The sequence below is a fragment of the Artemia franciscana genome, chromosome 7 (assembly GCF_032884065.1).
Source record: "Artemia franciscana chromosome 7, ASM3288406v1, whole genome shotgun sequence".
Classification (NCBI taxonomy): domain Eukaryota; kingdom Metazoa; phylum Arthropoda; class Branchiopoda; order Anostraca; family Artemiidae; genus Artemia; species Artemia franciscana.
This window is the reverse complement of record NC_088869.1, coordinates 6,413,747-6,485,835: the sequence shown is the minus strand read 5'-3', so window position 1 is coordinate 6,485,835 and position 72,089 is coordinate 6,413,747. Positions and strand designations below refer to the sequence as shown.

The 72,089-nt window shown below is 35.9% G+C and overlaps 1 long non-coding RNA gene across 1 annotated transcript; it reads right to left on the bottom strand.

Annotated features, from left to right (window-relative positions):
- Positions 1-31,823: 31,823 nt before the first annotated feature.
- Positions 31,824-57,276, bottom strand: LOC136028775 (uncharacterized). Its single transcript, XR_010617876.1, has 3 exons — positions 56,818-57,276; positions 40,614-40,694; positions 31,824-32,774 (listed from the first exon to the last, which is right to left on the bottom strand). It is a non-coding gene; the product is annotated as an uncharacterized LOC136028775 (long non-coding RNA).
- Positions 57,277-72,089: the final 14,813 nt, after the last annotated feature.

The following is a 72,089-nucleotide window of genomic DNA, read 5'->3' as shown; positions in this document are numbered from 1 at the left end:
AGGTTAATTAAAGGTGTAGGAATATATACGCTTTCTTTAAATAATCATTTTTGTGGTGAAAGAATTAAAATAAAAATATTTTGACAATACATAACTGTAAGAAAAATAAAACTTAAGGACAGGGAATGTTCTGATTGACGAGGGCGTCAATCTACAGCGGGATAGGGGATATGTAACATATGGACCAGCAAACCCCCTCCCCCTTTCAGAACTCAAAACCAAATCTCTCATTCATTTATTTTAGAAAGCTTTAAAATAAGAATCTCTTATACATATAAAGATTTTAAAGTAAAAGTTAATCATCTCATAGGATTTGTGCTTTTTTTTAGTACAAGTTTTATAACAGGCAAAAAATGATACTTTTTACCTTTGGTACAAATCTTCCTTCAAGCAAAAAATGATACTTTTTTGACTACCAAAATTAGATTCAAACTTTTGAATAAAGCCAATTAGAAACCAGATTTCTACACCTGGTCTGGTCAACAAACTGAAGGTGAAAACCCTCGTTATAATAAATCTTTGCAAGGAGGTTAAGCCATATGTTGTATAGTCAAAAAAAAGAGTTGTGTTGCAACTCTTCTGAGGTCAGTCTACCCTGTGCTTAATTTAGAAATCCGGATTGATTCGGGATATATAAGGTGAACTAAAAGTTAGGTAGATAATTCAGTTTTTGGGTAGACACTCTTTGATGCACTTGTTATACCAATTATTGGAGCTGTTTTACCTGGAGTTGTATATGAAGTAAGAAAATAAAATTATTGTCAATAATTGTGTTTGTCTTTGAGTTAAGGTATAAGTACAGTTCCTATTGTCTGCTGGTACGTTCCCAAGGGAATCTGCCCATCTCGGCAAACCTAAACGTCATGATGATGAATTCGTCTCCAAGGTTATAGAGACTGGCCAATAGAACCCTCCCTATCTATATCCATTAACTATAAGGCTCCCATACCACAAACAACTTAAACCATATAAGAAATCAAGTAGACCTTATAAGCAACCAGTCAAAATTGATCAAGAAAACGAATATACTTTATAAGGAACCCCCCCCCGTAACAATATGGCCAAGTCAGTAGGCCAGTAAAGGACCAGGTGTTCCTTTAGCCACAAAATACAATAGGAAGCTAGGGGCCAGCCATCCTATGCTTTTGCATGCCCTTCCTGCTCCACATTTCTTTAGGTAACCTTTTAAAGTTGGGCCAATTCTAGCCAAGCTGACAGAGTCACATCACTGATCCCTGTCCCAAACCAAATAAACTGGTAATGCCAGGAATTAAACCTGTGCCCTTTGGACAAGGACTCTCAAGCTAGAGAGCCAGCCACTTAGGAAAGAACACAAATGTGACCACAGAACAACAATTGTTTGAAAAAAGTAAATATTGAAAAAAAACTCAAGTCATAGTTGCTGCCCATAAACAATATGCATTTTATTTAAACAAAGTAAATTTAAGACAGGTATCAACAAAACTCCATCAGGAATTGTATTTACTTAAGATACAACAAGCAATATGAAAGCTTAGTTTTGTGATATTCTAGTCTTGAAATAATGCAAAATAAGAAAAAATTATATTTCCTATTTGTTTTCCACAAGCTCATTTGAGACTGCAATATGCCCATAGTGCACTTATAAACTCTCTGAAATGCTTTTAACGGAAAGAATTGTAAAGACAATTGTTCTGATCAGCAAAAAAATATTAACATAACTCTCTAAACTTGGCACTTTTTAAGACAACTTTTTAGCAAAGCAAATTCAAAACATAAGAATTCAGCTAAAAGTTGGTGAAATATATGACAGATCTTATTGGTCTAAATAATCAATGCCTATAAAAACAACAGTTTTCTATTCTGAATTCTTTGTGTTTCTGATTCTTAGCAGCAGCTTGGCAACAGACAATCTCAGTTCTATTAGCCTACTACATATGGTCTAGATGGCTATGGAGACATTTACATTTTATTTTCTCTAGAGATATATTTAGCGCATAAGTGGATATGCACTATGTTACAAATCTAATGATCACCCAATTTGCATGACAACTAGATTTCAAGGGCCAGAGAAAATTTGATCCTTGAATCTAGTGATGACCTTCGATCTTGATTGACATTATAAGAAAGTCTTGGGCTTTACTTATTGTTAGGCATAGGCCTACCAAAGACTATGGTAAATGCTAGATATACCCAGTGTCTGACCTAAGCTATACAAAATCTTGACAATTGTGCATGCATTATCTGTAAGAGAAAAATTGCTCTTCCATCAGACAGAGCAAAAACATGTCCAGTACTTTAATTTGCAGTAGTAGCAAAGTGATTAGGAGCTACATAGAAGCTGTTTTCAATCTGATGGTTGATTTCTGTTTCTTCTCCTACTTCTGAGTTGCTGTTGAGTAGAGATTTGAGCTTCAAAGAACAAATGACGAAAACAGCTTTCGGACTGAGTATTCAGAATTAACCCTGCATCTGGATACAGCATTCTTTGTGAAATAAGCTTTCGGACACGGTCACCATTGTTTCCACTTCTACCGATTTATCGGTAGATCTACCGATTCTGGGACATTTCTACCGAATAATTTCAAGCCTACCGAAATACCGATTTTCTTTCGACTTTTGGCGATTTTCGCTATTTTTTATTATTTTAAATTGAACATAATAGGTGTGAATGCGAACAGTACCATTTAGCGAAATCCCGGAGCCATTCACAGCCACTTCAGTCATAGTGCAAAACGAGTAAATTCATTGAACGCTTTCGAGGACTTCTTAGAAATTGACAAACAGAAGATATTGTCCCTTGGACAAACTAGATGGTTATCTGTACATAGCTACTTCAAATGGATTCTTGAGCAATGGAATGCTCTGACATTATATTTTACTTTCTACCCATGGAAACGATTTAGCACTTGGTGGCTTGAAAAACCCCTTTATGAGAATAATGACGATGTTCATGGACTGTATTTTGGGCATGATGGCTGAATTCAATGTATTTCCAATCACAGTCTCCCCCTTTTCCATACATTTAAATTAGAAACAAAAAGACTTGTTGCAACTCTCTCCAAAAACTTTCTTGAGGTAGGATATGTAAATGCTTTGAAAAATTCACTTGATGTAAATTATGACAATTATTATGTAGCTATCCAAAAAATTTATCTTGGACTGAATGCCCAGATCGCCATTTCAGAGCTCGTAGACCGCGACCCTATGGTGGACCATAATCACAAGATGAAGCTATACCTCACAGCGAGAGAATTTTACAAGGAAGCAGTTGGACAGATCAAAACCAGGTTCATATATGATGAGGATTTGCGTGAGATGTCCTGTCTTGTAGAGCCTTCAAATGCTGCTAAGCTCAATCTTTCTAGTCTTGCACCAATTCCAGTTAAGCATTTCCCTCCCAAATGTCCTAGAGCTGCCATTCACTCGAAATGGCACGAACAAAGCTCTGTCGATGTTCTGAAGGATCTGTATCAGTCACCAGTAGAATATTGGAGATTTGTTTTGTCCATTGTTACCCCAAGTGGTTGACCAGGGTTTGTAAATTTAAGGCAGGTTATTTACATTTTCTTGTCACTGCCTTTCTCGAATGTTGTTGCAGAACGTCTTTTCAGCACTTTAAAAGAGGTGAAGGCTGATAAACAAAATAAATTGTCGACACTGACCTTGTCTGCCATCGTACTAAATGCGGGACGAAGAGAATGAATATGCATTCTTCGTTGCTGATAGTTGATCATGAACTAGAAAAACGGCTAAAGAAAGTACGAGCATCTGCGACCGTAGAAGATTGTATATGAGTAATCAAAGTTAGTCTATAATAGCAAAAGTTTCTGTTTTGTGTTGCATTAGATATTTGAAACATCCACTGTTCCAAAGTGTGCTTTATTGATTTATTATGATGAAAAGTACCTAATTAAGTAGATTAGATTTCAATCAACCTATGTATTGATACGATCCTAGGCTAAGGCTTCAGAATGTTAGTGTTGTATGTTTACGGTGGAAGAGCAAAAGTTTCTGTTTTGAGTTGCATTAGATATTTGAAACTGCCGCTGTTCCTGAATTGTTGTTTGAAGACTAAAGTATGCTTTATTGATTTATTATGAGTGAAAAGTACCTAATTAAGTAGAATAGAATTCAATCAACGTATTCGACTTATACGATCTTAAGCTTGATTCCGTCGTTTGCAGTTACGTATCAGTTGCTTTAATCATTTGAATCCAGTATCTCATTTGTTGTTTGAAGTCCAATTTTCAGTGCTTTACTTTGAGGAACAGTACCTGATTCAGTAGAATAGGATTCCATTAATAATAACTAAGGATATTGAAAGTGCATTTTTTAAGCCCCGTCCTCATGCGTGTCTAGCTAAGCATCTATGTTTACAAGCGTGCCAGGCAATATATTCGTGTCTAAACATATCTTGTTCCGACTTAGGCATAAACACCAAATGCCAATTTAATTAATACATGAAAATCGTTCTTTCCTTAGGTGTGAATTCGGATTCAGAGGCGCTGCAAATTTGCAGCAACTACTGCAAATGCCGCGTTTGCAACATTTTAGAATCGCCGCTAGCTCAAGAGTATACCATTTTAATATACTAGAGATTTACAAGAGCCACTCCAAACGGTGCATTTGCAACGACTGCAACATTTCGTAACCGTCGTTACTACAACGAGATCAAACAACGCCACATTACTCTTTTGCAGTTTTAAAGAAAACATTGCTTTAAATCGTCGTATAATCAATCGTAAGTCGATAGATCGTTGTAGAGTGTTCTAATTCTGAATTCATCTGGACTTCAGCAGAAACTTGAGCATTTTTGCAAACTTAACATACACTTAGAGGGTTTGGGCATGTCTAGAAATTCCCTACCGATTTTTCTACCGATAGCGTAACGCCATCTACCGATTTTCTACCGAATTTTAGGTAGATATACCGATTTTCGAAGCATGCGAAGTGGAAACACTGGCTAATACAGAGTTATAAAAATAGTGCATCTATAACATATCAAATTGAAACTTTCAGGAATTAGTGAAGAAGGAAGATCCTTCCTTCTGAAAGAAAGGATTTGATCTTTGAACAAGGACTTTGAAGAGTAAATAGATCTAAATCAAAAGACACTATGTTGATCTAGGTTATCAAAATGCTACATTTGAAATATCCTAGAAACAGCTTGTGGAATGTAGTTTGAACTTGCAGGTAGTTTCAGAGAAAGAAAAGGGATGGGCTAGAGGATTCCAAATATTCTGTTTCGTGGGTTGGGGATAAACTTCATTTTGTCTCTGGCCCATTTAAATGTTTTCGAGCTATAAGCCTCTTTGGGACTATGAAACTATTCACGACTAAGGAGCAAAATAAATCAAAATACACTTAATATTTCAAAGTTGTCAAAATAATTTTTTTTATATTGAACACTTGTGGACCTCAAGCTTTAAGCCGGGGAAGTGGCAGAGACCAGCTACATATACTTCCATCAAATCTTCTTTCCTCGGTGAAGTGGTAATATAACTGTAAAGAAATTGCATGTAGCCAGGCACATCGAAAGAAAAGCTTGGCAGGTCGTTGAAATTTAGAGGATATTGACGTGTCTTAGACCTCGAATCTTGTTTCGAATCGGAGGTAGCAGATTTAAAACTAACGACAATGAATATCCAGACTATCAAGGTAATATAGTTGTAATATCCCAGGAACGGCTGCGAGGATGCAGTTGAAACTTTTAGGTAGTCGACGGAAAGAAAGAGAGGTAACAGGAATTTAATTTCTGTGATGGAGAAAAGCGGGTGGCTAAGAATGTTGCGTCTCCATTCAACCTCGAGCGATAAGAGGGCCTAGTGAACCGCAAATCTTGACTGGGAGGAGTAACAAAGTGGAAGGGCATAAACATTGTTGTTTTTGTTGGGCTTGCTGTTTGGTAGTAAGCCAAGACTGATGGGCCAAACTTATAAATTTGGGTCAAAGTAATAAATTCCTATTTATCAGGTCAATTTTGATTGTTTTTGGACCCCTTAGCAACTATTGTTTTTATTCCCTCGTTTTAAAAATCCTTAGGATTTAGTCTCTTGGACAGAGCAGCTTGGCAAATCCTAGCCTAGAGAAATAAAAAAGACTAGCCAGCCTAATTCAAGTAAGGCCTCATTAGAGGGGCTGATTGGATCTAGAATTTTTTCTTGAATGGAGAGGCAAAGGTAAATCAAAAGAAACCGCGAATTAAGGTTATTAATATCGTATATCTTCAACATCTCAGTAGCGGCTCACATAAGATAGGAATTTTTTCTCAAAAATTACCATTACAGGAACCTAAAGGCGGAATTTATATCTTAGGGTCAAAACCAAAAAGGGACGAATAACAACAACAACACTATAATTGCTTAAAAACAACAGCACAATTAAGGCATAAGGCAATACACTGGTATATGGCAGGCGTTGCCATGTACAAGTAATAAAAAGTAAGAAACTGTCAAGATGTTCTGTTAATTCTTTTCTTAATGAAGGGGGTTAAAGTTTCCTTAGGGGGAAGGAATTTGGCCTTAATAAGAATTAATTTAAATAAATTCCCAAAAACTAAAATGCTTTTCAAGAAAAATAAAAAGCTACACTAAATCAAAGACAAGCATTCATGAAGTTAAACAATAATTCAATCTTACAGATCCGCTTTGATATTGACAAACCGATTTGAAAGAAAGAACCGGTAGAAAGAACCGATTTGATATGAACAATTATTTTGCTGTATCTGCTGTGAATAAGGAATTTTACGTAAAAACAAACTGGCGGTAAAGGAACCATGGGCTGCAATAACCAATCTAAAGTGTGTTAGTATCATGAACTCTAGTTGAACTAGAATTAACTTTAAGTGCTTTACGCTCTGCAATTACGGCTACTCTGATTAATTTACCCTCGGATTTTATTTGATTTTTCGCATCTCCTGTCACTGAATTGCTAATGCATAGTCACTTGAGGATGTTTGGGATTTAACATCTGAAAATGAGACTATTTGAAAAATGCAGTCTTTGGGATTTAAAAAAGAATTCTGTTTTAATCAGCTCCATTGATACCCAGTTAAATATCATACTTTAGGATTCGAAGGCACTCCTTGTCACGCTGTTAACAGTGTTTCCACTGGATCTTTTTTATAATTAAATAAAAAAACTAATTTTTTTAGCTGAAAGTAAGGAGCGACATTAAAACTTAAAACGAACAGAAATTACTCCTTATATGAAATGGGTTGTCCCTTCCGCAATCCCTCGCTCTTTACGCTAAAGCTTTTAATTGTTTTAAAAAGTAGAATTGTGACAAAGAGTCAAACTTTAGTGTAAAGAGCGCGGGATTGCGGAGGGGACAACCCATTTCATATACGGAGTAATTTCTGTTCGTTTTAAGTTTTAATGACGCTTCTTACTTTCAGCTAAAAAAATTAATTTTTTTTATTTAGTTTCTGAATGTTTTTGAATTACTGCATGTTTGGGTTTGGCTCTCCGCACATAAATTATTAAAATGAAATTTGTATATTAATTCTTTTTTTGGCTAAATGGCTTTCTCTTAGTTTTGATCTGACGATTTTGAGAAATAAGGGGTGGAAAAGGAGGCCTAGTTGCCCTCCAATTTTTTGGCTACTTAAAAAGGCAACTAGAACTTTTAATTTTTAACGAACGTTTTTGTTAGTAAAAAATATACGTAACTTAATAATTAGCTTAGGTAAGAAACTTTCATAATCTTATATTTTTATTATGTATACGAGGGGGATTGTACCCTCGTTAATACTTCGGTCTTTATACTAAATCGTAAGTTTCGTCCCAATTCTTTCAGAATGACCCCTGAATCAGAAAGGCCGTAAAATAAATAGTTGAAATTACCAAAGATACTTTAGCATAAAGAGCGAGGTATTTATCTCCTCCTAAATACCTCGTTCTTTATGCTAAAGTATTTTTAGAACCCATCATATGCGTAATAATCCCTGTTCGTTGTAAGTTTCATTGCTACTCCTTCCTTTCATTTGAAAAAACGTTTTCATGTTTATTTTTCATTGTTTTCTTATAGTAATGCTAGAAAATCATGCGCCCTTTTCATTGAATTTTTCTTCCCCCATGACAGATTGCTCCAAGGAAAGATCCTCCAACATAGCCCCCTCCCCTCAGCCCCATCCCCCAAACAAAATAAAATCCCCCTGAAAACGTCTGTACACTTCTCAATAACCATTACTATATGTAAACACTGGTCAAAGTTTGTAATTTGCAGCCCCTCCCCCAGAGATTGTGGTGGAGTAAGTCATCCCAGAGACATAGTTATTATAGTTTTCGACTATGTTGAACAAAATGGCTGTCTCAAAATTTTGATCCGTCGATTTTGGGAAAAAATGAGCGTGGGAGGGGGCCTAGATGCCTTCCAACTTTTTGGTTACTTAAAAAGGACACTAGAAATTTTTATTTCCATTAGAATGAGCCCTCTTGCGACATTCTAGGACCACTTGGTCGATACGATGATCCCTGGGAAAAAGAAAGAAAAAAAAACAAACAAACAAATAAACCCGCACCCGTGATTTGTCTTCTGGTAAAAAATACAAAACTCCACATTTTTGTAGATAGGAGCTTGAAACTTCTACAGTAGGATTCTCTGATACGCTGAATCTGGTGGTGTCATTTTCGTTAAGATTTTACGACTTTTAGGGGGTGTTTTCCCCCATTTTCTTAAATAATGCAAATTTTCTCAGGTTCGTAACTTTTGATGAGCAAGACTAAACTTGATGAAACTTATATATTCAAAATCAGCATTAAAATGCGATTCAGTTCGTTACCACGAACTGTTTGATCTGTTAAACTTCGCAAGTTTTTTCGTATTTTCGACGTGACAGCTTAAATTCGGTATTGTTTTCTCAGACCACACTGCCGTTCTATGACGAATAATAAACGTTCAAATGGAGATAAATCCATTTATTTAGATAGTGAGAAAATAAATGATGTTCGGGTCATTCACGAAATAATGAATTTCCGCGTTATTCACTAGATTTTTTTTCAGAGAGAGTTGAAAGACAAAATTTATTCAAAGTCTTGATGTAAATCTTCTTCTTTAGTCATGCCTAAATGTAAAATGAATTTGCAAATAAGTTGGCAAAGCCTTCTGTCCTGTGTCGTTTAATTGCAAAAAAAAATTGTTGAGCTTATTGTTTATAGCCCTTTCTCAGGCCACATTGACATTTGATGACGAACATTAACCGGTCAAATCGGGATATATAGACACAGTGGCGCCATTTGGGGGGGGGGGGGGCAGGGGGGCCATGCCCCCCCCCCCTGATTTCTGGAGGGGCCCAATTTCAACCACGTAATTCTTTGTTTATTCGTCCTTGTTCTACTTTTTTCTCTTTTTTTTACCGTATTTCTACTGTGAATTATTACTAAATAGCAAATTCAAGATACTCGACGAATGTTGCATTTCAAGAAAGTATCCTGTTTTTGCCGTTCTCCCTAATTAATTTATGGTCACCCTTTTGGCAGGGGTTTGTAAAGTCCTTTCTGGGCTCGGAGTACTTCTGTGACATTGAAGTCTCTCCAGTGATTAATGAATCCCGTCAGTCGGGTATCCAGACCAGGGTGTCATTCCAGTTTTGTATTTAGTTTCTCGTTACCCTTCATCAAATAAAGAACCGTGAAACAGTGTTGAGTTGTGTTCAAGTTCAAATCGGATTATTCAAACATGAGTTCATCCGGTGCGAGTGGTGCAAAAAAAGAAAAATAAAAGCCCAAAGGAAAGAAGAAGAAATAAACATGCAACGACGATTGGCTTCGTTTTTCAAACCGACTGTAAGTAAATCTACCACATTTTAAATTTTGTTTCGTCGACCAATCTTACTGAACGAACCAGAACAAGAGCTACGAGCTCATATGGCACTTGTTACGAGTAGGCAGTACAACAAAGGAGATGAGCCCGTCACAAACCACACCCGCCACCCCAAAAAATGCGGTTCGGAGCTAGAAATAGAATATGCAGTTTCACTCAAGTCGGTAAATTTCTGGCATCGCCTCGGATCATCTGGAGCAGATGACTGTTGTAACTTCCAAGTTTCAGCACAATAAACCTATTCGTTTAATCCCTAGACGTGCAACACGGTTTCCGGTACCTCCTTCCAGCTGCCCCTTTCGCGGCCGAATCTGGCCCGGACACTCGTGAACGGATCATCTAGAGCATCTTGTCTCACCACCTATCAAGTTTCACTCGAATCTTTAGCATTTTTCAATAAATCCCCCCCCCCTCCCCGACCGTGGTCGGATCTGGTTCGGACAGTAAAATATGTCATCTAGGGCATATGCTTACTTTACATTCCAAGTCTCATTTAAATCGCTGCACTCATTTGTCCCATATGCGAGCCACACAATTTCCCGGCCCCCTACTGTGGCCGAACACGACTTGAAAAAATAAAAGTCACATCTTTGACATCTCCGGTTCCCGTCCATCAAGTTCGACTGGAATCGGAGCGTACCCTATCCAATCCCTCGACTACAAGTATTTCACGAGTTTCCCGGTGGGCGCCTCCACCCCCCCCCACAAATATCGGATCAGATCCAGACTTGACATGGAACATCTGAGACGATATTTCTCTCCACTTGCCAAGTTTCATTGAAATCCGATCACCCGTTTAAAAGTTATGCATGCCACTAGTTTCCGGATTCCCATCCCTCCACTCCCTCCACGATGGTCGGATCAGGGAAACGACTAATCTCAAGTTAGTCTGTTCGAGTCCCTGATATGCCTGCCAAGTTTCATCGTCCATTTGCATCAGGAAGTACCGATCTCGCAGAATTGCCAGAAATCCGGACCCCCCCCCCAAGTCCCCCACAGTGCCCCCATAGAGGAGGGGGTCTTCCCCCTCCTCTACACCCCGCTCTTCATGCTAAAGTTTTTCAGCATTTGTAAAAAAGTTACTTACTGTTTTAATAAAACGCCCTTTGTGTTTGAGGAGTCGTTTTTGCTGAAGTAACTTTACGTAAGTTTCTGATTTATACAGTAAATGTTCTATTTTGGTACTGTTTTTGGTCCCTAAATAAGCTGCAAAATGCGAACCCCAAAGGTAGTACGGTACCTAAAGGCATGTTCGAAAATTTTAAAATTTTTAAGGCTGGATGGGGGCCCAAAATCGATTTTTGGCCCCCCCCTAAGGTTTTCTGAAATGGCGCCACTGTATAGACAGAGGTTTAGACAGGATCCAGTAGTATTTTCCATATAGCACTAGGTGCCACAAAAGTCTCTTGGTCAAAATGCACGATTGCAAGAAACTGGCTGCTATTTCTGTCCTCGTCGTTTACAGTTATAATTTTAGAATTTAGCCGAGGTTGAAAACTTTCTCTCTTTGCGGCCAAGGAAGGTTCACTAAACTTTTCTTTTTTGTAAGGGTATTTTTTTCCCCAAAACCGTTATAACAAAAAGTAGCTATGCTAAAAATCACAGAAGAAAAAAGTCGTAGATCCGACTGAATCAAAATTTGGGTATGGCTTCGAACTGAAAATTAGAATTTGTAGCAGAATTTTCTGGTGATTTGCGTATATATTATTAGGAAAGAGTGAATATGACATTTTAAATAAGATTCCAATTTTTCCGTCGGTATTCCATAGATTCTGTGACTGTGTTGTTTCATCCATGGACAGAAATTAAATTCAGGAGATCTACAAAAAAAATCCATAGAAGTGGAGAAACTGGTTACCAAAAAACTAACCATTTTGTAGACGGACTGGAAGCTAAAGTCTAGGATACAAATTCATGTTGAAAGTGTTGTCTATGGAGATTGTGGCTTTACTTAAAGCAAAGAGAAAATCAGGTAGATGAAATGGATGGATAAACTTTAATTTTCACACAAATGCCTAACAGTTATATTATCGATATAAGTTCGAAGCTAACAACATTAATTTTGCACATAATTCAAATTTATTATCATTACTAAGTCTTTAATTTAGGGGAACAACTTTTTGTTGGTCTGCTCAATTAGTTTCACAGTATGCACATTCATTGATTTATCTGAACAACTGTTTCACAGAGGGTAGTCTTTTTGAGGTAAATTAAATAAAAAAAACTAATTTTTTTAGCTGAAAGTAATGAGCGACATTAAAACTTAAAACGAACAGAAAGTAGTCCGTATATAAAATTGGTTGTCCCCTCCGCAATCCCACACTCTTTACGCTAAAGCTTTTAATTGTTTTAAAAAGTAGAATTGTGGCAAAGAGTCAAACTTTAGCGTAAAGAGCGAGGGATTGCGGAGGGGACAACCCATTTTATATACGGAGTAATTTCTGTTCGTTTTAAGTTTTAATGTTGCTCCTTACTTTCAGCTAAAAAAAAATTATTTTTAATTTCTGAACGTTTTTGAATTAACGCATGTTTGGTTTTGGCTCTCCGCACATAAATTATTAAAATGAAATTTGTATATTAATTCTCTTTTTGGCTAAATGGCTTTCTCTTAGTTGATCAGACGATTTTGAGAAATAAGGGGTGGAAAAAGAGGCCTAGTTGCCCTCCAATTTTTTGGCTACTTAAAAAGGCAACTAGAACTTTTAATTTTTAACGAACGTTTTTATTAGTACAAAATATACGTAACTTATAAATTAGCAACTTACGTAACAAACTTTCATAATCTTATATTTTTATTATATATACAAGGGGGTTTGTATCCTCGTTATTACCTCGCTCTTTACACTAAATCTTAAGTTTTGTCCCAATTCTTTAAGAATGACTCCTGAATCAGAAATGCCGTAGAATAAATAGTTGAAATTACTAAAAATACTTTAGCATAAAGAGCGAGGTATTTATCTCCTCCTAAATACCTCGCTCTTTATGTTGAAGTATTTATAGAACCCTCATATGCGTAATAATCTCTGTTCGTTGTAAGTTTCAATGCTACTCCTTCCTTTCATTTGAAAAACGTTTTCATGTTTATTTTTCATTGTTTTCTTATTGTAATGCTAGAAAATCATGCGCCCTTTTCCTTGAATTTTTCATCCCCCATGACAGATTCCTCCAAGGAAAGATCCTCCAACATAGCCCCCTCCCCTCAGCCCCAACCCCCAAACAAACTAAAATCCCCCCGAAAACGTCTGTACACTTCCCAATAACCATTACTGTATGTAAACACTGGTCAAAGTTTGTAACTTGCAGCCCCTCCCCCAGGGATTGTGGGGGAGTAAATCATCCCCAAATGCATAGTTATTATGGTTTTCGACTATGTTGAACAAAATGGCTTTCTCAAAATTTTGGTCCGTTGACTTTGGGAAAAAATGAGCGTGGGAGGGGGCTTAGACGCCCTCCAATTTCTTTGGTCATTTTAAAAGGGCACTAGAACTTTTCATTTCCGTTGGAATGAGCCCTCTTGTGACATTCTAGGACCACTTAGTCCATACGATGACCCCTGGGAAAAAAAAAACAAAAAAAAAACAACAAACAAATAAACACGCACCCGTGATTTGTCTTCTGGCAAAAAATACAAAATTCCACATTTTTGTAGATAGGATCTTGAAACTTCTACAGTAGGGTTCTCTGATACGCTGAATCTGATGGTGTGATTTTTTTTAAGATTTTATGACTTTTGGGGGGTGTTTCCTCCTATTTTCTTAAATAAGGCAAATTTTCTAAGGCTCGTAACTTTTGATGGGTAAGACTAAACTTGATGAAACTTATATATTTAAAATCAGCATTAAAATTCGATTCTTTTGAAATAGCTATTGGTATCAAAATTTCATTTTTTAGAGTTTTGGTTACTATTGAGCCGGGTCGCTCCTTACTACAGTTCGTTACCACGAACTGTTGGATTTATATAATAATAATTTGAAATATTGTCATATAAATCATGTTACTTACTTCCTCAATCATGACAGATAATTTCAACTATGAGATATTAAGATGATTAACTAAAATTATTTTTCTCTGGTAGTGGTGTCCACTTTGGGAGAGGGATCTGGATTGTTTCAGTTTCCCCTCCCAAGATTTTGAAAAATACCAGTTGCGGGGTATTTTCATTGAGATTAAACAACAAACAAGTTTTGTCAACTAAAAGTGAGGAGCAATATTAAAAATTAAAATGGATAGACATTATTCCGTGTTTTAGGAGGGCTGTCCCCTCTTCAATACCCCTCTGTTCACGCTGAAGTTCTTAAGATTTTTTTCTTCAAAAAATGTCCCCTATTGTAATTAAACGTTCCATGTGTTTCAGGACGCGTTCTTTAAGAACCGGGAAAAAAGGTCTAAATTTAGCGTAAAGCCCTCCCCCTCCACGCCACTTTTTCCCCGAACCTATCTGATAAAAATTTTGAGGTAGCCATTTTGTGAAAAGTAGTTCAAACATCAGATAACAAAAACTCTGGGATCAACACAAACCTCCAGAACCCGGGGGCAAGTGTTTTAAGCTATGTCCTTGGGGCATATAAGGTTTATTAGTAATGGTTTGTCACATAAGCTTCAGAGGTGGCTCATTTGACTGGAAATTGAAATTTCTTGTCACTATCTCATGAGTCAAAAGGGAAAAGAGGGTGTCGCTCCATCAGAAATTGTTTGAAATAGTCCAACGATCAGGTAAATAAAATTTTGAGGCCAGCATCCCTTACCAGACCTCCGGGGAAGGGTTGTAACTTATGTCCTGGGTGTATATAAGACTTTTATAGAAGAATTGGTCATTTAAACATTAGGAGAGACGCAAATGATTAGAAATTGGAAGCCTTAATTCTCTTTTAGTGTCAAAAGTGATGCAATTGCCACTAAGTCCCCCAACCCTCTTTTTTCCAAAGCGTCCGATGGAATTTATTATGTTAATTTTGTTCAAAATAGATCATATATCATATAATGACAACTCCAGGGATAACACAGCCCCCAGAACCTGGGGGGCAAGTGTTGTAAATTATGCCCTGGAGACGTAAAAGACTTTTATAGAAGGGATGGTCGTGTACACTTTGGAGGGGTTCGTTTGATTGTAACTTGGAATTTATAGAGCCCTTTTAAGAGTCAAGGGTGATCAGAGGGCAATTAGCCCTCTCTTCCAAGACCCATCATTCTCCAAATGCATCTGATCAAAACTTTTAGATACCCATCTTGTTCAAAATAGTTTAAATATTAAATGACAAAAGTCAGGGGTTGACACAAACCCCAGAGCCTGGGGGAAGTGTTTTAAGTTATGACCCAAGGGCAGATAAGGTTTTGTTTAAAGGGGGGGGGGGGTCGTAGAAATATCAGAGATGGCTAATATTATTGAAAATTCAAAGTTCTAGTTACTTTTTTAAGAGTCATCAAAAGTGATCGGCGGGCATAGGTTCCCTTCCTACACCCTCATTTCCCCAAACGCACCTGATAGAAATTTTGAGATGGGCTTTTTGTTTGAAATGGTCCAATGATCAGAAGTCAAAACTTTGGGGTCAAAATAACCCTGCAAAACCTAGGGGAAGGGTTTTGAATATATGCCCCGGGGTCATATAAGGTTTTTTTGGAAGAGGTGGTCGTATAAACTTCGAAGGGGACTCAAATGATTAGAAATTGAAAGTTCTAGTTCCATTATAAGGGTCAAAGGTGATTCGATGACAAATAGCCTCCCCCCACCATCCCTAAGACCACAAGGCTCCGATGTTTTTCTCCCAGAGGCACTTAATTTGAAAAAGATGGTCGTATAAACTTCCGAAGGGGCTCATTCGATCAGAAATCGAAAATTATAGTACCCTTTTAAGGAGTCAAAAGTGATCGGAGGTCAAATGGCCCCCACGCCTTTTTTTCCTTAAATGTATCCGATAAAAATTCTAAAAATAGTTCAAAAGTCATATTTTGAAATAGTAATGTTTTATTCCAAAACTTGTGGGAACTGACTCCAAGTCCCCCATGGCCTGATACCTTCCGCTTGTATATCAATGGATCTGGCCCCTGGCCCTCCATCCATGGCCCAAACCTCACCCTCCCCACAAAAACTTATTAAAGATATTCTGTTCCAAAAATTATAGGAAATCAGTTCATTAGCTCTTTCCAAAACAGTCCAAGACACCTATATTATATTCTGCAAACAAGAGTTTGGCTACTGCCCGTTTCCCTAACGGTGAAAGAATAAGTTCAACTGCGTATTTGGTACTTTACTAAAATGAATGTTTTCTTTCTACTTATGAATGACATTACAAATGTCATTACAAACCAAACCAGGTTTCCCCAATAGGCCCATTAGGTTCTGCGGCTTTCACTTATTCCCGAAGTTTTGGAGATTTCCACGAAAATCTTGCAAAAAGAGAGCAAAAAAAACATTAGGGCCAAGAAGTGCCAAAGCTTTAATTGCGGCCCTGAGTGAAACAAAATCTTCAGCTAGTGAGCTTTCAGCAACTAATCAAACTGTATCATTATATATCGAACATTCAGTTTCGATATATAATGATATTCAATATATTTGTTCTTGCCAAGACTGTTAATTTATTTTGGAGTAAAAAATTAATTTGAAATAGTGAGTTTTGAACAGCTTGAAACTTTGGAAATTAAAAACGAGCAAAAATTTTAAAATTTTTTCTGAAACAGAAGCTTTTTAAAGAAAAGTAAAGGCCATTTCATAGGCAGTGCGATACCGCTGCCTAAGTAAACAGCAATGTGGGCACAGTGTATTATTTATTTGCTTTTTTGCTTTTAGACCAGGACACTTCGTATCGAAGAAGTTTTCGTAGGAACTTCAAAAAGGACTCATTCAATTGGAAATTGAAAGGGCTAGTACCCTAGATTGGAATTGAAAGGGCTATTCGAAAGTGATTGACGGACAACTAATCCCCTCCCTCTGCCACTATTTTCCCGAACACATCCAATAAAAATTTGGAATGGCCGCTTTTTTCAAAATAATTGAAAGATCCGAAAACTATGTCTTTGAGGATGACACCCCCCCCCTAGAATCCACAGAGTTGGGGCTGTAAGTTATGCCCTGGGGCATATTAGGTTTGAATGGGAGAGTGATCGTGTAAACCTTGGAAGGAGTTCTTTGGATTGCTAATCAGAAGTTTTAGTGCCCTTTTTGATATTCAGAGTGATGGGAGGAAGGATAGCCCCCCACACCTCGTATTTTTCCGAAATGCATCTGACAGAAATTATGAGATGGGTGTTTGCTGTCGTAGAAACTTCAAAAAAGGTCAAAAGATTGGAAATTGAAAGGGCTAGTGCCCTTTTTAATTGTCAAAAGTGATTGGATGGCAAATAACTTCCTTCCCACGGCCACCATTTCTCCAAACACATCCAAACAAAATTTTGAGATCCTTTTTTTTTTCATCGTAATGGAAAGGGCCAGGAATTATGTTTTAAGAACGACAGCCCCCCACCCCCACAGAGACAATGGGGCAAGGATTGTAAGTTGTGCCCTGGGGGCATATAATGTATATATAAAAAGGGTGATCGTATAAACTTCGGAGGGGGCTCATTGGATCGAGAATCAAAAGCTACAGTAGTCTTTTTAAGATTCAGAGTGGTGGGAGGGTGGATATCACCCCCCCCCAACCTCGTATTTTCCAAAAATACGTCTAATATAAATTTTGAGATGGCCATTTGCTGTCTTAGAAACTTTGCAAGGAGCTCATTTGACTGGAAATTGAATGGGCTACTGCTCTGTTTAGCAGTCAAAAGTGATTGGAAGACGACTAACTCTCTTCCCATGCCCACCATTTCCCCAAATCCATCCGATCCAAATTTTTCGATAGCCAATTCGTTTACAGTAATTGAAAGTTCCTGAAATTATGCCTTTGAGGATGACAACCACCCCAGAACCCTTAGGGCAAGGGTTGTAAGTTATGGCCTGAGGTATATAAGGTATATATAGAAAAGGTGATCGTATAAACTTCGGAGGGGCTCATTGGAAGGTTAATCAGAACTTTTAGCACCCTTTTTAAGATTCAAAGTGATCAGAGGGTGGACACCTACCCCCACACCCCGTATTTTTTTGACTGAAAATTAGAAAAGGTACGTTAATAGTCAAAAGTGATTGGAGGGCAACTAGCCCCCTCCCACATCCACCATTTCTTCAAACACACCTAATAAAAATTTTGAGATAGACATTTTGTTCAATGTAATTGAAAGGTCTGGAAATTGTGTCTTTGAATATGACAATCAACCAGGGCCCCCAGAACAAGGATTTTAATTTATGCCCTGGGGACATGTAAGGTATATATAAAAAGGGCGATCTTATAGCCTTAGGAGTAGTTAAATTGGATTGGGAATAAGAAGCTCTAGTGCTCTTTTTAAGATTTAGAGCTCTCAGAGGCTGGAGACCTCCCTCCACCTACTTGTATTTTCCGGAAATATATCTGATTTTAATTTTTAGATGGCCATTTTTTGTCTTAGAAACTTTGAAAACAGCTCATTCGATTGGAAATTGAAAGGCCCAGTGTCCTTTTTAATAGTCGTAATTTATCAGAGGGCAAATACCCCGCCTCCCACACCCACTTAGTCCTCAAACACATCCCATAAAAATGTTGAGATAGCCATTTTATTAAACATAATTGAAAGGTCCAGAAATTTTGTCTTTTATGATGGCAAGTTTAAGTTATTCCATGCGGGCATATAAGGTAAATATATAGAAAGGGTGATCGTATAAACTTCAGATAGGGCTTATTGGATTCGTAATCAGAAGTTCTTGTTCCCTTTTTAAGACTCAGAGTGATTGGAGGGTGGTTACCCCCACCCACACATCGTATTTCCCCAAAATACCTCAGAGAAAAAGTTTGCAGTGACCATTTGTTGTCGTAGAACCTTTGAAAACAGGTCTTTCGATTGGAAATTGAAAAGACCAATGCCCTTTTTAATAGTTGAAAGTGATAGAAGGGCAACAAACACTCGCCCATCACCCATCATTTTCTCAAACACTCGCCCATCTCCCTCGCCCATCATTTTCTCAAACACATCCAATCAAGATACTCATTTTGTTCAATGTAATTGAAAGGACCAGATATTATATCTTTGAGGATGACCCCCCTACAGCCCTCAGGGCAAGGTAAGTTATGTCTTCGGGGCATGTAAGGTATATGTAAAGATGATAGTATAAACTTCGGAGGGGGCTCGTTGGATTGGTAATCAGAAGTTCTAGTGCCCTTTATAAGATTCAGAATGACCGGAGGGTGGGTAACCCCTACCCCAAATCTCATATTTTCCCGAAATGCATCTGATAGAAATATTTTTGAGGGCCATTTGTAGTAGTAGAAATTTGTTCAGCAACTGCGTCTTTAGGGATATTAGGCATGTCAATCCCCTACAATTATGCAGTTGGCCTGTTGTGCTTTAAAACTAACTGTTGCTTAAAATAAATCATAAGGTACTGTGTTAAATGGTTACCAATAAGACACCTCAGCAATATATCGAGACCGACTGGGGGTATTAAGTTGAAACTTTTAGTGATACTACTGTTGCTACTTCTGCTCTTACAATTTAAATAAATTTAAAAAAAAGTGTAATTGTATTGAGGTTGTCAGAGAGCATAGATAAAATCTTTTGGGAATGATATTAAGTTTAATTTTTCAGGTAAACTTCAGAAGCAACAAAGTTAAATTAAAAAATATTGTTCGTGTCAGAATTAAAAATTGTTGAAAAAGTTTCTCCGACATACAAATAGCAACCCATACTATTAATTCATACAGAAAAAAACTGAAAAGATATACAATATTTTTTTCTTCCATGAAAAGAACATGTCAATAAAAAACAACTAAAATTCAATTAAAAAACTTTTTCCACCCGACGAGTTTATCAATGAAAAGTGAAGAGCTATATTAAGCCAAGAATGAGCAAAAATAAAGTCAGATAATCTTCGAAGTGTAAAACAACCAAAACAATACTATTAATAAATAAATGAAACTTAAAACGAACCGCAATTAGAATAAATAGCCGAGTCAAAGTCAAGACGAGGAAAAACTAACATTGGTAGGGCTGATAACCCTTATGCCTTTCTTCTCAAGACCAGAGCAGAATTTGCGCTTTACTGAAAACAAAATACATTTGAGATGTTTTCACCTTTCTTACTTTCATAAATGAAAAAAATGAACAAAGAAACGTCGAGAAACGTCGTAACAAAGAAATGTCGGTATATATCAATTTAACTGAGAATATTATGAAAAAAACTTTGTTTTCTTAAAGAGTTAAAGAGGCTGCGTCCCAAAGTCAAACCTTAAAACGTACAGGAATTAGGAGAGGCAGTTGGGGGGCTGCCGCCCTCCAAACCCCCCGCTTTTAAAGACTCTTTTGTACAGGTTTTTTTTTGTGGGGGGACTTCATTGTTACTAATTACTAGTTTCGGCGCAATGGTTCTCCTGTCCTCTTGTGTTTAACATTTTTCGAAGTTATTCCATTATTCATTCATTTCAATTTTTTGTTAATTAAAAGAGGGCCTTTCTGAAGCCAAGAGCGGAGGGTAATAGCTATAGGAGGTAATACAAAAAACCTGTACAAAAGAGTCTGTAAAAGCGGGGGGTTTTGGGGGCGGCAGCCCCCCAACTTCCTCTCCTAATTCCTGTACGTTTTAAGGTTCGACTTTGAGACACAGCCTCTTTAACTCTTTAAGAAAACGGTGTTTTATTCATATTATTTCTGTATGTTTTTCTACAATCCATGGTGGATGTAATTTAATAATAATTTTCCATGTTTATTTTCTCGCTTTCTGTATCAATAAATTCAAACTGACAAAATTATCTAATTTTGATAATTTTAATAGTTTAGCAGCTTAATTAAAAATTTAGCAGCTAGTGGGTTTTACCCACCCGCCTCTGGTTTATGGGCCCAGCGAGCTTCCGCTGCGCCAAGCTGCTGTTATGCTTGTTATCAAACAAGTTATTACAATAGAAAATTTCATCAACGGCTTCAATTAGGAATTCAATTTAAATGGTTCTTTTAACTTGCTTCCATCAAGCCTTACCCCCGCTTCAGTATAAATTCTTGTGAACATTCGAGTATGTAATTCTGATCACATGTTTCCATGTTTATTTTCTCCCTTTCTGTATCAATAAATTCAAACTGACAAAATTACCTAATTTTACAAATTTTAAAAAGTTAGCAGCTAGCGGTTTCAATCCACTGACCTCTGGGTTATGGGCCCAGCACGCTTCCGCTGCGCCAAGCCGCTGTTAGTGTAAGAATTTCTTAAACAAGTGATGTTATTACAAGAGAAAATTTTACCTTCAATGGGGAAATGGGTTTTTCTAAGCTAGAAAATCGGGGGGTTAAGATTTTCCGACGAAACTTTCCAGGGCACTTATTCGGAGAATTCCGTGTCGAAAGCGTCTTCGTACACCCAGATCCGATGTCGGCTGTGACCTGTAGGCGTCGATGAAAAAAAGGAGAACATGAACAATAAGTGGCTATGCGTGGTTTCTGGAAAACAGAGAAGGAGTTATCGGGTCAAGCTGAAATTTCGCGGATAAGCTCCTGGACTTTAGGGGACCTTCGCTTGTGAATTTCAGCCCAATCGGACAACGTTAAGGGGGGGCTGGGGTTGGGTGGTCGAAACTTTCGGCCAGATTTTCCCCATGAAGGAAAAGTCGGAGGGGGATGAAATTTGGCAGGTTTCTTAGTTGGAGCTAGGGCTACAAAATGCATCCCTCCCCATCCCTTTGCAACCACTGGAACCGAAGATCGCTTAACATTGTTGTGGTTCGCCTCTTTAAAGAGGCACGAGTGTGCCTCCTTGATCCACGGTCATGGTTTTTTTTTTCAGTAAAGCACAAATTGTGTTTTTACTTTTCATTGAAAAAGTTTTCTTGTGGAAAAAGTTTTTTAAGTAAATTAAACTTAAGATCAGAAGAAATAGAAACCTAGGACAACCCAAACTCAAAATGACCAGAAATTATTATTAAAATATTTGTAGCATAATTCTTTTTAAGTAAAGCACCAATGTTGCAGTAGGTTTTAGACTTTTACGGTGAGAGAAGGCGGCAAAAACCAAACTCTTGTTTGTAGTAAATTTTGGTTGTTTCATGCTTTATTTGCATATTCAATTTAAACTTTACTCGTTTTTTTAGATTTATTTATTTATTTTTATTAGTACCTATTGTACGTTTGTTTGCTATGAATGTTTATTTAATTTCTGCTCGTTTCGGGTTACATTTATGCTTCAATAGCCAATTTTTTTTTCAAGCTTGATTTGCATATTCAATTTCAAATTTACTTTTTTTAAGATTTATTATTCTTTTATATTAGTGCCTTTTATATGTTTTTATTGCAATGATTGTATATTTAAATTCTGTTTATTTTGGGTTTAGTTTATTCTTTAATAATTTCTGGTTGTTTTGAGTATGACTTATTGTGGGTTTCGATTTCTTCCGATCTTATGTTTAATTAAATAAAATAAAACAAGTTTTTTAAAATGAAAGTAAGGAGCAACATTAAAACTTAAAACGAACAGAAATTACTCCTTATATGAAAGGGGCTTTTCCTCCTCAACACCTCGCTCTTTACGCTAAAGTGCTAATTGCTTTCATTAAAAAAAACTTGTTTTGTTTTCATTTAATTTCTGGACGTTTTTGAATTAATGCATGTTTTGATCTTGGCTCTCCACACATAAATAATTGAAACGAAATTTGCATATTAATTAGTTGTAATTAATCGGAAGATTTTGAGAAAAAAGGAGCAAGGGAGGAGGCCTAGTTGCCCTCCATGTTTTTGATTACTTAAAAAAGCCACTAGAACTTTTAATTTTTTACTAACGTTTTCATTGGTAAAAAATATGCGTAGCTTACCAATTAACTTACGTACCGAACTTCTATTGTCGTATGTTTTTATTGCGTATATGAGGGGGTTCAACCCTCGTTGATACCTTGCTTTTTACGCTAAACCATAGATTTAGTCCCAATTCCTTATGAATGACCTTTGAATCACAAAGGCCGTAGAATAAACAGTTGAAATTACTAAAAATACTTTAGCGTAAAGAGTGAGGTATAACGAAGAGGTAATTCCCTCATATGCGTAATATTTTTTTGTACGTTTTAAGTTTTAATGCTGCTCCTTACTTTCAGTAGACAAAACTTTTCAAATTTATTTTTCCACTGTTTTTTCAAATAATACAATAAAATCCTGTGCCCCCTTTACTGAAATTCTCTTCCCCCATGAGAAGTTTCTCAATGGAAATATCCTCCCACGTAACCCCCCTCAGGTTTCCCACCTAAACCAATAAAATCCCTCTGAAAACCTCTGTACACTTCCCTGTAACCATTACTATATGTAAACACAGGTCAAAGTATGCAACTTGCAGCCCCTCCCACGGGGACAGCGGGGGAGTAAGTCGTCCCTAAAGACATATATTGGGTTTTTCGACTATGGTGAATAAAATGGCTATCTTCGAATTTTGATCCGGTGACTTTTGGGAAAACATGAGCGTCGGAGGGGGCCTAGGTACACTCCAATTTTTTTGGTCACTTAAAAAGGGCACTAGAACTTTTAATTTCCGTTAGAATGAGCTCTTTTGCGTAATTGTAGGACCAGACCACTCATTCGATACGATCAACCCTGGGGAAAGAAAACAAAAACAAAAAACAAACAAACAAATAAACACACATTCGTGATCTGTCTTCTGGCAAAAAATACTAAATTCCACATTTTTCTAGATAGGAGCCTGAAACTTCTACAATAAGGTTCTCTGATACGCTGAATTTGATGGTGTGATTTTAAGATTGTATGACTTTTAGGGGGTGTTTTCCTCAACTCTCTAAAATTATGCAAATTCTCTCTGGCTTCTAACTTTTGATGGGTATAATCGATTTTGATGAAATTTATATATTTAAAATCAGCATTAGAATTTAATTCTATTGGTGTAACTATTGGTATCAAAATTCCATTTTTTAGAGTTTCGGTTACTATTGAGCCGGGTTGCTCCTTACTACAGTTAGTTACCATGAGATGTTGACACAGAGATGGGCGCTGATGAGGAAGCAGCCTCTTTCATATACAAAGTAATTTTTGTTCATTTTAAGTTTTAATGCCGTTCCTTACTTTCAGTTATAAAACTTTGTTTTTTTATTTAATTTCTGAACGTTTTTGAATCAATGTATGTTTTGATTTTGGCTCTCCGCAGAGGAATAATTAAAACAAACTTTGCATATTTATTTTTTTGGCTAAATGGATATCTCATAGTTTTGATCGAATGATTTTGAAAATTAAAAACAGGGAGGGGGAAGCCTAGCTGCCCTCTGATTTTTTGGTTACTTAAAAAGGCAATTAGAACTTTCAACTATTTACGAATGTTTTTATTAGTAAAAGATATGCGTAACTTATAAATTAGCTTACGTAACAAACTTTTGCATTCTAATTTTTTATTGCATATATGAGGGGGGTCACCCCCTCGTCTGTACCTCGCTCTTTACCCTAAAGCTTAAATTTTGTCCCAATTCCTTAAGAATGACCTCTGAATCACAAAACCCGTAGAATAAATAGTTGAAATTACTGAAAATACTTTAGCGTAAAGAGTGAGGTATTAGGAGGAGGTGAGCCCATCATATGAGTAATAATCTCTGTTTGTTTTAAGTAATTTTAATTCTGGTCCTTACTTTCAGTTCAAAAAACTTTTTCATATTTATTTTTTCACTGTTTTTTTTTTTTAAATACTAGAAAATCCTGCGCTCCCTTCATGAGAATTTTCTTCCCTTTGATAAATTCCTCCAAGGAAAGCTCCCCTAACATATTCCCCTCTTTTCAAACCCCAAACCAAAAAATCCCCCTGAAAACGTCTTTACACTTCCAAATAACCATTACTATATGTAAGCACTGGTCAAACATTGTAACTTGTAGCCCCTCCCACGGGGACTGTGGGGGAGTAAGTCGTCCTCAAAGACATAGTTATAAGGTTTTTCAACTATGCTGAATAAAATGGCTATCTCAGAATTTTGATCCGTTGACTTTGGAAAAATTATTAGCGTAGGAGGGGGCTTAGGTGCCCTCAATTTTTTTGTTCATTGCAAAAGGGCACTAGAACTTTTCATTTCCGTTAGAATGGGCCCTCTTGCAAGATTCTAGGACAACTGGGTCGATACGATCACCCCTGGAAAAAAAACAAAAAAAAAACAAACAAATAAACACGCATCCGTGATCTCAAAAATTCAAAATTCCACATTTTTGTAGATAGGAGCTTGAAACTTCTACAATAGGGTTCTCTGATACGCTGAATCTGATGGTGTGATTCTATGACTTTTAGGGGTTGTTTCCCCCTATTTTGTAAAATAAGACAAATTTTCTCAGGCTCGTAACTTTTGATGGGTAAGACTAAACTTGATGAAACTTATATATTTGAAATCAGCATTAAAATAAAAATCACTCTCTTTCTTGGATATCTCATTGTGTTTTCTGAAGTTTTATAAATTCTTTCTTCGTCATAAATTTTGGAGAGAGATTTTGGACTGTTCCGATCCACTAATTAAGCTTCCAAGTGTGTCGTAAATTCATCCATTTTCTGGTAATGAAGTATACAGTTATCCTTCGCAATATACTCATAATGTGCGGACACCTCAAGTTTTTAGTAATAGCTGTTTATTTTCAGTCCCTCATATTGGGCCAAATGGTTGGGATAATTTACCCGAATATTAAAAAAAAAAAAAAAAACGGCGAATCTGTGTGATTTTCGTAGAGAGCTTGTCACAAGTTGTCTCTGGCTGTATGGTTTTGAAGTACAGTTAAAGTAAAATTGATTTGCTTTCAAGTTTCCCATAGAACAACAAATTTTTTTAGATGGAAGCAGGGGTCTTGTGTCTATTGAAAAAACCAATGAATTGTCGGTAGGAAGTGTTGTCAAACAGTTCGTGGTAACGAACTGTAGTAAGGAGTGAACCGGCTCAATAGTAAACGAAACTGTAAAAAACGAAATTTTAATGCTAAAATATACATCAAAAGAATCGAATTTTTATGCTGATTTTAAATATATAAGTTTAATCAACTTTAGTTCTTGTCATCAAAAGTTACGAGCCTGAGAAAATTTGCTTTATTTTTGAAAATAGGGGGAAACACCCCGTAAAAGTCATAGAATCTTAACGAAAATCACACCATCGCATTCGGCGTATCAGAGAACTCTACAGCAAAAATGTCAAGCTCCCACCTACAAAAATGTTGAATTTCGTATTTTTTGCCAGAAGACAAATCACGGGTGTGTTTATTTTATTTTTTTTCTCAGGGGTCATCGTATTGACCAGGTGGTCCTAGAATGTCGCAAGAGGGGACATTCTAACGGAAATGAAAAGTTCTAGTGCCCTTTTTAAGTGAACAAAAAAACTGGAGGGCACCCAGGCCCCCTCTCGCACTATTTGTTTCTCCAAAGTCACCGGATCAAAATTTTGAGATGGCCATTTTGTTCCGCATAGTCATAAGCCATAATAACTGTGTCTTTGGGAATGACTTTTTCCCCCACATTCCCTAGGGAAGGGGCTGAAAGTTGCAAACTTTGACCAGTGTTTGCATATAATAATTGTTATTAGGAAGTGTAGAGGCGTTTTCAGGGGGATTTTTCGGGTGTTTGGGTGGGACTGCAGGGGAGAGGTCTATGTGGCTAAATCTTTCCTTGGAGAAATATGTCTTTGGGGAAGAGGAATTCAATGAAAAGGGCGCAGGATTTTCTAAAACCACTATAAAAAACACTGAAAAAATAAACATGAAAAAGTTTTTTCAATTAAGAAGAAAGTAAGGAGTAGCATTGAAGCTTAAAACAAACAGAGATTATTACGCATATGAGGGGCTCTAAATATACCTTAGCATAAATGGCGAGGTATTTAGGAGGAAATCTCGCTTGTTATGCTAAAGTATTTTTAGTAATTTCAACTATTTACTCTACGGCCTTTCTGATTTAGGGGCCATTCTTAAAGAATTGAGACAAAACTTATGATTTAGTGTAAAGAGCGAGGCATTAACGTTGGTACAAACCCCCTTTATATACATAATAAAAATATAAGAATATAAAACTTTGTTACGTAAGTTAATTCATAAGTTACATATATTTTTCAAACAGTTCGTGGTAACGAACTGCAGTAAGGAGCGACCCGACTAAATAGTAACCAAAACTCTAAAAAATTGAATTTTGATATCAATAGCTACATCAAAAGAATTGCATTTTAATGCTGATTTTAAATATATAAATTTCATCAAGTTTAGTCTTACCCATCAAAAGTTAGGAGCCTGAGAAAATTTACATTATTTAGGAAAATAGGGGAAACACCCCCTAAAAGTCGTAGGATCTTAGCGAAAATGACACCATCAGATTCAGCGTATCAGAGGACCCTACTGTAGAAGTTTCAAGCTCCTATCTACAAAAAATGTGGAATTTTGTATTTTTTGCCAGAAGACAAATCACGGTTGCGTGTTTATTTGTTTATTTGTTTTATTTGTATTTATTTCTTTTTTTTCTTTTCCCCAGGGGTCATCGTATCGACCAAGTGGTCCTAGAATGTCGCAAGAGGGCTCGTTCTAACGGAAATGAAAAGTTCTAGTGCCCTTTTCAAGGGACCAAAAAATTGGAGGGCATCTAGGCCCCCTCCCACGCTTATTTTTTCCCAAAGTCAACGAATCAAATTTTTGAGATAACCATTTTGTTCAGCATAGTCGAAAACTATAATAAATATGTCTTTGGGGATGACTTACTCCCCCACAATCCATGGGGGAGGGGATGCAACTTACAAACTTTGACCAGTGTTTACATATAGTAATGGTTATTGGAAAGTGTACAGACGTTTTCAGGGGGATTTTATTTTGTTTGAGGGTGGGGCTGAAGAGAGGGGGCTATGTTGGAGGATCTTTCCTTGGAGGAATCTGTCATGGGGGAAGAAAAATTCAATGAAAAGGGCGCAGGATTCTCTAGCCTTACTATAAGAAAACAATGAAAAATAAACATGAAAACGTTTTTTCAAATGAAAGGAAGAAGTGGCATTGAAACTTAAAACGAACAGAGATTATTACGCATATGAGGGGTTCTAAAAATACTTTAGCATAAATAGGGAGGTATTTAGGAGGAGATAAATACCTTGCTCTTTATGCTAAAGTATTTTTAGTAATTTCAACTATTTATTCTACGGCCTTTCTGATTCAGGGGTCATTCTTAAAGAATTGGGACAAAACTTACGATTTAGTGTAAAGAACGAGGTATTAACGAGGTCACAAACCCCCTCATATACATAATAAAAATTAAAGAATATAAAAGCTTGTTACGTATGTTAATTCTAAAGTTACGTATGTTTTTTGCTAATAAAAAAATTCGTTAAAAATTAGAATTTATAGTTGCCTTTTTATGTAACCGAAAAATTGCATGGCAACTAGGCCTTCTTCCCCATCCCATATTTCTCAAAATCGTATGATCAAAACTAAGAAAAAGCCATCTAGCCAAAAAAGGAATTAATATGCAAATTTCATTTGAATAGTTTACGTGTGGAGAGTCAAAATCAAACATGCATTAATTCAAAAACGTTCAGAAATTACATAAAAAAAACTTGATTTATTAACTGAAAGTATGGAGCGACATTAAACCTTAAAACGAACAGAAATTACTCCGTATATGAAATGGATTGTCCCCTCCGCAATCCCTCGCTCTTTACGCTAAATTTTGACTCTTTACCATAATTCTGCTTTTTAAAACAATTAAAAGCTTTAGCATAAAGAGCGAGGGATTGCGGAGGGGACAATTCATTTCATATACGGAGTAATTTCTGTTCGTTTAAGTTTTAATGTCGCTCCTTACTTTCAGTTAAAAAAAACTAGTTTTTTTATGTAATTACTAAAAGAAACGTTAGTTAAAAATTAAAAGTTATAGTTGCCTTCTTATGTAACCGAAAAATTGGAGGGCAACTAGGCCTCCTTCCCCACCCCTTATTTCTCAAAATCGTCTGATCAAAACTAAGAGAAAGACATTTAGCCAAAAAAAGGAATTAATATGCAAATTTCATTTTAATAATCTGTTAATCTGATTCAATACAAAAAATTCAACAAGATTGGACAAGTCCTATGGTGGAGAGCCAAAATCAAACATGCATTAATTCAAAAACGTTCATAAATTAAATGAAAAAAACTAGTTTTTTTTTAACTGTAAGTAAGGAGCGACATTAAAACTTAAAACGAACAGAAATTACTCCGTATATGAAAGGGGCTTTTCCTCCTCGATGCCCCGCTCCTTACGATAAAGTTTCTTACGGTTTTAAAAATAGAGTTAGGAGAAAGAGTCAAACCTTAGCGTAAAGAATGACGCGTTGAGGAAGAAAAGCCCCTTTCATATACGGAGTAATTTCTGTTCGTTTTAAGTTCTAATGTCGCTCCTTACTTACACTTAAAAAACTAGTTTTTTCATTTAATTGCAATCAGGAACTGGGTGAGTCCAGGATTTTCTCTCTCTCTCTTTCCTTTCTTCTCTTCCCTTTTTCTTTATTTTATGACATTATATGTATTTAAGGGATTGATACAATTGATAGATTGTCGTTCCTTACTTTCCTTTAAAAAATTAGTTTTTTTAATTTTATTTCTGAACGTTTTTGAATCAATGCATGTTTTGATTTTGGCTCTCCGCAGATGAATAATTAAAACGAAATTATTATTTTTTTTGGCTAAATCGCTTTCTCATAGTTTTGATCGAACGATTTTGAGAAAAAAAGGAGCGGGGGAGGAGGGCTAATTGCCCTCCGGTGTTTTGGTTACTTAAAAAGGCAACTAGAACTTTTATGTTTTTACGAATGTTTTTATTAGTAATAGATATACGTAACTTATAAATTAGCTTATGTAACAAACTTCTGAATGCTCATGTTTTTATTCCGTATATGAGGGGTTCACCCCCTCGTCAGTACCTCGCTCTTTAAACTAAAGCTTAAATTTTTTCCTAATTTCTTAAAAATGACCCCTGAATCACAAAACCCGTAGAATAAATAGTTGAAATTAATGAAAATACTTTAGCGTAAAGAGTGAGGTATTAGAAGGAGGTGAGCTCATCATATTAGTGATAATTTCTGTTCGTTTTAAGTAGTTTTAATTCTGCTCCTTACTTTCAGTTGAAAAAACTTTTCATATTTATTTTTTCATGTTTTTTTTTAAATAATGCTAGAAAATCCTGCGCTCCCTTCATGGAAATTTTCTTCCCCCATGATAAATTCCTCCAAGGAAAGTTCCCCTAACATATCCCCCTCTTTCCAGCTCCCAAACCAAAAAATCCCCCTGAAAACGTCTTTACACTTCCAAATAACCATTACTATGTGTAAGCACTGGTCAAAGTTTGTAACTTGTAGTCCCTCCCACGGGGACTGTGGGGGAGTAAGTCGTCCCTAAAGACATTGTTATAAGGTTTTTCGACTACGCTGTATAAAATTGCTATCTCAGAATTATGATCCGTTGACTTTGGGAAAATAATTAGCGTGGGAGGGGGCCTAGGTACCCTTCAATTTTTTTTGTCACTGAAAAAGGCCACTAGAACTTTTCATTTCCGTTAGAATGAGTCCTTTCGAAAGATTCTAAGACCACTGGGTCGATACGATCACCCCTGGGGAAAAAAAGAAAAAAAAATACAAACAAACAAATAAACACGCATCCGTGACCTGCCTTCTGGCAAAAAATACAAAATTCCATATTTTTGTAGATAGGAGCTTGAAACTTCTACACTAGGGTTCTCTGATATGCTGAATCTGATGGTGTGATTTTCGTTAAGATTCTATGACTCTTGGGGGTCGTATTTCCCTATTTTCTAAAATGAAATAAATTTTCTCAGGCTCGTAACTTTTGATGGGTAAACTTAATGAAACTTATATATTTAAAATCAGCATTAAAATGCAATTCTTTTGGACTATTGTTGTAAAAATTCCGTTTTTTAGAGTTTCAATTACTATTGAGCCAGGTCGCTACTTACTACAGTTCGTTACCACGAACTGTTTGATATAGTCCTTTTTGACATGGAATCTTATCTTCACTGCTTAAAGCACGAATGTTTGCAATTCGTGAATGGTTAGATCGTTTCTCTAGAGGTAAATCTCCGCTACACACATACCAACAATATATTCCTTTTGTCACATGGGATACCATTTAGCCCATGTTCGGCGCCTAAAGCACAGATGCCTTCAAGCCGTGAATGGTTAGACTGTTGCTCTAGCGGTAACCCTGCGCTACACATATACCAAAAATATATTCCTTTTTCACGGGTATAGCATCCAGCCCATGCTTGCCGCTTAAGGCCGTAATTGAGTGAACTGATGGAATTCGAAAATCCCATGTTAAAATTGAAAATTTTTATTTAAAAAGTACTCAAGTATTCATGGGCGGAGGATACCGCTTTTAATATCAGGCCGTAGCTTCTTGAAGAAGCTACAAAATATTTCCTAGAATTTTGCTCTATTTCCTCTAATTGCTTAGAAATCTTAAAAAAAACTGTCTAGCTTTTTTTCACAAGTGTACTCAGGGAAGGATATTGCTTTTAGAACAAAATCGGTACTATCATGAGCGGAAGACAACCTGTAAGACTATTGCAACCATTTTTCGATGTAATTTCCTGTTTTTGTACAGTCCCATAGAATATTTTCATCTACCTGAAATTTTTACAAGTTTTTTGCCAGAAAAAATCGTTTCAGCACGCCGATAACAGCCCAAGAGACCAGATTGACAAGCTGATAAAATTAACCTGCTATTTCCGCCAATGAATAAGTACTATTTGAAGGGTTTTTGACAGTCGGCGGTCTTTAGAGAATTGAGAGACAGAAGGCTACCCTTAATTCAATTTTGAACCTCGATGTTTTCAAGTTTACTAAATCATGACTTTAAGCACGGATGCTTAAAGGCGGATGCTCTTCCCAAGATTAAAGTCATTTTGTGATTTCGATGCGACAATTCATATCTAAGTCGAACTGGAAAACATCCTGTGTCGAGAAAAATCTCAAATAAATATGGGCAAATATGTTCTTTTTTAATTCTAGGTAGCGTAATTTATTAATTTCTTCAAATGTTTGAATTAAATTAACAAAAATTTTTTTTTAATGAAAATACAAAAAAGATCTGGAGGAAAGGCTTATATTCCTGTGGAAGCGTATCGAGAAGTGAACAATTAGCCAAATTTATTAACTGCAGCAGCCAAGAGGCTTGCTAAGAGCTTGGGTCATGAAAGTTTTACACTTTGGTTTAATCCACAGAGTTTTAGTGTCACATTTGTTACCGTGGGTACTAAAGCTGGACAAAAATTGAATAAATAGTTTATTAATAGGTAAGTATGTACATAGGCACCCAACCTGTTTCAGACCAGGATAAATCACCTAACCTTTTCTTTGGTTTATAAATTGGAATCATTTTGTATCCGTTCAGCTCACTTGCACGTGCCAAAATATATCTTCTATAATTTTTTTTTATTAGGATCATTATCAGCAGGATTATCCTTCACAACTGAAACCAGTCGGACTTTTGACTTGAAGCCAACTGGATAGGTAGACCTATTTTTAATCGCTTTATTCTATTTGTAAATAGGCTTGTACTTGTATTTTGGTGCGTAGGTTGGTTTATAGGCAGACTTGTATTTGTCACAGAACGGTGCATAGGTCTTCTTATAAGCAGTTTTATATTGGTTATACGACGGTCTGTAGCGTGGTTTATCAATATAATTATATTGGTCGTACTTGGCTGCAGGACTTTGATTAACACCTGACTTATAGTCACAGCTCTGGCTGTAAGTTGGTTTCATATTTTGCTTTTCCGATGTACGAAACATCAGCCCAATATCCATTGTGATCAGATATGTATTTCACCACTTGAAGTCAACCGTCTGGAAGATTTACAAAGTATTCCCCGGTGGTTGCGTAGCCATCGTTTTGCTCTTTGTGTCCAAAATCGTTATAGTTGTAAGGATCATTGACCTTATATGCAAAAGAGTAGGGCATCCCTTTTTCCTGAAAAAAAAACTTAGTAAAATAAGTAATAAGAAATGGCGTAGCAAATATTCTTTTTAAAAATTCCTAAAGTTTTATTCTTCTTAACTGCGCAAAGAGCCTAAAGCGGTGTTCACTTGCGAGTCTAGCTAGAATCTCATGTCTAGACACGTGATCTGGCCAGAAATGAATTTCCAGGCAACTACCGTTCCCAAGAAGAATTCAGTGCTTAGCTAAAACTACAATTTTAGTTTCAAATGAATTGCAGTTGTCATTTCTAGCCAATGAAGAGAACTTATGCGGGTAAAACTTTCAAAATTGTAATTTCTGTTTTTTATTGTCTCAGGAACTTTGAATCTATTAACGTTATAAAAGAGAAAACGTATCCATATCTGAGATAACGGATGAGAAAAGTCAAACAATTGCCTTAGTGTGCTTCACTGTCTCGTCTGGTGTTGAATATTGGCTTAAAATGAAAAACACTTAATACGAAAGCAAAAATTAAATTTTAGTTTAAAAATCTAAACATAAAGATGAAAATAGTGGAACTTGACACATGTTGATTGGCTGCAATCGAAAATCCTAGACTTTGAGTTTTAGAGTCTACAACTGGATGCTTGGCTGCAACTTGTCTAGCCAAGCACCGCATTTTACTTGTGAACGGTAGTTGTCTAGTCATTAATTTTTGGCCAGATACATGTCAAGACATGGGATTCTAGCTAGACATACATGTGAACGCCGCTTAAGTCTAACTATCAGAAAAATGCCAGGTCTGCAATATTTTTGGCAAACAAATGAATAAGTTGGAAAGGAGTTTTACAACTGGTAAATAGATACAAATACAAATATGGATACGTGTTCTCTTTTATAACGTTAATACATTCAAAGTTCCTGAGACTTCCTGGAAGAATGAATATCAGCATACATTGAATAATCAGTTTACTTTCATTACCTCTTTTCCAAATGGCTATTATAGCGGCTCCTTTTTTGCGGTCGTTGTTGAATTTTTTACAAGAAAAAAAAATCCCACTGCTTAAAATTACAATCGTTTCAGTAAAGTGCAAATGACGTTCTAGCCCCTAAATGGCTTAGGGGCGCTAGCCCTACTTCTCTTTATGGTAGTTTTTGTTCGCTTATGTTTGACTTGATTATTTATTTTAATTTCCCAAGAATTTATGATATTTTATAGTAGCCTTTTAACTCCTCTTTACGGTAGTTTTTGTTCTCTGTTGTTTGGTTTGATTATTCATTTTAATTTCAAAATAATTTATGGTACTTTATGGTAGCCCTTTACGGTAGTTTTGTTCGCTGATGTTTGACTTGATTACTCATTTTAATTTCCCAAGAATTTATGGTACTTTATGGTAGCCCTTTAACTCCTCTTTACGGTAGTTTTTGTTCGCTGATGTTTGACTTGATTATTCATTTTAATTTCTCAAGAATTGATGGTACTTTATGGTAGCCCTTTAACTCCTCTTTACAGTAGTGTTTGTTCGCTGATGTTTGGCTTGATTATTCATTTTAATTTCTGTTCATTTTGAGTTTCAGTTATTCATTAATGGTAAATTGTATTTATTGAAAGTTTGAATTATTATTTGACATTTATTCAGCTCGTCTTTGGTTTAATATAGCCCTTTACTTTTCTTTGCAAAACTTACTTTTTTTAATTTTTTTTTAATTAAAAACTTAAAAAATTTGATTCTTTCGATGTACATATTGCTATCAGAATACTTTTTGAGATTTTCGGGTACTATTAACGCGAGTCGCTACTTACAGTTTGTTACTGAATGATACTCAAATAATAATAATAATAATTTATTTGTTCCCTTTATCCACAAAAATAGGCATTAGATTAGTAGACAAAAAAAAAAAAAAAAAAAAAAAAACCACAAAGCACAGGAAAGACAACCACACACACACACACACAAAAGGGAGAAGAGCTACTTAAGGACAACAATAATATTGTCACTCAGCAAAAACAAAAAGTAAAAGAAAAAATTATTTCAGTAATAATAAAAAATACTTCAACTTCGATTAATACGACTCAAGGAAAAGTTAGCTATTTTATCCAAAAGCTTACGGGACCTAATCGATGCTTTAAATTATGAAACAAAAAACAAAAACTCTTTTAGTATTAAAAAAGAATCTTCATATTGTTTTAATTAAATGCACTTTTTGTTTCAGGAGTCTGTCTTACAGAATTGGGACAAAATTCAAACTTTAGCGTAAAGAGCGAGGTGTTGAGGAGGAGTAAGCCCCCTCATACACGTAATAATTTTTGTTCGCTTTAATTTTTAATGTTGCTTCTTCCTTTCGTTAAAGAAACTTGTTTTTTATGGCACTTGGTATGAACCAAGTGACATATAGCAATCGCAAATTCTGTCGGTCTGTCTGTCTGTAGGTCTGTCCGTCCTGGTTTCGCTACTTTAGGCACTTGTAGGTAAGCTAATACAATGACATTTGGCAGGCTTATCAGGGACCAGACCAGATTAAATTAGAAATAGTTTTTTTCAAAATTTGACCATCTGGGGGGGGGGGGGGGCATGGGGGGTTGGTTAATTCGGAATTTATTTTAGAAAAAATGAAGTATTTTTAACTTACGAACGGGCTATGGGATCTTAATGAAATTTTATGTTTGGAAGAAACCGTGTCTCAAAGCTCTTATTTTAAATCCTGACCAGATCTGCTGAAATTGGGGGGTGTTGGGGGGGAGAACCTAAAATCTTGTAAAACGCTTAGAATGGAGGGATCGGGATGAAACTTGTTGGGTAAAATAAGCAGAAGTCCTAGATACGTTATTGCCGTAACTGGAACGGATATGCTCTGTTTGGGGGAGTTGGGGGGCTTAATTCTGAAAATTAGAAGAGATGAGGTATTTTTAACTTACGAAGGAGTGATCGGATCTTAATGCAATTTTAAGTTTGGAAGAATATCGTGTCTCAGAGCTCTTTTTTTAAATCCTGACTGGATCCGGTGACATTGGGGAAAATTGATGGAGGAACCTAAAATCTCGGAAGTTGAGTTGAGTTAGGCTGCTTTTGAAATTATGTGGGAACTATCAGATGCACAACTGAATTTTTCAGGAACAACACAGACTGAAAGTGTCTGCTTTTCATTATAACTTTCTCTTACAAATATCGTAAGGCATTGGGAAAAAGTCATGCTATTAGAGCTCCTTTTTAAATTAAACAATTCAATCCGTCTGAATTTCCAATTGTGATACATTCTGATTTTACAAGAAATTCCTAGCGGAAAAATCCCCCCCCCATACAGAAATGTAGGCCTATACATACTTCCCAATAACAAACATTACGCATAAACATATGGAGCAATTTTATAACTTGAAGACCTTTCCCCTGGGGTTTTGGAAGGTTCACGCTCTATCCAAAAGAATAGCTATTGGACCTTTCAATTATGGTAATTATTCATTGGTAAATATTAACTAAAATATGGTGATATAAACAAAATGGTAATTTCGAATTCTTGATCGGAATATTTTGAGAAAAGGGGGCGGATGAGGGGGCTTAGTTACCCTCCAATCTTTTTGGTCACTTAAAAAACGCACTAGAGTTTTTAATTTACATTCAAATGAGCCCTCTGACGAAACTCGTGGACCACTCGGTCGATAAGATCTCCCCTGGAAAAAAAATATAACAAATAAACACGCATCCGTGATCTTTCTTCTGGCGAAATATACAAAATTCCACATTTTTACAGATGTAAGCTTAAAACCTCTACGATAAAGTGTTTTGATATGCTGAATGTGATGGTATGATTTTTAATTGAAGTTCTATCACTTTTAGGGGATGTTTCCCCCTTCTTCGAAAACCAGACAAATTTTCTCTGGCTCATAGCCTTTAATGGGTAAAACTAAACTTATTGAAACTTATATATTTGAAATCAGTATAATAAGCCGATTGTTTTGACAGTCTATCGGGATCAAAATTCTGTTTTTTAGAGTTTCAGTTAGTACTGAGCCGGGTCCCTCCTTACTGTTCGTTACCAAGAACTGTTTGATATGAACTTGCTAAACAAAAGAGAACATTTTCCTATGTTCATATATTTTAGCGTGTCATAGCTTAATGAAATTTGATTTTTTGAAGGATATCGTGTCTCAGAGCTCTTCTTTTAAATCCTGACCGGATCCGGTGACATTGGGGTGAGTTTGGAGGGCCTAAAATCTTAGATTTTAAATCTTGGATTTTTTGGATTTTGGAAAACTCTTAGAGTGGAGAGATCGGGAAGAAACTTGGTGGTAAAAATAATCATAAGTCCTAGATACGTGATTGAAATAACCGGAACGGGTATTCTCTCTTTGGGGAGTTGGGAGAGGAGGGTTAATTCTGAAAAGATTAATATTTTTAACTTACGAATAAGTGCTCGGATCTTAATAAAATTTGATATTTAGAAGGATATCGTGTCTCTAAGCTCTTATTTTAAATCCTGAACGGATTCGGTGAAGGGGAAGTGGGGGGGGGGCGGGAACTAAAACTTGGGAAACGCTTCGAATGAATCGGAACCCGATCGAACGCTTCGATCGGAATGAAACTTGGTGGGAAAAATAAGTACAAGTCCTAGATACGGGATTGATATAACCAGAACCGATATGCTCTTTTTGGGGGAGATCGGGAGAGGGTTGAACTCAGATCTCTGATTTTAAATCCCCACCGGATCCAGCGTTATTAGGGGTGGGGATCTTGAAAACTCTTAAAGTGGAGAGATCAGGATGAAACTCGGTGGAAAGAATAAGCCCAAGTCCAAGATAGGTGACTGACATAACCGGACCGGATCTGCTCTCTTTGGTGGAGTTGGGGGAGGGGGAGTAATTCGAAAAAATTAGAAAAATGAGATATTTGTTACTTACGAATGGGTAATCAGATCTTAATGAAATTTGATAACTAGAAGGATCTTGTGCTTTAAAACTCTCATTTTAAACCTCGACCAGATCCGGTGACATTGAAGGGAGTTAGAGGGGGAAACCAAAATTCTTGGAAAACGTGAAAATCGAATTATCTTACGAATGAGTAATTGGATTTTAATGAAACTTGATATATTGAATTATTATTGAGACGGGTATTATTGAACCACGAACTGTTTGATAAAAGCTTGTTGTTATTTATGGATGTGCAAATCCGTACTTTTTCGGAAATTGGGTAACTGCCCAAACTTTGTGGCATATCCCCTGTATTTTGTATTTACCGTATATATACCCTGTACTTGATTCCTTTATTGGCGCACTTGGCCCTCTAGAAAATGTAAGACACCGCCAAAATAAATTCTCTATAGTGCCCAAAGTATTCACCATCTTGGGGAGAATAAAATGTCAAGACGTGCGTCAGATTAACTGGTAATGAAAAGCAAAAAATACAACAAATGAACTCCTAGAATCGTCAGTTGAGTGGTGGCTTAATTTTTTTTGGCTGGGGCATTTGACACCCAGAATTCAATGCTTCTATCCTATTTTTTACTGAAAAACACTTTTTTTTATTTTCATTGAAAAAATTTGAAAAGCGACACAATCGCCCCCCTTAATAAACAAGAGCTAAGAGCTCATATGGCACTTGTGACGAAGCAAGAAGAGCTAAGAGCCAAGAGATCATCTGGTACGAGCTCTAACAAAATTCTATGAATCAATAGATTGATTTAAAAAGGAATATAAGAGGCTTAATGCTGGTCAGGATTTAAAATAAGAGCTCTGAGTCACGATGTCCTTATAAATATCAAAATTCATTAAGATCCGATCACCCACTCGTAAGTTATAACTACCTAATTTTTTCTAAATTTTCCTCTCCCTTTAGCCCCCCAGATGGTCGAATCTGGGAAAACGACTTTATCAAGTCAAATTGTGCAGCTTCCTGACACGCCTATCAATTTTCATCGTCCTAGCACGTCCAAAAGCACCAAACTCGCCAAATCACTGAACCCTTCCCCCCAACTCCCCCAAAGAGAGCGAATCCAGTAAGATTCTCTCAATCACGTATCAAGGACATTTGTTTATTCTATCCACCAAGCTTCATCCCGATTCCTACACTCCAAGTGTTTTTCCAAGGTTTCCCCCTCCAACTCCCCCCAATGTCAAACGATCTGGTCGGGATTTAAAATAAGAGCTCTGAGATATGAATTCTGTCTAGAAATCAAATTTCATTAAGATCCGATCATCTATTCGAAAGATAAAAATACCCCAATTTTAACGTTTTCCAAGAATTCCAGTTTCCCCCTCTAACTCCCCCCAACGTCACAGGATCTGGTCGGAATTTAAAATAAGAACTTTAAAGCACAAGCTCCTTCTAAATATCAACTTTCATTAAGATCTGGTCACCCTTTCGTAAGTTACAAATTCATCAATTTTCAAAATTACCCCCCCCCTCCAATTCCACAAAAGAGAGCAGATCCGGTCCGGTTATGTCAGTCACGTATCTTAGACAGGTTTTTGTTCTTCTCATCTATTTTCATCCTGATCTCACCGCTTTAAGTATTTTCTAAGATTTCCGATCGCCCTCCCATTTGCCCCCCCCCAATTATGTATGATCCGGTTGAGATTTAAAATAAGAGATCTAAGTTAAAAGGTCCTTCTAAATATGAAGTTTCATGAATATCCAATCACTCCTTCGTAAGTTAAAAATACGTCATTTTTTCTGATTTTTCAGAATTAGCTCCTCCCCCCAATAGATCGGATCCGGTCCAATTATGTAAATCACGTAAGACTTCTGCTTATTTTTCACACCAAGTTTCATCCCGATCCCTCCAATCTAAGTGTTTTTCCATGATTTTAGGTTCCCCCACCCCAAACTTCCCCCAACGTCACTAGATCCAGTCAGGATTTAAAATAAGAGCTTTGAGACACGATATCCTTCTAAATATCAAATTTCATTGAGATCCGATAACCCATTCGTAATTTAAAAGTACCTCATTTTCTCTAATTTTCCAGAACTAACCCCTCCCCCAACTACCCCAAAGAGAGCGGATCCGTTTAGGTTATGTCAATCATGTATCTAAGACTCGTGATTATTTTTTCCACCAAGTTTCATCCCGATCCCTCCACTCTAAGTGTTTTTCAAGTTTTAGGATTCCCCCTCCCAAATCCTCCCCCCCCCAGTGTCACCAGATCTGGTCAGGTTTAAAATAGGAGCTCTGATCCAAGATATCCTTCTAAATATCAAATTTCAATGAGCTCCGATCACCTGTTCGTAAGTTAAAAATACCTCATTTTTTCTAATTTTTCAGAATTACATCCCCCCAAACTGCCCCGAAGAGAGCGGATCCGTTCCGAATATGTCAATCATGTATCTGGGACTTGTGCTTATTTTTCCCATCAAGTATCATCCCGATGGCTCCACTCTAAGTGTTTTCCAAGATTTTAGGTCCCCCCTTACAACTCCCCCCAATGTCATCAGATCCGGTCGAGATTTCAAATAAGAGTTCTGAGACACAATATTATTCTAAAGATCAAATTTCATTAAGATCCCATCACCCATTCATAAGTTTACTATACTTCATTTTTTCTATTCTTTTCGAATTAACCGGCCCTCCACTTCTCCCCAGATGGTCAAATTGGGAAAACAACTATTTTTAATTTAAGCTGGTTCTGTCCCTTATACGTCTGCCCAATTTCATCGTCCTAGCTTACCTGGAAGTGCCTAAAGTAGCAAAACCAGGACCGACAGACAGACAGACAGACAGACAGACAGAATTGGCGATTGCTATATGTCACAAGGTTAATAACAAGTGCCACAAAACTGAGAAATTCTATTCTCACTTTTGTCTCCCACATTTTAGTGAGTTGACACCACTGAGCCTGAGCTTTCTCGTTCAAATAGGGCAAGAAAATAAAAAGTTGCATTAATTATTTCTCATACTTACATAGTTTTCGTAGTCATATTTTTGCTGGACTTCAGATGTAACATATAAGGAAATGATAAAAAAGAGACATGACTGCAAAGCCTGCAAAATAAGGAAGAAGCATTATAGAAGGTTGCAACTATTGTTTTTTATGTTTATTGTTTATGTATATGTTTTAATTATATGCTTTTTATGTTTATGCTTATTTTATGTTAAATGTCTAAAATAATACATCTTATTTTCATTTTCAAGCATCTTTATGAAAGAATGGGGGGTAGTCTGGAGCAAAGCCAAACAGTAATATTAGACCGGACGACGTAAAATCATGGTTTATGTTCCTTAAAGAGGTTTTCGGGCTTTATATTTTCAAGAAGTTTTTCGGGCCTTATGTTTATTGATAGTACAATCCCAAAATCATATTGACTACAACTTAGGGACATCTCTCTCCACAAAGGTCAAAATGAATACAGATCCTCAAAAGGAGCAACTGGGATATTTAATCTTACTTTGAAAAAGACAGGCATAGACCCAATAGCCTCTTATTCTGCATGCACCAATGACGATAACGTCCCAATGTACTACGTAAGAGATACTGCGATTTTATGATAGAGAAGCCTCGGGGGGGAAGTGTTCTTGCCTACTCTGTAAGGAGGCTGGAGATGGGATGGTTCTTTTTTTGAATATATGTCTAATATTGGTAAATTTGAGGGTTAAATTCTTACGAGAGGCCTCGTCGTTTGTCCCTGGTATTTCAAGGTCTACTCCGAGGAATTTATATTATTGTGTTTGGATGTTTTATAAAGAATGGTGTGGAAGCATGAAAGGCAGTGACTTAAATTTTTAAAATGTTATTTTTATATTTTCAAGGAGGCACACTCGTACCTCTATAAAGAGGCGAACCACGACAATGTTAAGTGATCTTCGGTTCCAGTGGTCGCAGAGGGATGGGGAGGGATGCATTTCGTAGCCCGAGCTTCAACTAAAAAACCTATATATATATATATATATATATATATATATATATATATATATATATATATATATATATATATATATATATATATATATATATATATATATATATATATATATATATATATATATATATATATATATATATATATATATATGTGATTGTACGGATGAGTAGGGTTAAGGCCTAATTCAAGTGCTGGTCTATATTAATCACTAATTTAGGAAAACAGTCTTCCTTTTCTCCTTCTGTCTTTTTTTTTAAGTGTTTGTGCTGTTTCATTGGTGATTTATCTTTCCATGATATATATATATATATATATATATATATATATATATATATATATATATATATATATATATATATATATATATGTCTTCTACCGCATTTAAAAACAAGTGCGCAGTTATTTATTTTGTTACGCTTTCATTGTTAATGCAAGTAAATTACTCGGAACGAAAAGGCCGTGATTAAGTGAACTTGAAAACATCGAGCTTCAAAATTGAAGTGAGGTTAGCCTTCTGTCTTTGAATTAAATAAAAAAAACAAGTTTTTTGAAATGAAAGTAAGGAGCGACATTAAAACTTAAAACGAACAGAAATTACTCCGTATATGAAAGGGGCTTTTACTCCTCGACACCCCGCTCCTTACGCTAAAGTTTTTTATTGTTTTAAAAAGTAGAGTTGCGAGAAAGAATCAAACTTTAGCGCAAGGAGCGGGGTGTCGAGGAGGAAAAGCCCCTTTCATATACGGAGTAATTTCTGTTCGTTTTAAGTTTTAATGTCGCTCCTTACTTTCATTTCAAAAAACTTGTTTTTTTTTATTTAATTTCTGAAAGTTTTTGAATTAATGCATGTCTGATTTTGGCTCTCCGTACATAAATTATTAAAATGAAATTTGCATATTAATTCTTTTTTTGGCTAAATGGCTTTCTCTTAGTTTTGATCAGACGATTTTGAGAAATAAGGGGTGGGGAAGGAGGCTTAGTTGCCCTCCAATTTTTCGGTTACTTAAAAAGGCAACTAGATCTCTTAATTTATTAACGAACGTTTTTATTAGTAAACAAAATACGTAACTTAAGAATTAACTTACGTAACAAACTTTTATATTCTTATATTTTTGATTATATATATATGAGAGGATTGGTCCCCTCGTTAATACCTTGCTCTTCACACTAAATCTTGTTTTGTCCCAATTCTTTAAGAATGACCCCTGAATCAGAAAGGCCGTAGAATAAATAGTTGAAATTACTTAATTTTTTTTAGCATAAACAGCGAAGTATTTATCTCCTCCTAAATACCTCGCTCTTTATGCTAAAAGTATTTTTAGAACCCCTCATATGCGTAATAATCTCTGTTTGTTTTAAGTTTTAATGCTTCTCCTTACTTTCAATTGAAAAAACTTTTTCATGTTTATATTTTCATTGTTTTTTTATAGTAATGCTAGAAAGTCCTGCGCCCTTTTCATTGAATTTCTCTTCCCCCAAGAAATATTCCTCCAAGGAAAGATCCTCCCATATAGCCCCCTTCTCTGAACCCCACACCCAAACCAAAAAATCCTCTTGATAACGTCGGTACACTTCCCAGTAACTATTACTGTATGTAAACATTGGTCAAAGTTTGTAACTTGCAGCCCTCCCCCAGGGACTGTGGGGGGTAAGTCATCCCCAAAGACATAGTTATTATGGTTTTCGACTATGCGGAACAAAATGGCTATCTCAAAATTTTGATCCGTTGACTTTGGGAAAAAACGAGCGTGGGAAGGGGCCTAGGTGCCCTCCAATTTTTTGGTCACTTAAAAAGGGAACTAGAACTTTTTATTTTCGTTAGAATGAGCCCTCTTGCAACACTCTAGGACCACTTGGTTGATACGATGACCCCTGGGAAAAAAAACAACAAAAAAAAACAACAAATAAACACGCACCCGTGATTTGTCTTCTGGCAAAAAATACGAAATTCCACATTTTTGTAGATTGGACCTTGAAATTTTTTCTAAAGGGTTCTCTGATACTCTGAATGCGATGGTGCGATTTTTTTCCCTATTTTCCAAAATAAGGCAAATTTCTCAGGCTCGTAACTTTTGATGACAAAGACTAAATTTGATGAAACGTATATATTTAAAATCAGCATAAAAATCCGATTCTTTTGATATTTCTTTTAGCATCGAAATTACGTCTTTTAGAGTTTCGTTTACTATTGAGCCGGGTCGCTCCTTACTACAGTTCGTTACCACGAACTGTTTGATTCCCATATTCGGTTAAGTTTCACTCTAATTGTTATGGGAATATTCCAACCCGCTTGGAAGTGCTTCAAGGTGGTGTTCTTTCACCGTATCTTTTCTGTATTTGTATCGCAGTGTGTTATACAAAAGTATGCCCTTTCTTTTTTGTAATTTGGTAAATGTCTTTGTATTGCATATGCGGATGATATACTTCTAGATCTAGCCGTTCTAGATTTAGCCTCTCGAATTCCGTATCATCTATTTCAAAACATTTCAAAACTGTTGGTCTGTCATTGAATATTGATAAGTGTGAGTAACTAGTCTTTAATGCAAAGTCTATGCCCATTTGAAATCCGCGTTCTAACTTCTCCATCCATTATGTCTCTGATTTGCGGCGGTCAAGCATTCATATTTATTGGAATCTACTAGCTTTCAGGATCAATGTTGTACGGCATATTAAAGAAAACTAAAAGCGGGTTATGGTAAAATAGTAGCTAATCGTGGTTATTATTATCGAAAATCGCTTGCATTGCTATACACTAGTTTTTGCGACCATTCAATACTTTTCCTATCTGGTATTTCACCTATCCTGAAAAAAAGACAAGATCTGACTGAATTGTGTATATTATATTTCCGCTATTGTAAGTTTGTTTCATCTACCCCGGTCTTATAGGAAAAAGAAAATAATTCGGTATTTCGGGGCTTCTGACATTATTACTCATTTGCGGAAGTTAGGCTCAAAATTGGAAAAGGATTATATTTTTTCTCTGGGCCCCTTCCACCTCTTAGTTCGTTTATTTTCCCATTAGTTTTCACCTGTTTTCGCTTTATAGTTGTGTATCTCTTAGCAGTTCTTTCGTTAGTTGAGTTATGGTTGTGGTATATATGTTTTATCGCTCGTATAGTTGCGTTATTTTCAAATTATACTCCATAATAGAGAGGCTCCGAACACCCAGCATTGTATATTAAGCTCTGAATTTGACGTTTTTTTCTAACGTGACCAGATTCGTCCTGCGCCCTGCGCCCTTTTCATTGAATTTTTCTTCCTCCATGACATATTTCTCCAAGGAAAGATCCTCCCACATAGGGAAAGATCCTCCCCTCAACCCTACCCCTAAAACCAAAAAAAATCCCCCTGAAAACGTCTGTACACTTCCCTATAACCATTATTATATGTAAACACTGGTCGAAGTTTGTAACTTGCAGCCCCTCCCCCAGGAACTGTGGGGGAGTAAGTCATCCACAAAGACATAGTTATTATGGTTTTCGACTATGCTGAACAAAATGGCTATCTTAGAATTTTGATCTGTTGACTTTGGGGAAAAAATGAGCGTGGGAGGGGGCTTAGATGCCCTCCAATTTTTTCGGTCACTTAAAAAGGGCACTAGAACTTTTCATTTCCGTTAGAATGAGCCCTCTTGCGACATTCTAGGACCACTTGGTCGATACGATGACCCCTGGGGAAAGGAAAAAAAAAAAAAAAAAAAAAAAAACAAACAAATAAACACGCACCCGTGATTTGTCTTCTGGCAAAAAATACAAAATTCCACATTTTTGTAGATAGGAGCTTGAAACTTCTACAGTAGGGTTCTCTGGTACGCTGAATCTGATGGTGTCATTTTCGTTAAGATCCTACGACTTTTAGGGGGTGTTTCCCCCTATTTTCCTAAATAAGGCAAATTTTCTCAGGCTCGTAACTTTTGATGGGTAAGACTAAACTTGATGAAACTTATATATTTAAAATCAGAATTAAAATGCAATTCTTTTGATGTAGCTATTGATATCAAAATTCAATTTTTTAGAGTTTTGGTTACTATTGAGCCGGATCGCTCCTTACTACAGTTCGTTACCACGAACTGTTTGATTCTCTAGAGACCGTTGGTTGTCAAAACTTCAAATAGCACCAATTATCAAGTCTTGTCAAAGGTTTTGATTGACAGCTTCCTTTGGTGAGATGTTTCAGCCGAGAAATAGTAATATATTTGGCTGGGTAAAAATAAATTTTATTAGTTAAAGTAAAATAAAAAATTTAAGAGTTAAATTTTTTTTAAAAATTCTTTAATTTTTTTAATTTTTTACTTAAAATTTAAGTAAAAATAAATTTTATTAGTTAAAGATATACGCAACTTACAAATTAGCTTACGTAAAGAAACTTCTGTATTCTCATATTTTTATTGCATATATGAGGGGGTTCACCCCCTCGTCAGTACCTCACTCTTCACGCTAAAGCTTAAATTTTGTCCCAATTTCTTAAGAATGACCCCTGAATAACAAAAGCCGTAGAATAAATAGTTGAAATTTCTAAAAATACTTTAACGTAAAGAACGAAGTATTAGGAGGTGAGCCCCTCATATGCGTAATAATTTCTGTTCCTTTTAATAGAAATAATTATGGAATATTTACAAGAATTAATATTTACAAGAAAATAATAACAGGGATATTCTGTTCCTTTCAGTTGAAAAACTTTGCCATATTTATTTTTTCATTGTTTTTTTTTTTTTAAATAATGCTAGAAAATCCTGCGCTCCTTTCATGGAAATTTTCTTCCCCGATGACAAATTCCTCCGTGAAAAGTTCCCCCAATATATCCCCCTCTTCTCAACCCCTGCCCCCAGCCAAATGAAAACGTCCCAGAAAACGTCTGTAAACTTCCCAATAACCATTACTATATGTAAGCACTGGTCAGTGTTAGTAACCTGTAGCCCCTCCCACGGGGACTGTGGGGGATTAGGTCATCCCAAATGGCATAGTTGTAAGGATTGTCGACTACGCTGAATAAAATGGCTATCTCAGAATTTTGATCCGGTGACTTCGGGAAAATAATTAGCGTGCGACGGGGGCCTAGGCGCCCTCCGATTTTTTTGGTCACTTATAAAGAGCACTAGAACTTTTCATTTCCGTTAGAATGAACCCTATCGCAAGATTCTAGGACCACTGGATCGATACGATCACCCTGGAAAAAAAAAACCAAAAAAAAACAAATAAACATGTATCCGTGATCTGCCTTCTGACAAAAAATACAAAATTCCACATTTTTAAACAGTTCGTGGTAACGAACTGTAGTAAGGAGCGACTAGGCTCAATAGTAACGAAACTCTAAAAAAATGGAATTTTGATACCAATAGTTATATCAAAAGAATGACATTTTAATGCTGATTTGAAATATATAAATTTCATCAAGAATAGTCTTACCCATCAAAAATTACGAGCCTGAAAATATTTGCCTCATTTTAGAAAATAGGGGGAAACACCCCCTAAAAGTCATACGATCTTAACGAAAATCACATCATCAGATTCAGCGTAACAGAGAACCTTGTTGTAGAAGTTTCAAGCCCCAATCTATAAAAATGTGGAATTTCGCATTTTGTGCCAGAAGACAAATCACGGATGCGTGTTTATTTGTTTTTTGTTTTTTTTTCCAGGGGTGATGGGAAATTGGAGGGCACCTAGGCTCCCTCCCACGGTCATTTTTCCCCAAAGTTACCGGATCAAAATTCTGAGATAGCCATTTTATTCACCATAGTCGAAAAACCCAATAACTATGTCTTTGGGGACGACTTGCTCCCCCGCAGTCCCCGTGGGAGGTGCTGCAAGTTACAATCTTTGACCTGTGTGTACATATAGTAATGGTTACTAAGAAGTGTAAAGACTTTTTCAGGGGGATTTTTTTGGTTTGAGGGGGATATTTGAGGGGAGAGGGTTACTGGGGAGGATTTTTCCATGAGGAACTTCTCATGGGGGAAGAGACTTTCAATGGAGGGGGTGCAGGATTTTCTAGCATTATTTAAAAAAAACAATGAAAAAATAAACATGAAAAGTTTTTTTTCTACTGAAAGTGAGAAGCTGCATTAAAAATTAAACTTAAAACGAACAGAAATTATTATGCATATGAGGGGTCTACCTCCTCGTAATACCTCGCTCTTTACGCTAAAGCATTTTTAGTGATTTCAACTATTTATTCTACGGCCTTTGTGATTCAGGGGTCATTCTTAACGAATTGGGACAAAATTCAAGCTTTATTATCAAGAGCGAGGTATCAACGAGGGGCGAGCCCCCTCATATACGCAATAAAAATATACGAATATTGAAGTTCGCTACGTAATTTAATTCGTAAGTTACGTATATTTTTTACTTACGAAGACGTTCGTAAAAATAATAAGTAAATGATGCCTTTTTAAGTAATCAAAACTAGGAAGGCAACTAGGCCTCCTCCCTCGCTCCTTTTTTCTCAAAATCTTCCGATGAAAACTGTGAAAAAGCCATTTAGCCTCAAAAATTAATATGCAAATTTCGTTTTAATTATTTATATGTGGAGAGCCAAGATCAAACCGTGCATTAATTCAAAGACGTCCAGAAATTAAAAAAAAAAGTTTGTTTAAATGAAAGTAAGGAGCGACATTAAAACTTAAAACGAACAGAAATTACTCCGTATATGAAAGGGGCTTTTCTTCCTCAACGCCCCGCTCTTTACGCTAAAGCTTGACTCTTTCTCTTAACTCTACATTTTAAAACAGTAAAAAACTTTAGCGTAAAAAGCGGGGCGTTGAAGAGAAAAAGCCCCTTTCATATACGGAGTAATTTCTGATCGTTTTAACTTTTAATGTCGCTCCTTACTTTCACTTAAAAAAACTTGTTTTGCTTTTTTGTTTAATTCTAGATAGGGGCTTGAAACTACAGTAGGATTCTCTGATACGCTGAATCTGGTGGTGTAAATTTCGTTAAGGTTCTATGATTTTTACGGGTTGTTTCCTCCTCACATGTGCTTCCAAACTTAAGTCTCTAGATCGTGCACGAAAAATGCAGGATCAAAAATCCATCGGCAATCCTTCAATTCGTCGCAATCCAAGTTTCTATCACCAGTCACGATCTGGTAGGGCAACGGGGAAGAAGCTACGGGGTTCTGCTCCGCCGCAAGGTTTGTCGCTTGACCGAAATCTCTTGACTTGTCTAGTTCTTCAGCGTACCGCATTATTAGGTATTTTGGATATTTACATCTACCAAGCTCCAAATACTTTTTACAAAGGCGCTGTCTATGTGTGGTAACACTTTTAAGATGTATACCACGCTTTGATTTAATTTTCCCCATGATTTCGGCTTTGTGTGCACAACTTTACTGAAGGCTCCTGACTATTTCTCATTTTTAGGTTTCTTCATTGCATTGAAATAATTTATGAAAATTTCACACTCTATTAACAAGCCGCTGATTATACCAGCTTGTCATCATGGTCTCTTGGGGGTATTATCGGCGATCTGAAACGATTCCTTCTGGCAACCGACTTGTAAAAATTTCAGGTAGCTGAAAATATTCTAGGGGACTGTTAGAAAACAGGAAAATAAATCGAAAAATGGTTCCAATCATCTTACAGGTTATTGTCTTCTGCTCATGATAGTACCGATTTTATTCTAAAAGCAATATTGTTTATCAAGTACACTTGCGAAAAAGACCTAGACATTTTCTAAGATTTCTAAGCAATTAGAGAAAATAGAGCAAAATCCTTTCTAACATTTTGTAGCATCTTCAAGAAGCTATGGCCTGATATTAAAAGCGGCATCTTCCGCCAATGAATACTTGAGTACTTTTTAAAAATAAATTTTCAATTTAACATGGGATTTTCGAGTTCCATCAGTTCACTTAATCACGGCCAAAAATAATAAAGAGAAAGAGCAACTAAATTACTTAGTGAATTCTGTAGAAGTTGTTTTCTTATGCTCTTCAGAATTCTTAAAAATTCATACGAATAGTTTAATTTTTATCCATGTTGAATATGATTACCTGTTTTTTGAAGTTAGTTTATTATTTTTTCAATTATTTCTGGCCAATGATCAGTATTTCTTTTATATAAAATTCATTCAGTTCAAATTTATAGATTAAAAGTTTTAAGCATTAGAACATTTGCAAAATGATAGAAAAAGTTTTCTAAATATTGGAAAAACATTCGTAAAAAGGGATACAGTATTAATACAGCCATTTCATAATTTCAACTTGTCTGAAAGATTTAAAGTTGATGTTCATGCACCAAATTAGATAAAAATATGGCTTTCCCTCATGTATAACAAGATAAACGAAAAATGCGGTTCTGTCCCACTTTCTCGAGCAATAACAAAAGAAATCTGAAATGGCTATGAAAAATTTTACAGATCACGATGATAGACAGCCAAGAGTGTTCTTTTCTGCGATGCATTTAGGGCAAAATGAAACCAGGTCACCCCCAATTCGGAGGGAAAAGGTAGTAAGGAACGGTTTAAAGAAAGTAGGAGCCTCAGAGGAGGGGCTGAAGAGTAAATAATTAGATATATTAGGGTGGGAGAGGGGCATACGCAGGTTTTTTAGCCTCAGACGGCTTGGTGCTGAAGTGAGTTGTTAGTAGTAACAGCAGTAATAGAATAGTCATAGATGCATGTTTATACATTAATTTTCAATTGTGATCATTACGATTTTGCCGTCATGAGTGGTCGCAGAATTTTGAGAAGGTGTAAATCGAATGCGAATAGAGAGATCCAGGGCCTGTCTAGGCAACAGAAGTGATTACAAAACAGTGAAGTGTTGTCTTTTTGTCACAAAAGACAACTTCCTGTTAAGCCAAAATAAGCAGATATAAATTCAAATAATCTTTCAGTTTTAGAAATACAACAAATCTATATAAATATATAAATGAACGCAAATTACAATAAATAAGCTCGTTGAACCCAAAACAAGCAGAAATTAACATGAGTAGGGCTGTCAACCCTATGCCTTCTTAAGGCCAGAACATAATTTGCACTTTACTTGAACAAGCAACAACAAATCAATGTAGATTGACAGTTTAGTATACATATACTGACATTCATTCCTTACAGTCTTAATAATTTTTGATTTATTTAAGGTAAAAAAATGTAAACATTTAAAAATGTATTTTATCTTCAGTTCTAAGCGTATTTGTTTTGGTTCTACGTGCATTAAACTCTCCTCCTCCGATTATATACCTAATTTGAAGCCTCATGAATGCTGAATGAGTACGTACGTCAATTCAGCCATCAACACTAAATTTCATACTCCAGATCATTTTTATAACTGATATTTTTTCATTATCTGTTACATATAGATATTAGTGTGCTTAATCTCCGTTTTATTTGACTGCAATACATTTTATATGATTATTAACATTGTTGTTAGAACATCATCAAATTTTGACACTCCAAATGAAGAAAAAAATGTGTCTAGATTTTTTTTCATAATGTGATTCTAGTTTTTCTTCAAATTTCTTTAGGTCTGACGCCTTGCCGTCTTCAAAGACAAAAATATAATTTGTACTTCATTGAAGATAACGCTTAAATTGAGCTACGTGTTTAATTTTTCATAATACCAGAAGCAATTAAAAGCCACCATCAAAACCAAGACAAAAAAAAATGAATGTCTATTGACAGTTTAATATAAAATACCGGGAAGCTCGGGTTTCAACCTTTCCATGGCATTCAGCAAGCGGTGGGCTTATATATATTCATATTTTATTCATTTATAATGCATTAGCATAATCATTGTGGTATTCTTAGTTTTAAGTCGTGAGATGTCAAATCAACAATTTCAATTGAATTAAGAAATTCAGGGGTGAAATCAATTCTTCTTTTCTGTTAAGGCATCAAAGAATCATGCATTTTATAGGATTTGTCTTCTCTTGGGATTTATTGTGATTTCCACTGTTGCTTCCTTCCTAACCGCATATCTCGTTTACGATCCGATGTGATCATCCCTGTTGCTTTTCTTCTAGACACAGTTTTCTTTGCCTACTATTTTCATTTGTGATTCGTTTTGATGCTTGTTCCTGCATGTCTTCTAGCTATCGATCTCTTAGTGATTCATTTTCCCTCATCTTTAATCAGACATTTTTTCCATTCCTTGTAGCTATTCGGATTCATTTAAAATGATGCAATTTTTCATGATGTTTTAAATACCAAAAAACTTATTTTCTAGCTTTTCCCGAGTGGTTACATTTTCGCTTTAATTATTTTGTTATTTAACTGTGTAACAACCATATACATTGCCTGGTCTTTGCCCACTGAAGTATCTAATGATACTTCATGCATTAGCATTATTATTGATGCATTAGCATAATTGTTGCTTCTTCTCTAGTTTCAAGTAATAAGGTGCAAATACTTAATTTCAGTTGAATTAAGAGATTCTTTCATGAACTCATTTTCTCCATGCATATTTATGCTTCACAGACGCTAAAATAGCAAGTTCTTCATCCGATTGGAATTTCTGACACATCTAAACTACACAATAGCATAATTGTCGTGTTTTTTTTTTTGGTGTCATTGAGTGGAAAATCATGAATTTTGAGTCAAGTGAAGAAAATCTGATGTGGATTCAGTTCCTCTTTCCAGCTTATCCTTCATACACACGCAAAAATAACACAAGCCTGATTCATTACTATTTCTGTTATATCCTAGGTACGCGTTACTATAATTATTGTGTAATTCTTCAGTTTGAAGTCATAGAGTGGCAAACCAGCAATCTCATCTGATCAAAAAATCTTGCACGAATTCAATTCTTCCTTCCTGTTTATCCTTCACAGACACAAAAACAACTTGCATTCCATAGTGGCAAATCACTAATTTCTGTTGCATTTAGAAATTCTGGCTTTTCTTTCCTACTTATCCTTCACAGAAACCAATATAACTTTATTCCGTTCCTGGATTGTTATGAAATTCAAATGTTAATTCATTTCCTCTTTCCAGTGTATCTTTGTCGACATGAATGACACGCTCCTTCATTCTACATTCTAATGAGAAAAATCAGCAATTTCAACTGAATTGAATTACTTAAGTGTAAATTTATTTATTCCTTCCTGTATATCCTTCACAGACTAACACTCGCTCAACTACCCCCCCCCCCCAACAAAAAATTAAGGCTCTCAAACCCATTACCTATACATATTGTTTTTTCATGATAGAAAAACCTAAGGTGCCAGTTTTCAAATAAAAACTTGGATCTGTTTTCTAGAAATGAGGTATAATTATATACATGAATATTAATAAAAAAAAGCAGTTTCCTTAGCTATTTGGAATCATTTGTCATCTTTTATCATCATATTTATTCCTGAAAGTCTCAGCACTATAGGATTTATTAAAGTCATTAAAAAAAAAACAAGTTTTTTTAACTGAAAGTAAGGAGTGACATTAAAACTTAAAACGAACAGAAGTTACTCCGTGTATGAAAGGGGCTGCTCCTTCCTCAACATCCCGCTCTATACGCTAAAGTTTATAGTAAATAACTTAGCTCAAAGAGCGGGACGTTGAGGGAGGATCATCCTCCCAGGTTATAGGCTTGCCTGAAAATATCTAATTGCAAGTTGTAGACTTGAAATTGTATTGGAAAATATCCAATATACAAGTTGTAGGCTTACCCGAAAATTATTCAAAATTAGATTATTTTCTCTGTAATTTTCTCAGATACGCCGTTTTAACAACTTGCATCCATGTTTTTTTGTTTTTGAATTAATTCAACTTTCTCCTCAGTATTTTCTTAAATTATCAGTTTCATTCCCTTAGCCTTAGTAGTATTGGTATCATAGTAGTAGCAGTAGTAGAGTAAGAGTAGTTGCATTTTTAGTAGTATTGCTGGATTAGTAGTAGTAGTGGTAGTTGTAGTATTAGTAACAGCAGTAGCAGTAGCATTTGTAGTATTAGTAGCATGTACATATTACCTCTTGGCCAGTTGAACATCTTCCTCATGATGCCTTGGATGTTTCAGTTTGATATACTAAGCCATTCCCAAAAGAGGCTCTAAACGGTCAATCCTTTTGATTAAGTGTCCGTCAATAGATTGACGTGTGCTTTAATCAATCGTAAATCGACCATTCAATCAACCCTTCAATCTTGATCAAAGCTAATCTAACACTTTTGATCATAATGGTTGAGCCATTTAAGCTTTCTATCAATCACCGTCAATGCTTGACTCAAGCATTAAACAGGTTCCTAGACGGTCAATCATACTTGAGTCAATCGGCTGACCTAAGTTTTTCATCCAGATGATTGACCGTCTAGGACCTTCTCAAAATACTGTTGATGCGCCTTTTGACAATCTGTATGCAAATAGTAGGTTCTGATGAACTCTTCATCATTCCCTGAAGGGTCCAACTAATTATCCTCAGTCATTTTTGAGTTGCGCCCTTTTGACAACTTTTATTCGCATGACATGTTTTGATTTAGTTTAGCACCCCCCTCAACATTCTTTGTAAGCTTCCCCTGAATCCCCTTGGTCTTTTTTAACACCAAAGATCAAATATACCTCCTCCCCTTTCTCAATAAAAAGTAATATATATAAACAATGGGTGAATTGCACAACTTAAAACCGTTACCCTGAGGGCTGTGGGGGGACTTTCACAAAGAAATAGTTACTGTTCCTTTCTACTATGCTGAAGAAATTGGCTACCTTAAAGTTTTACTGAATGTGATTTGGGAATGAAGGAGCGTGGGGGGACTGGTTACCCTCCAATTCATTTTGACTCTTAAAAAGGGCACTATTTCTTCTAATTTTCAATCGTCAGGAGTTCCTTCCAAAGTTTCTACGACAATTCCTTTCATATAAGTTGCCGCGGTGAAAAAAAAAAGAAAAAATTATGCGTGCCAATTCGCTTCTTAGTTAGGCAACGCTATTGCGCTGCCTATAATTATTTAGTTGGCTGATTTTACAATAATTACTCACCAAGATTATAAAATTTCATATTCTAATAAAATATGTCTTGGTTTTTACTTCGCTGATTTTGCATACTATGCACAATCAACACATCAAAATTAGAAACTTGTCATTTGAATAAAATATAGCCGAATAATTTAGCCAGAGGAAGCATTTATGATTTATGTGAATATATGTCATTTCGAAAGATGTTTATTGTAGTTTGATACTCCTTTCTGTTTTTTATGAACATAATTTCTCTGGTTGGTTTATTTTACCTTTGTAAGCTAATTCCCAAGTTTTTATAATATTTAAGCCTTTTTGGCAATAAACAGTGCTCCTATCTTTAATTTGTTTATTTATTTCTGTGGCAATTTATCTGCATTGAAAACAGAACGTTTCATTTCCAACAAAATCAAGTTTCAGAAGATTACTTACCTAATATAAGAATTAAATTAAAAAAAAAAAACATGAAGAGAGTTCTAGCGACGATCTGACTGTAGTGTACTATTGCTTTTTACTTGTTAACGTTGCAATTGGCAAATTGAAAGTTCCATTACCCCTTCTGAGGGCCTTTGGAGGGCAATCAGCCTCCCTTCCAAAGACATTTCTGTTACATGACCACCCATAATCCTATGATACTGGATCTAAATTTATTAGAAACGTCAGATGATCTAACAAGTATGCTTCTGGGTTTGACATCACCCCCACATCTCTAGAGGGAATATCCCCTGATTCTGTAGACCACCCATTATTCACACATGAGTTTTAGTAGATAAGATGGCAATGTTTGATCCTGGTTGTCTGATCAGCTTGGATATCTTAGGAATAACTCGTTTATTTATATCGCCCTATAAATATCCCCCTATTTATATCGGGATTTATTCTTAGGAATAAATCCCAGGAATTTACAAAAGGTATTTTCCAAAGACACAGAAACTTGTATAAAACAAAATATACTATGTACACCCAAGCATGATATAGTAGTAGACAGGTTTAATAGCAAAACTTGACAGCTATCGCTAATTTGTGTTTCTTTACAACATATACAATATCAAACTACACTTGTAAATATAAATCAAACTATAAATATTAACTCTTATTATACATTTTGACGAAAACCGGGACGAAAGAATTACCATATCGGTTTGTTCTTGCTTTAACGGGAACTAACTTATCTTGCTCTCTCGTTTTTGATGGTAGAAGTTGATCAGGTAGAATGTCACAGTGCTGAGATTTAGAAAGCAAGTACTTTCTGAAACTCATTATCAGAGTTTCGTACCGGTTTTGGAGTGACGGCAGTCCTAGCACTTTCAGAGCCTTTTCGTAAGTATACCAATTATCCGCCAAGTTTTGGGAACAGCTCGTCGGATTAAGTTAGAACTTTCTTTTTCCATCAGAGAGGGGGGGTAGATAGATCTTAAGTTTTGACAAGGGGAGGAGGCAAGGTAGGTCAAAAGACACTATGTGCATCCAGGTCATCCAAAAAGTATATGTACAATACCTTGGCAACGACTTGGGGGATTAAGTTAAAACTTTCAGATGCTGTTGGTGAGAAGAAGGTAGAGGGTAGCTTAAGAAGACTTCAGACCTTATTTTGGGAGAATGTTGAAGAATACACGAGTCCTGTGAGATTTATAACCTTTTTGGGATTAATTAACGCAGTAAATCAAAAGACTCTGTTCTTGCCAGGTTGTCAAAATGGTTTCTTGCAATATATTGGGAAAGGCTTGGGGTAATAAGTTAAAACTTTCAGGGAGTGTCAAAGTGAAGGGTGAGATGGAAGAGCAAGTTGACACAGAAAAACAATTGGAGAGAGAGAGCATTGAACGAAACCAAGAGATAGTATATGCATCCGGGTTATTTAAATACTATATCTACAACGCCTCAGCAACACATCAAGAGACGGAGTTGAAAGTTTCAGGTAGGGTAGGAGAAAGGAGGGGTAGAAGGGGTTAACAATTTTGTGGAGGGAGAGAGGATTGTCTGAAAATGGCAGGTCTGTAATCGTCCCTAGCGCTTTTGCGTTATATTCCTCTATGATAATTACAGTCTATCAAAATGTTGATGGCAACGGACTTGAAGCAAGGAGCGACACGGCTCAATAGTAAGCAAAATTATAAAAACCAGTTTTGATATCAACAAATATGTCAAAAGAATCGGACTATTATGCTAATTCCAACACATAATTATATATATATATATATATATATATATATATATATATATATATATATATATATATATATATATATATATATATATATATATATATATATATATATATATATATATATATATATATAGTCTTCATAAATATAGTGAAAGAAAGGAATTGACTGTTTTTACCGTAATTTAACATCAAGTACTGCGCTTACCTTCATGTTTACAGATTGTCGCACTACACAAGTATAAACTGAACTGCTTATCTATAAAAAACAAATGTTTTAGCTATATATGTTTTAACAGGAGTAGACGAAGGTCAATAGCGATGAGTATTGAAGCATCAAAAAGAAACTTTATTTGTCAAGTTTGGTATTTTCTGTTCGCAGGAGGTAAACAGAATCAGTTTTTTTTTCTTTCCCAATATCGAGTCAATAGATCGTTAAAGAGTCATGTCTTGTTTGAATGAGTTTGAAGAACTTGAGTCTGAGCTACTATTCTAAATCTGTGTATATATAGACCGAAAGTAATACTTACGATGATGTATTTCATAATATGTTTCGATTTGCGATAGCCTATATGCTTCTATGGATTTTTCTTGCAATTTCTATCAAAATTTTTCGTCTCTACCAATTCTCTCTTTTTTACGCACTCATTCTCTCCCTGTCTTTTTCTCTGTTATTTTTTCGCTCAATGTATCTTCCCTTTATCATGATTTCAGGGATATCTGAAGCCTAGTTTAAATTGAACCTATCTTTCAAAATAACATTTTTTCCCCAAAAACAACAAACGCGTATAAGTCCAATTTCAGAAAAAATAATTGTTATTCAGGTTAGAAGATAAATACTTATTTCAAATACTCATCTTCAATTTTTGATTGAGTAAAAAAAAAAGGTATACCCTGCTGTAAAATTTACAGCAGGCACAAGTCGATTCTATTTATTTTTATTTATTTATTTTCTTTATTTCCCTCAAAAAATGAGGAGTACGCTACAATATAATATAAATAAAAAACAACTGATAACACTTACAGTCAAAACGTATCAAATATTGATCGAACACTTGCTAAATAGATTAAACACTTGCTAAATAGATTAGCCTATAAATCATGAAGAGCCAGAACTGTTACTAAAAAACGGAAATAAATTGTGGCCTAAAAGGCTAATTTTCGCCCTATCTTCAAATGTTTTATATTTTTTCTTTATACAGACTACAGGATCCTTCACATTAAGCTTTAAAACAATCTCAGTGTTACTAAAAGAAAGGGGGAAACCAAGTAAAAATTTACAAAATTTAAAATAAGCAACTTTAATGGGTGAAAGATCAGAAGGTCTGAAATTTCGGAAGAGGAGAGACGGGAACAATACGTGAGGCAGAGCAACAGCGCTATAATTACGACCAAGGACGTCCCGACGGTAAAGACCCCGAAAACGAACTAAAAGACCAAATGCCTTGCGTAGTTTCATCTGAACATGCTGAACCAGGACTGGTTTGAAATCTCTTTTCGAAGCAGCATAAGGTAATCCCAAATAAGTGACTATTGGCGACGACTGAAAAATAACACCATTGCCGCAATCGAGAGTCGCCCTGACATTATCCTCTAAACAATTTACAACAAAAAATTGACATTTTTCAAAACTGATAGAAAGGCCCAAACCTTTTAAACAATTAATTAAAATATTAAAATTAGAAACAAGACTAGACTTGGACCGGCTTAGAAGGATAATGTCATCAGCATATGCAATGTAAGACAGATTTCGAGATAATGAAACAAACGAGCAGGAAAGAGAATTAAGGGCAGTAGCTAAACAAGAATTGAATATATAAGGAGAAATAATTTTTCCTTGTCTAATTCCTCTACCCACATGAATTAATTTGGACTGAGATGAAGATGAACTCGGACAGATACGGATCTTTAAACCAGAATACCAAGAGCGAAGGACTCGTATGACAGCTAGGGGCAATCCAGCATGGATTAAAGTGAGCAGAGCGGATGCATGAGAAATGTTATCAAAGGCCCCTTTGATATCAATCAAGAGGGCGTATAGCGGTTGACCAGAGATTCTCGCTTCTTCAATAACTTTGCTGAAAGATGCATGGGCATGGTCACATCCCAAACCTTTCTTGAAACCAACTTGATTAGAACCAGTGTCAAAAATTTCAAGAAGATCCTTCAAACACAACTCAAACACTTTCCCAATCATAGAACCCCTAGTAATTGGCCTCCAGGAGCTACAAGATGACAAGTCTTTTTTCCCGCTCTTAGGAATAGGCGTAACTATGCCAATATAGAATGACGATGGTACTAAACCAGTAGTAAGTAAAAGGTTGAAAAATGCCAGTAGAGTAATAAGAAAAGAAGAAGGAGCAAGTTTGAGGTGATTAGCAAATAAGCCATCATGATCCTTAGCCGACTGCGCCTTTAACATTTTGATTGCTCCACGTAACATATCCTCAGAAATCCTGTAATCAGTTGAAAAATTCTTCAACCTTTCATCTAATTGCAACACAACACTGTTAGAATCGTACAAAGTCGACAACTTAGAAAAATAATTTTCCCACTCTTTTAGCGACGGTGTGGAATTAGTATCAGGCATGTTAATCCGCCTATTGCCTCGGAGAACATTCCAAAGGAGATTTTTGTCCTTGTCGTTATCAATGTTTGAAGAAGCTTCTTCTATGATCAGGTTATTATGACGACGGAGCTCTGCTTGGAATTCAGCCTTTCTCTTTTTCATTAGCAAAAAAACTGGATGCGAGTCTCTTGGCTTACCGAGGGCCCGCCATTCCCAATACGCTTGTTTAGCCGCCTTATTAGAATTTACCAAAAAAGGATTGAGGCTCCAAAAAGGTTTCTGCGCGCCCAATCTTATCCTATTAGTAGAAAAAACTGCCGCAGCACCATACTTTAAGCAATGGATTAATTCAAAATAAAGACAATTAATAGTCAAAGAGGGATTACTATCCATTGAATCCAAACTATCAGGGATATAGACTTTATCAATTAAAGTCCCAACTCTTTCTTGGTAAAGCGGTCTAAAATTTGGATTCCAATCAACCCGATCAAAAAATTTAGGAAGCTTATTACCAGAAAAACGAACTGGGGAAGGACGAGAAGCCAAAGGGGGTATAAGGAACTGAAGCGGCATGTGGTCACTAACGGGGAAATCTTCGATTACAGTATCCACAGGCAAAGGATCACTTGGGTTAGAAGAAAAAACATGATCAATATTAGTTGTACTACCACTCCAATGAATATAAGTAAAGTCCTGGGACTTCGGTAAAACAGAAAAATTAGGAAGACAAGAAGATAAAATTGTACCCCTTTCATTTGCTATATTTGGATCACAGTTAAAATCACCTAAAATATAAGTACGCAAATTTGACTGTAAACTAGAGACAAAACGACTAAGATTAAAACAGCATTGAGTAAACGCATCAAAAGAAATATCATCATGGTAATCAGTCGGAAAATAACAATTAATTAAAACTACGTTTGAAAAACTACAAGCACAAAAATTTGTATCAATTGCTAGAATAGCTGCATTAAGAGACTTGGGTAAAATAGTAGCTAAACCACCAGAGGGACGACCACCAGTCGGTGTAGCGGGAACAGCAAAAATATCATGCTCAGTGGACAGACTAGAAAGCAGATTCAACGAATGATCAAGGAGGTGGTGTTCCTGAAGACATAATAACGATGATTTTTCATTCAAAAAACTATGAAGTATGAGAGGAGAGGGCATTAAAACCTCGAACATGAGTCAGACTTGAATAAAAGATGTACTGTTAATTTTTTCCTACTTTTAATCACTGGTCTGTTGGTATTCAAGACCCACGGTAAAAAAAAAAATATAAAAAAATAAAATAACAAAAATCGCATTTTACAATGATTAGCACATAAACGTCTTTCTTTTCTTACACACAAGACACCCCACTGAAAAAAATTCTCGAAGAAACTTGTGTGAGGTCAGAATTGAAAGAAAACTATGATATCCTCAAATTTTTCAGCGCAAATTTGGATTAAAGTAGCTATGGTGGTACCATAGTGATGAAATTTTCGTAACCTTAAAAGGAGTATGAGTTGGAAATCAAAAGTTCAATTTAATAGATTAGTCATTTTTACTCAGATCTCATAATGTCTATAAATTAACTTATATGTTCAGTTTCAGCACACAAACTCCTGGAATTAGAGAGAAATTCCGTTCCTTTTTTTTGCTATTCTGATTGTGAACTTGCAGATTTGTGTAGCTAAAAACCAAGGCCAGAAACTTTAAGTTTTCATTAGAAAGTAAATCTTCAATTCTGCGAGCTTTTGCCACAAAGAACTTTGTTTTAAGCTTGCGAACTTTTGTCACTTGTTTTAAGCGGCAGATGGAAAACGCTAATATAAAGCTAGAAACATCAAAATTTCAACATCCTTTTTAGAAACTGTAAAAATTGTATGTACATGAGAGGGACCGGGTATTGTTCGCTCCAGAAGTAATGAATGACATAATGAGATGATCAATGAAATGAATGATCAAACAATTCGTGGTAACGAACTGTAGTAAGGAGCGATCCGGCTCAACAGTAACCGAAACTCTAAAAAATGGAATTTTGATATCAATAGTCACATCAAAAGAATCACATTGAATGCTGATTTTAAAATATAAGTTCCAACTTGTTTGATCTTACCTATCAAAAGTTACGAGCCTGAGACACTTTGACTTATTTTAGAAAATAGGAGGAATCACCCCCTAAAAGTAATAAAATCTTAACAAAAATCACACCATCAGATTCAGCGTATCAGAAAACCCTTCTGTAGGAGTTACAAGCTCTTATCTACAAAAAAGTGGAATTTCTCATTTTTTGCCAGAAGACAGATCACGGATGCGTGTTTATTTCTTTTTTTGTTTTTTGTTTTTTTCCCAGGGGTGATCGTATAGACTCAGTAGTCCTTGAATGTCGCGAAAGGGCTCATTTTAACAGAGACTAAAAGTTCTAGTGCCCTTTTTAAGTGACCAAAAATTGTAGGGCACCTAGGCCCCCTCCTACGCTCATTTTTTCCCCAAAGTCACTGGATCAAAATTCTGAAATAGCCATTTTATTCACCATAGTCGAAAACTAAACCTAATAACTAATAACTAAACCTAATAACGATGTCTTTGGGGACGACTTGCTTCCCCAGAGTCCCCATGGGAGGGGCTGCAAGTTACAAACTTTGACCGTTGTTTACATATACTAATGGCTATTGGAAAGTGTACAGACGTTTTCAGGGGATTATTTTTAGTTTGGGGGGTGAGGCAGAAGCTGGGAATGGGGAGGGTTACGTGGGAGGATCTTTCCATGGAGGACTTTGTCATGGGGGAAGAGAATTTAAATGAAGAGGGCGCAGGACTTTCTAGCATTATTTAAAGAAAACGACGAAAAAATAAATATGAAAAAAGGTTTTTCAACTGAAAGTAAGGAGCAGAATCAAAACTTAAGACGAACAGAAATTATTATGCGAATGAGGGGCTCACCTCCTCGTAATACCTCGCTCTTTACGCGAAAGTATTTTTAGTGGTTTCAACCATTTATTCTTCGACCTTTCTGATTCAGGGGTCATGCTTAAGGAATTGCGACAAAATTCAAGTTTTAATGTAGAGCGAGGTATTTACGAGGGGGTGAACCCCTCATATTCGTAATAAAAACATAAAAATGTAGAAGTTCGTTACGTAAGTTATTTCGTAAGTTATGCATAATTTTTACTAATGAAATCGTTCGAAAAAAAATTAAAAGTTCTAGTTGCCTTTTTAAGTAATAAAACATTAGGAGGGCAACTAGGCCTCCTCCCACGCTCCTTATTTTCTCAAAATCTTCTTATTAAAACTATGAGAAAGCCATTTAGAAAAAAAAAATTAGTATGCAATTTTCGGTTTAATTATTTATGTGCAGAGAGCCAAAACCAAAACATATATTAATTCAAAAACGTTCAGAAACTAAATAAAAAAAAAACAAATTTTTTTTTAACTGCAAGTAAGGAGCGACATTAAAACTTAAGACGAACAGAAATTACTCTGTATATGAAAGGGGCTTCTCCTCAACGCCCCGCTCTTTACGCTAAAGGTTTTTACTGTCTTAAAAAGTAGAGTTAAGAGAAAGTTTCAAGCTTCAGTGTAAAGAGGAGGGCGTTGAGGAGGTAAAACCCTTTTCATATATGGAGTAATTTCTGTTCGTTTTAAGTTTTAATGTCGCTCCTTATTTTCAGTTAAAAAAAATTATTTTTTTTTTATTTAATTTAAACTGAAACCCAACTCTTTTACCTTAAAATTATAGGAAAGTAATCAGTAGGCTCCGAACTCAGAAACTCGCAGAACTTACTAAAATCCTGATATCAGAATATCTGCCAGCATGGACTGTCGAATCTTGAACCAAATCGAATGGACTGCAGAACTTGGTGTTAAGTAACAGCTAATTATATAGCTAGACATTCGGGTATCAGAGCCCAGCCCAACCTCCTTACAAGATTGAGCAGGTAGGGAGAGTCCTCAAATTTTTTATTAGGATATTCGTAATAATGAAGTTTCAAGTCTAAACTTGTTGGGAAGTATAAGCTATAATAGGAAAAGCCCACGTTTGACCAAAAAAAAGACCAAAAGATAAACATACACTTTGTGTAGGCCACAAACAGTGCGGCATATGCTGCAATGGGCACAAAAGGGACTACAAAACGTCTTAAAGCAAAAGGCTTGCGACAAGAGGCGGATATACAACATGTTGCCTTTATGAATCCTAAATGTTGATATAAATAAATACATTAGGCAAATCATCATCATTCTCCCTTGGTCATCTTACTAACAGAATAACGTTCGAATAGCTAAACGTTTAAAATATAATTTTTTTTTTTTTACTGTGTCCTATTCACTTTTTTCTCTTACTATTATCGACTAGGTAAAGTCACCTCAAAGGTATTGCCATTGGAATAGACTGCTTAGGATTTCATACAACCTTAGCTCTCTGAGGAAACTACCAAAAAAAATTTGACCCCAAAAGCTCCCGAGACCATAGTTAAATGTGATTAACCCTTAGTCAATGTGTGATAGCCCTGGAATATAGGATAGAGCTACATTCAACCTGCTATCTTTCAACCAGCACTCCGGAAACGATTCATCTGGAAAACATTTACCAAATTTTTCTCTGTCTTTCGAAGTACCACCATTCCAGAGCCATGCTTAATTATTATCATTATCGTAGCATTTAATATTCTAATCTTGGTTCAAGACTTGTGTTTCTATTCTTGCAAACCTTTTATTACTGTTAATAATCAAGCTGGGACCTTGGATATTCTGATTTTTTCATCTTCATTGTGACCACTACATTTACTAACAGTACACCTCAGGTAAATGAAGCTATTCACTTGATCAATCTTCGTATTACCCAAAATTTCAATTTTGACTTCATTGCAGTAGCTCGAGGTCAACAGAGCGACATACACTCCTCCTTCATTCCAAATATATAGGCGACTAAATATTATATTGGTGACTTCTAAAAATAAATTTTCAAACTCATTCCTGTGCCCTGAATCTTTAAAACCAAATTTATATATATTCATAATATTAAATCTAGGAAATTCAATTCGTATCCACAATCTAAGTCAAGGAGAGTTTTATCTTATCATTTGATTCCTTTCTCTCCCATAGTGTTTGCAATGTTCCTTGGAACTAAGTCCATCATAATTCATGTAAACGGGAATTGATATCCCTTCAACATCTTCAGTATTTTATCTCCATGTCCGCAAACCATAATATTCCAAAAACTCATTTACCATTCGTTCGGCACATGATGGCTTATTATTTCTTGATCCTTTTAGTACCACCTCTAGCTACTCTTTGCAAAAAAGAATCTTCTTCCACTCCCAAATTGTCAAAGAAGAAATTCTGATTATGTTATTATTGTTTCCCATAGCTTTATTACGGTTTATCAGATTCTCAAAATGTTCTGTCCATCTACCCACAACACTTTCCTTATTACTATTTGAGGCCTCATATCTATCTTTAACTTGAACAAGTTCGTATGGTGTGCGTGTAACTGAATAGCGTTTGACCCAACCCATTTAACTGAACCTAAATTTGACAGAACACCTGTGCAACATAACCCTCATCCAATTAAATCGCCGTCAAGCTCAGCATTCCCATTGAGCTTAACGTTCCTCCAACTCAGCCTTCTTGCAATTATTCTCTCACTTAGCTCAATCTACGTTTAACGGGATCCACATTTATCTCAGGTCCCATTAAACTTTACCCTCGCGCGATTCGTCCCTCCTGTAACTCGGCTCCCGATTAACCCAGTTTTATATGACTCAACCTCCATCCAACCTCATTGCTGCAACCATGAATTTAAACTGTGTTTGGGATCTGGACATAAAAAGTTTTACTAATTTAGAATTTAAAAGACGGGATGATACTTTTGTTTTTAGAAGAGGGCATCATTTGTTTAGAATTAAAGCAGCACAAAAAACTTGCGTAAGAGTCAACCAGTATTATTCGCGTCAACTTTCAGCGACTAAGACAAAATGGGCTGAATTACATATTCCAAGTTTATCACTGATTTAAGGAGATCTAGCAGAGCTGGGATGATTTGAATGGGCTGTGAGTCAAGTAGGGTTAGATTAAACAGGAGGTTTAATTGCAAGGGAACTGTGATGAATGGGAGTTGAGTAAAAGAAGAGTCGAATTTCAAAAGGATTGAATTGTATAGGAATTGATTCGAATAGAGAGAGATTTAAATGTGGGTTGAAATAAATACGGATTAAATTAAATGGGCATGATTTGCAAGGTGTTTAGTTGAACAGAGTTGAATTGCACAGGGGGTGAGAGGATTGAGGGTTAGGATAAATGGCGATTGTGTTAAACAGGGATTTAGTTAAACGGGGATTGAGTTAGATGGGGTTTATTTAAAAGGGTGTTCAGTTAAACGGGGGTACAGCTGCACGAGGGTTCGGTTGCACCGGAACCGTTCAAACTGACTACTTCCCTTCAATTTCTTAACACGCCGACACAAGAGTTTACAATTATGCTGTCTGCATGCATACTCCAGACCCTTCACAATTTATTCGGTAGCCTTCATTTAGAATCTCCTTAATTCATAAATTTCCACTGTCCTAAAATTATCTGTCACTAAAAATGTTTTGCAAAAATGTCCTTTTTCTACCAAGATTAAAGCGTTTTCGCTAATATTGTTAATATTTGAGCTGTGTTTTTCTAAAATTATTCCACCCATCTTCAACATTGTCAGATTTTAAATTATCCAGTTTCATATTTACCTAGTTCTTGAAAGTTCCTCTAAAAATTCTCATTTTGTAGTCTACCATTATTATAATATCCCGGAAGGTAGTTACAACTTTCTAAAATCTGTAAACAGAAAGTTGCAAATATTGCAAGGTAGAAGTTTCTTTTGAGTCTTCGTGGCTCAATAAAACTCAAGTTTTGACAGTGTGTATTGTAAGTTAATCAAAAGATATCGACACTCAAAATTCACGTGACGCAAAAATGGTCAGCTCTATCCAAGATTATAAGTTTTAATCAATCGTATTTTTTTCTTTATTCTATGCTTATTTTCATGTGTCTCAATTGCCACGATTGTTACAGGTTGTATTGTATCAATTGTCCTGTGTTTCATCAATTTTATGTATTTTGATTATTTAAACAACTTTGTGTTTGTGTTTATAACCGTTTTAAGCTTGACAAAGCATAAAATACATGTCCAGTCAATTTCCAGTCCAAAATGAACAATTATGAACTGTGTAGGTAATTTTGAAGACCTCACTGCCTTTCCATGGACTGGCCATTTTTGCTTCATATGAATTTTGAGTGTTGATATATTTTTATTAACTTACGATGTGTAAGAATGACAGTTCAGTAGGGACAAATCCTTTTATTCGACATTGAAAATAAAATAACAAAATCAATGGATATTTCGGTTATATAAACAGTGATCGTCCTCGGCAGATAAACTAAAAAGCAAAAACGCAAAAACTTCAGTTTATCTACTAAAGAATTTCCCTTACAAGACAGTTTAAGAGAGAAAATAGGTTTAAATTAAATAAAAACAAAAGCAACAACAAAAATTTAATTCATAAGAAAATCCAAATCTTTCGACTCCACATCCAATAGGAAAAAACATCCAACGGGCCTTTATCAACGGGAAAAAAAAGAAATGAACAAGAAAAAGAAAAAACAAAAGACAAAGCAAATAAAAACTCTAATCTTAATAAAATTCCAAAGTATGGCAAAACTGTAATCACAGAAACGACACCAAAATCTCTAGATAATTTCCCTCTTTACCAATCTGATCTTATAGTAAGATCTCTCTAATCTTATATCTGATCGTTCAGTAAGAATCTAGCTCCCGTATTGTGAAAATCAATATATGAAATAAATAGCATTGGTAATCAGATTACATTTGAGTAAAAAAATGATTATAACTGTGCAATTCCACTTTTTATTGAAATCCCAATTAACGCTAAGGAAAGGGTAATAATTGGTGAAGTATATCGTTCTCCAAGCGGATCTGCGACTGAATTTCTTGAAACATTAGAAGACGTTCTTAGGAGAGATTTTGCTGAGAAATGTGAAGTTATATTGATGGGTGACTTTAACCTTGACCTTGCGAAATTGTCATCTAGGCAGGCTTCTAATCTCTTGTCTTTACTAATTTCGTACGGATTGGCTACTTCTATAAACATACCAACAGGGATTTCAAACCAGTCAGCAACATTATTTGACAATATTTTTTCATCGCTACACTCCATAAAGAATGAAGTACTGCTTTTTGACATTTCCGACCATTTGCCAGTTTCAGCCCTGTTTCAAATCCCCCAAAATCCACAAAGATTAGTCATCCAGGATAAACCGAGATTTTGTTGCTCACCAGTGGAGCTGGATAGATTGAAAGAAGATCTTGGTACACATAAATCTTTACCAGAAAATATTAGTATAGGCAATTATAACGACATATTTGGCCGGTTTTATGACACTGTTAAGGAAAAATTCATGTCTTATTGTCTAAAAGCTCCTTAAAAAAAATCCTCGATCAAAAAGACCAACACCTGTAGCTCCCTGGTTAACATCTGGAGTCCTAAAGGCAATAAAGAGGAACCAGAACCTTTGTAAGGAGCACAAAAAAAAAAAAAAAAAGGCTAAATTAAGCATTTAAGTTGTACCCTAATTTTCTGAAATCAATTATTTGCAGAGCTAAAACAGTATATTTTACAAAGAGATTTGTTGGTTGTGCTAAAAATATAAAAAAGACATGGGACGCTATTAAGGAAGTTAGTCGGCCGTCTATGAAACCAGAAGGTCTCCTTAAGTCTCTCATTGTAGACGATCAACTTGTAACAGAAAAAGGCCAGATTCGACATCATATGAATAAATTCTTTGCAGAGATAGGGAAAAAACTGCTAATAGTGTTTCTTATTCCTCTGTGTCACAGTCTTGGAAGCAGTTCTTAAGTCCCTTGTGCTTAAAATCAATGGTTCTTGGGGAGGTTACAGTGCAAGAAATTAGAAATATTGTTCTATCTTTAAAGAATTCTTCAGCAGGTTTTGACCAAATTTCTGCTAAAGTAATTAAACATATTCTTCCATCGATTATCACCCCAATTTACCATTTGATTAATAGGTCATTTCAACTAGGAGTATTTCTCAAACGTCTTAAACTTGCACGCGTGATAGCTCTCTTTGAAGGAGGCGACCGAAAGGATCCTGTGAACTACAGGCCGATCTATCTTTTGTCAGGGCTCTCTAAGCTATTTGAAAGGCAATGCTCAAACGTCTGGTGAGATTTCTTGAAGCTAAAATTTTTTCCATCAGCATCAGTTTGGGTTTCGTAAAAAGTATTCAACAGAACATACTTGTAATAGACTTCTTCAGTTTATGCGACGATCTTTAGATTCTAATCTTATTTCTGCAGCCATTTTTCTTGATGTAAAGAAAGCTTTTGACAGCCTAACACATAAGATTCTCATTGATAAACTTTGTCATGTTGGTGTCCGTGGGGAAGCATTGTCTTGGTTCTTGAGATACCTAACTGACAGATCTATCACCACGGAAGTTACAGACAAAAAAGTTCCAATCGAATAAGGAGTACCCCAAGGTTCTATTCTTGGGCCAACCCTCTTCCTCACCTATGTGAACGATCTCTACCAACTTATTAAGACCCCAATTAATAATGTTTGCTGTAGATTGTGTCACAAATCTTACCCTCAGAGTACGTTGGTGTTCACACATGATAGTCGAGAAGAATTAATAGCATTTGCAGATGACACTACTTTACGTGCTGCAGCTCCAGATGAATCATCCCTTATTCTAAGGGTTCAAGCAATGACTGAGAAAATACTCTTTTAGTTTGACATAAATCAACTAACTTTAAATGTAAAAAAGCCCTACCTTCTTATTTTTTTTTGTAAAGGTGTGAGCTGCCCCACAATTACTGAGCTTCATACACCAAAAGGCTCCATAAGTCGTCCCCCGGATCGTTATGTGCGATTCCTGGGAGTTCTTTTGGATGAAAATTTATCAATTAAGTGGCATTTTAAAATATTCAGAGTGAAAATTTAGTTGGTGTTGTATCCTCGATGACGTGAGAATTTTAATTTGTGTTTTATTGTTGGGTGATGAGAGGGTCGCTGTTTCGTGGGGACTGTCGGTGAGTTGATTTATTTTCCATATATACTTATATTTAGATGGTTAGTATGTTTATGACAAGTTTTATGATTCTTTATTTATTGTATGTCGTTTCCCAAGTAACGGGTCATTGAGCCCTTTGGGATATTGATTTTGTTATTTTATGAAAATAAATAGAACTTGAACTTAAATTACTTTATGCTGCCATTTGAGAAATTTATTTGACATAATTTGTTTTTCAACAGCACGTTTTTTTTAGTTTTCGGGGGTTAATCAAACATACCCCCCGTTGAGTGAGTCTCATTTAAACACATTTTAGAAAAGTTATTTTTTACTTCGGGTATATCGCAAGATTGTATGATGAAAATTCTAGTATCACAAGCCAAGTTTGACCAAGTTAATGAGCTCCAAACCAAAAAATTAGACTGACTACTTAATAAGCACAGTGATTTAATAACTACAATAAATTATTTGTCTTCCAAAATACAGGAGTTAAAGAATGACTTTTTAGCATAAGATAGAAGGATAGAAGAATTAGAACGGTCACTCGAAGAGCAAATGCAGAAGAACTCGCTGCTCGGATGCTAAATACTACTAACTAAGGTGAAAAAGTTCCGACTTGATCATGCACGGCTTACCTACTGATATTAATCCATCAATCCCTTGAAGCTCTCATCAAAGATCTGCTTGAGAATACCCTAAAAAGTGCGTCACATTTGTCAATTAACAAATGTTACCGCTCAGGAGGAAAAACTGACAATATAAAGAATAAACACGGAAATCAAATTCAGTCACGTAAACCGGTAGTTAATCCAGTAAGCTTCAGCAAATAAGCTGAAGCTTATTTGGTTATGCAAAACGAATCCAAAGGTAAGGGCTCTGGAAGAAAAATTTATACGGATATTCCTCCAGCATTAAACGCTTTGTACACAAAATTCCTCACTAAGGCAAAAGAGACTAGATCTACCCTGCATGGGCAATGTGAGGTGTTGCGGCAGCCTTTGTTGGGCTTTGCCGAGTAGTGTTGCAAGAGCAGCACTTTGGTTTGTTTCCTCGCTTCGATTAAAAGTTGAAATCGTTAATCTGTAAGGATCTTAAAATAAATGCTAAGTACACCGAATTGCGTATGATTGTATCCTAACAGCCGATTATTACTTACAAGTCCCCTGCATCTCTTACCGCTGGAACCAAATTGATCATCAAATACACCGGAAACAAATAATAGGTACACCAACTAGCAAATGTTGCGAGCCCCTCATTGCCGAAGATGATTATGAGCTAACAGGTGACCGTTGCTTAAAACTCACCTATATGTCTCACAATTGGTATCTGCCTATTTTTGGTTTCAGTGTGTACCTTGCTACTGAAGTTGTACTACTGAATTTTAGTACCAAAAAATCGATGACATGCTACAAATTCCAATTTCTCTAGGTTAGGTACTAGTCGATTAGCGTGAAACCAAGATTTTACATTAAAAGCAACAATTTAAAAAGCCGCTCATAAGTCCTTGTTGCCCACCTTCAAACTAATTGCAGTGTCATCGTCAAACAATATCGGTAATTCATCGTCTGAAGGCAAGCAGTTGGAAGGTCATTTGTGTATATAAGAAAAAAGTAAAGGCCCGAATACAGACCCTTGTGGAGTCCCTATATTTTCTAATGGAAAGATAAATCCATCTGTATACTCAAGTAGCTCATATAGGATATTAATTCAAAGGTGGAAAAGTAAGGTATCAACATGGTCTTTAGCTCTTGATTTAGACTCACTTTTAATGTTCTATATAATAACATTCCTTCTTCTATTCATGTTTTCCTCCACAAGGACTCTAGATGCTAATTCACCAAAACCAGGCTCCTTTTCAATTTGGTTTCATACTGCTGATATTTCCAGCTTGATACTGGGCAATTCATTTTCAGGGGCCGTTCTTGCTAGTTCTAGATCTTCAACGCAAGATTTTAGCGACTCAATTTCTCTATACGTGCCTCTTTGAACTTATTAAATATATAAGAAATTCAACAGTAAAACTTAAAACAAACATGAATTATTCATTATATGAGGGAGGCTGCCCCCTCATAAGTCCCTCACTCATAACGATAATGTCTGGATGGTCGGATAAACATCAGAGGTGGATCATTTGATATGAAATTGAAGTTTCTATTTATTTTTTTAAGAGTTATCAAAAGTGATCAGTGGACAAATACACCCCCCTCCTTTGTCCAAAAATATTCTGGTCAAAATCTTGAAATAGCCATTTTGCTTGAAACAGTCCAACGACCAGATGATAAAACTTTGGGGTCAACATTCTCCCCCCCCCTGAAGCCCAGGGAAAGGGTTTTAACTTATGCCCTGGGGGAAAATATTTTTTGTATGGTAAAGGTTGTCGTATAAACTTCAGAGGGGACTCAAATGATTTAAAATTGAAATTTCTTTTTTCCTCTTTAAGAGTCAAGTGATCCGATGGCGACAAAGCTCCCACCCCCTCCACTTAACTCAAGGCCAAAAGGCTCCAATTTTTTCCCCAGAGGCACCTCATTTGCAAGGGATAGTCGTATAAACTTCGCAGGGCTTTGTTCAACTGGAAATTAAATAGAGTGTTATTTTAAGAAGTTCTACTGCCTTTTTAAGTGATCGGAGGGCAAATAGCCCCCAAATACTTTTTTCCTAAAATGCATCCAGCAAGAGTTCTAATCTAAGTTTAAAAATTACATAAGAAAATCTCGACATTATAAATGTGATCAACAATGTAATCAAAAATTTTAACCAATCTAAACAAACAAACGATTTGCATAGGCCTACATAATAAACAATTTCACATAGACCTCATGAACATATAGCCTAGGC